General features: G+C 31.0%; 1 protein-coding gene and 1 pseudogene across 1 annotated transcript; both read left to right on the top strand.

The window, feature by feature from the left end:
* The first annotated feature begins 17,402 nt into the window (after positions 1-17,402).
* LOC149518870 (uncharacterized) lies at positions 17,403-19,404 on the top strand (annotated as a pseudogene).
* Positions 19,405-50,228: 30,824 nt separating this feature from the next.
* On the top strand, positions 50,229-51,561 carry LOC149518869 (uncharacterized). Its single transcript, XM_089760405.1, is given in 1 exon segment — positions 50,229-51,561. A coding segment is annotated over 1 exon segment (1,056 nt). The 5' UTR covers positions 50,229-50,396; the 3' UTR covers positions 51,453-51,561.
* The last annotated feature ends 20,528 nt before the right edge of the window (positions 51,562-72,089 follow it).

Raw genomic sequence — 72,089 nt, 5'->3', positions numbered from 1 at the left:
TCTACAGCCCGTAACCTTTGTTTAAGCATACTAATCTTTGAATCTTCCTGAGACTCCACCACTTTTGCTCTTTTTTTTTCTTTATTTTTTAAGTCATCTAGATCAAGAATCGATTCTACTGTCTTTTCAGTAAAAATAAGATTTACATAGCTATGGTAATGCCTTGGATTAGAGGCTGATGGCATTTTAGGATATGTAGGATATGCGAAGTGTTGTGGTGAACCTCTTGTGTAGACTGGGCTTAAAGTGGATCAAAACTTGGAGGATACAAATGGTCGACCACTTTTGGTGATAGGGGGCCTTGTTGGCTTGTATTTTCTTATATTCTCTTTCTCTTATTCAGCTTATTGAGAGCATCTAGAATCTTGCTCAACTCATTCTCAATATTTTCTTATGCTTTTTTTAGCTTTTCAAATCTGTGAGAATTTTTTTACTCCATTTATCTAGCTCTGGCTCTTGTGTTATTTTGATGAACAGGGTTCTCGCTAGATGTAGCTATCCTTAAACCTTGAATACCATATCTTAGAATTAATAAATTTATATGACTATCTCATGGTTACTTTGTTAAGTGTAATGAGTGAGTACAATGAATGAAAATGCATGTATGTAAAGAACATTTGCCTTAAGATGGTATTTAACTAAAAGATTTGATTTATTCCAAAGAAGTTTTATTTACATTGAGTTTATTATCCTAGAGTTATAACCATAAAATCATTTGATCTGCTCATATTGGACCTTGGCTTCTTCGATGAAGTTTAATAGACGCTGCCCATGTTCTCTTACTGGGGCCACCACTTGTTTTAATGCCTCTGCCTCTTCTACCATCTCTCTTGCCTTGCATACCCCTTTACAAATTTGGGTTGCTAGGTGCTCAATGTACTTTTATCTTTCTAAGTTCTCTCTTTTACCACACCAGACTTGGTATAATAACTTTCTATGCTCTCTAACCAATGTAGCAATATGGTCTTTTTGTTCATTCAACTTTTGTCTCAACCTGCTTAGGTAGCTATTCAACATGTTATTTTCTGTCTGTACTTGAGTATTTTCTTCTTCCAATTCAGCATGTTCATGTTTCAATCTTGCATTCTCTTTAGTCAGCTCAATAATTATTATCTCTTTGTCTCTTTCTCTCACACATAACCTCTTACGTTCTTGGTGTAGCTCTGCTAAGTCTTCAATAGCTGCATCACGTTCTCTAGCAATCTTGTAAACTTGGGCTTTATGTTTTTCAGCTCTATCTTTCCACTGATCTTTTTCTTCTTGAAGCTTCTGGATTTCTTGCTTTAACTTATCCTTTTCAGACTCAAACTCTTTTGTCACAAGCTCTAATTCTGATGGTGTCTTTTCAAACTTTCTTTCTATTGGCGGTTGAAAGCTTTCATAAGTGAATACCATTTCTTATCTTTATTTTGCTCTCCAAGGCAAATACCCTAGAGTGACTTTATCAGTAAACAGTCTATAACTCACTTTTCGAGGTTTTTCCATGCTTTAATCATCTCATTCATCCTCTGAAATACTTTCGGCTCACTGTAAGAGAAATCTAACTGATGAAGCCCATGCGTCATAGGGATGAATTGTTCTACCTCGAACTGCCTTCTCACTAGGAGTGGTGCATAATTTGTCGCTCCCCATAAACCCAAAAGTGGGACCACTGTATTATCCCCACACTGATACAACATAGGTTCACGATTCATCCACGGGACCAACCATCTTACTTCGGCACTAGTTAATCTTTGTAGGAAAGCTATCCACTCCTTTTTAGACTTTTGTTCTAACCACCCACTTTCACCAAATTCCTTGATCGAAGATCGATTACGAATATAAAGCTTCGAGAAAGCATCTTTTCTCCATTCGAAGTGGCTTTTCATCCATAAGTATAATAACTGTATGTAGCCTATAAGGCGCCTTCCATTTCGATGACAGTAACTCAAAGATCTGATAGCCTCTGCTAATATTATCGTTGAAGGGTTACAGCCATTGATCACACTCTTGAATAAGTCAACCACTGCTATTTCAATACAACCTAAAACTTTTGAGAATATCACTATTTCGTATATAGCTAAGGCAAATACATCTAACCCCCGTTCTTCGTTGGCACGTTGCACTAGAAACTCATGAAAGAACTTCCAAGGTAGGCAAACCTATTCTTGTTTCTTCTTTGTATGAGAATCCACAACTTCTTTGTCTATCCCCATGAGTTGAGCCAAACCCTTACGAAATCCAGACTTGTGTTTTCTGACATAAATCTTATCAGGAGCCTTGAGGTGCAAACCCAACAAAGTCGAATATTCTTCGATAGTTAGTGTCATATCAACTTCATTGAAGATGAAACACTTGTATGTAGGATCTCAGAATTATGCTACAGGTCTGATTAGTTGATCATCGACAACTACTGCGAGAAGGTGTGCTATATGCCCGTGTCTCTAGCAAAACTGCTCTTATTTTGACGGACTCATCTTCTTCCATATATCAACCAAATCCTCTATATTATTTTGTTTGAGGAGGATAGATTTTTCTTGAAACAAGGTAGAATCATATCCAATTGGTAAACAATCCCCCATCTTCAGTTAAATCTTTTCTGGTTGGACCCTTACTTCGTTGGGTGACTCGCAAGGAGCTAATACAGATGAAGACAAACTAGTCGTTTTGTGGAGTCCATGAAAAATTTTTGTTGAAGATCGTCTTTCAAGCAAATGTTCTTTATGCAACTTTATGATATGAACATGAACCAATGCAAAAGAATGAGGGAAAAGGTTAGTATGCCCAGAAAAAAAAAGAATAAATAAATAACTAAGTAAATTAAAACATCACACAGAATAAGAGGAATGAACCCTATGCTTTTGGTCAATTCTAAAAGAGAAGAATGATGGCTCTATCTATAAGTTAGGCATTCTTAAGGTTCACTATATGTGGTTTGAGGTTAAAGCTAAAAGGTTCCTAAATTGCTCCTTACATCATCGTCCATCACAGACTAGTAAGGCACCCTAATCCTCACCCATTACAAGCTACAAGCGAAAAAGGTTCAATTTGAGTGAGAGTATTTTGCTAGCCACTGCGGAGACATTAAACCTCATGAAAGCAATAGGTACTTTACTCCCTCCTAGAGGGACGGAGCTTGGGTATAGAGCTCATGTTATGCATATGCATATGAATGACATAATTAATAAAGTAAATAAACATGAATGAAATAAAAAAATATATACAAAAAGGTTCAATTTTATTAAGCTTTTGGATAATACAAATTTATTTGCTGGCCTGACTCTCAGACAGTCCCCAGTGGAGTCATCAAACTGTTATAACGTCTAGATCCGGGGATCTATCGCTAGATATTGACTTGAAGGAGTCGCCACCAATCTCTTTTATCTATGTGTGATTGGCCACCTAAAGAATCTATCCTTTTAAGGAACACCTAAGCCTAAGGGTCCCTAAAAGAATAGGTTTAGGTCTACTAACCAGAATAGGGTTCGGGAGTACGATTACGTGTGAAGAAGGTTGTAGCACCCTCACAACGCCCATCGAAAGATGGTACCGGCTTAATTTTGTGTTATCCAATAAGCCTTAAAAATTTACCAAGTAATTAGTTATTGAAAATTATTCTCAATTGACTCTAATACTTTTAGCAAAAAAATTGAAAAAAATTCCCTCACCTCAAGAGTATGCAAGAAAACTACTGTTTCACTTACAGAGGTTCTATCGTCGGATTGTTAATCATTAAAGAAAATTCAAGAAACAAAAAGGAAAAGAAATAAAAAAAAATGATTCAGCTTTAGACATAAATCCTTTTCTCTTCAAAAACTCATTGCTTTTGTACAAGAAAAATTGATACTTTTAACTTTTTCCTTAAAAAAACCATTTTTAGAAAATTATTTTCAAAGAAAATTGATATTTTCAACTTTTCCCTAAAAATATTTTTTAAAAAATTTATTTTCAAGAAAAATTGATACTTTCAACTTTTTCTTAAAAATATTTTTTAGAAAACTTATTTTTAAGAAAAATTGATACTTTCAACTTTTTCCCAAAAATATATTTTTTGAAATTTTATTTAAAGAAAAAAAAATAAAATAAGATAAAAATAAAAATAAAGATAAAATAAAAAATAAAAAAATAAGAAATACTAAATAATTCTAATCTAATCAATAAATAGTAATAATAATAATAAAAATAAAAAATAAATGAAAAAGAAAAAAAAAACCTTGGAACGGCTCGGCTCGACTGTTCAACTTGAGGAAGAAAACGGCTCGGAGACACAGCTTGGGAGTATGCAGCTCGGTTCGGCTCGACTCGAACTCAGGTAGAGAAACGGGTCGCTGAATCGGGTGCGCTACGAGTCGAGTCACCCAAATGAGAACGTGCGGATCCTGAGGTTTTCTTAAGCACAAAACGACGTCGTTTTAATAGGGTATAAAAGGCTCTAATCTTAATTTTTTCAGCAGATCTCCCCTTTCTTCTCTCTCTCTTCCCTTCTTTTCCTCCTTCTTCTCTCTACCTGACCTAAGAACTCCGGTTGAATCTCATTGAATTCTGAAAAATATCATCGAAATCTGAGTTTTTCGTCCGAAGTTTATTGGAAAGTTGGTCGATTTCTGGAAATAGTTGTCGAAAACTGGGTAGCTGGTAGAAAAATTCAATCGGTGTCGAAAAAGTCACCAAAAAATTCAAATTTTGTCGAAAAATTCAATCGAAATCTGGAAATTTTCCAAAAATTTAAAAAAAAAATTCGCCTAAAATTCTCCAAAATTTATAGAAAACTCCTACAATTGCTTCTGATCATTATGAATGCTCATTTTTCTTTCTCTCTTCGCTCCCTTTCTTTGTGTGTGTCCCTTCGGTTCTGTTCCAGCACCTATTTATAGAGATTGATCAGAAAAGTTTCTGATTAATCTCAATTCCCTTTGGGATTTAGATTCAATCTTTGAATCCAATCTCAACTCTGTCAACCCTAAATTTACACAAGAATTCCAGTCTTTCTGATCCTAATCCCAATCGGGAATCAACTAAGAAAGAAAAAAATAAAATAAAATAAAAAATATATATTAATAGATAAATCGTAATATATGAATAGATAAATAATAATAAAATATATATATTAACAGATAAATAATTGAGAAAAAGAAAAAATAAAATAAAATATTAATAAATAATAATAGTAATAATAAATAAATAAATAAATGAATAATAAATAAATAAGATACAAAAAATACAAATACAAATGCAAAATACAAAATAAAAAATAAAATAAAATAAAATAGGCTTACCTATTTGGACCAAGCCTAATTGATCCAGGCTTGGACCAAATTGGATATCTACAAACATAATAATTAATTAAAAAAAAAGAACAAAAATATAGAAACGAAACCAAAAAAATTGGGATGACAGTGGTGCCTTGCACAGCACCATTGGCCACCAACCCCTGGCCTGTCCCCTCACCATACCCTACACCTCATGGGTTCTGACTGCTCAGAACCACCACCCATACCTTGCCAGGCGCATGTTCAACCTGCTAGCACCATTCTAGCCTTATAAAGCACCAGATCTCCTTTTTTTCAGTCTATTTGGAAGCTCTCGGATCGAGCACCTATTTGGCCACTACCAGAATCCCTACACTCAGAAGAACCCCAGACATCAGTCTCCCAAACCCCATAGCCTCTGCCTACATCCAAACATAAAAAAAAAACCTCGATTTTTGTACCCCAATCCGAGCTTCAAATTCATACCCAAATACCTAAACAGAAACACAAAAAAAAAACAAAGACAAACAATCCTCCCCATAGAGAGGAACCTAGTGCCAAAGAAGGTACCTGCAACAAAAAAATAACATCAGTTTTGGTTTTACAAAAAAAAAAAAAAGACCAAAACTTTGTTTAAAGTGAAAAGCAGTCCGGACCTGGAAAGATCTTGTTGAAAAGAGCTTCTAGAAGTTTTTTGGTGCTTTCAACCACTAACGATGACCGTTGCCGGTGACCCAAACTACGGCCTACACGGGGGTTCGAGACCGGACGGTGAGAGAGCTTTGGAGCTCTCCCTATAGCTTTTTTTTTTTTTTGAAACAGGGAAAGAGTGAAGCAAAAAAAAATTAGGTTTTATATAAGGTTAAGAAAGCTCAAAACGACGTCGTTTTGGGTAGGAAAGATCCGCGCGTCAACTTGGATCCGACCCGAGATCTGTGTAACCCGACCCACGATCCGCTTTCAGCTAGCCTTGAACCGATCGAACCAGTTTGAACCGATGGATTGCTCGAACTACTGATTAAACAACCAAACCGATCAGACCGGTCCAGACCAACGCAACGGTTCGGTTTAAGTAAAACAAATTTTTTTTTTTACTTTCTAAATTTTTTTATATATTATTATTTTTGCTATTTTGAGTTTTTTTTTATTCATGCATGATAAATTTAATATTTGATTATTTTTAATAATAATAAAAATGAAAATAAAATAAGATAATAACTAAACAAATATTAAAAATGCTTAAATAATAATAATAGTAGAATAATTTTTTATTTTCTCTACCTAGATGTTGGAGGGAATAAAAACATATTTCTAAAAATAATTTCACCTAGATATTGGAGAATTATTATTAATAAATTTTCATAAAAAAGAAATAAATGAGAATTTTTTAATTAATTTTAAAAAATCATAAAAATCGAATTTGTTTTGAAAGTTTGCCTAGATGTTGGGGATTTTTAGAGATGTTCGCGTTTTCTTTAAACCCTAAAATCCAACCCCTAAACTTCAAGACCTTAAAATCAAATCCCTAAAATATCCAGATCCTAAAATCAAAACCCTTTAAACCTTAAAATCAAAACTCCAACCTTTTAAAAACCCTAAAACTAATTCTTAAACCCTCCAAACCCTAAAATCGAAATCCCAAACTTCCAAACCTTAAAATTAAATTCTAAACCCTTTGAACCATAAAATTGAAATCCAAAAATTTTGAACCCCAAAACTAAAACCCCTAAAATCCAAAATCCCTCAAACCAAAACCCTAAAATCTGAATCTTCAAAATCTTGAAACCTTAACCTTTAAAACCTTTACGTAAGCCCTTACTCAAAACATTATGAAAATCCTAAGGACACGTGTGAGAATCTCATTTGAAATGATTTGTTCCCGAATGCTGCCTAGATGATGGGGTATTTAGGAAACTTTATTTCATTAAGTTTTTCATACGAGTTCTTAATTCGCATTAATAATAACTTTAATAAATAGAAAGTATAATAGTAAATTAGGATCTTAAATATAAACAGTCGCACCTAAGCTCTGCCTAGATGTTGGAGAGTCGGAGTGATCTCATTATACTTAAAAACCCAACTTTAAAATTGTATCTCATTCCACGTAGCATTCATTGGCATACATCCGTTAGCGTGTTATCATTGGTAATTTTGTGCATTATTCTGTCTTTAATTTTCATTTACCACTTGGTGACAAAATATTTTATAATAAAAGGAAATAATACATTTTTTTACTATAAAATAAAATAAAAAAAATAACATTCCGAAGAAAATGATTTTTGGTACTCTGCCTAGATGTTGGAGAGTCACTAACAATTATCTTCTATAAAGATTGTTATTTCATTTTAAGGATTATCGTATTAAATCTTGAGCAAAAAGAGTTATTTTAAATTCTGCCTAGATGTTGGAGAATTTTAAAATAATTTTTTAACTTTGAGATTTTTTCAATATTCCTAAATAAAGAGTTTTAGCAAAATTTTATTTTTCCAAATGAAGGAAATTAGTGTTAAATTTAAAATTGAAATCATTTTTATCCAACACTGAAAAGAGCGTGTAATTAAATGGTTCCAATTTATGGGCGTTATGGAGGTGCTAATCCTTCCCCACACGTAATTGACTTTCGGACCCAACCTAATTTTTCGTAGATCAAAATATATCTTTTTGATAAACTTTAAACTTGCTTTTATAGTTTTATTAAAAAGATAAACTTTTGGGTGGCCAATCACACCCTAACAAAGATTGGTGGTGACTCTCCCTTTTATTTCTCTCGATTTTAAAATTTTTTATATCTGACGGTCCCAAAACTATTACGACAGATGAACACTTATTTTCCACCTTGTGAAAGTGCTCTTTGACTCCATCCATTCAATTTTGAATTTATTCTATCCTTTAATTCCTTGAAAGCCCATTTCCAATCCTTTCCTACCATGGAAGGGAGTCCCAAATATTTCTCCCTATTTGTGGTTGATTAGATTCCAAATATATTCTTTATTGTAGTTTGTTGCGTTTCTTCTGTGTTATTACTAAAAACAATGCTGACATTTAACTTAATTTTTGTCCTGAGCTTTTTTCATATCTTTGTAGCATGTTTTTCACCATTTCACTTTCGTTTCTATTTGCCATTGCAAATAGCAGGCTATCATCAGTAAAGAAAAGGTGATTAACTCTTGGACTAGCTTGACTAGCTCGCATTTCATGTAAAACACTTTGTTTCTGCTTCTCATCTGGCAATGCTGATAAACTTTTTGTGCATATTAAAAAAAGATAAGGCAAAAGTGACATTAATCACTAATGTAAAACACTTGGTTGAGTCTTTTTTTTGGTTTAAAAGCAGGAGTTATGTTACCATTAATCACTAAAGAATAATTAACAAAGGTGACACATCTCATTACAATTAAAATCCAACTAGTATGGAACCCTAGCTTTTCCATTATCACCTTAAGATAATTTTATTTAATGTGATTATAATCCTTGCTCATATCCAGCTTCAATGCAAAAAAACCATTTTTCTCGTTCTTTTTGGTTTTCAAAGTGTGTAAAAGTTCATAGGCTACTAGGATATTATCAAATATAAGTCTAGCCAGAGCAAAAGCACTTTGAGGCTCACTAATACAGATAGATATAATGGTTTTAAGCCTATTCACTAGCACTTTAGAAATAATCTTATAAAGAACATTGCCAAAACTTATAGGCCTATATTATGATATTTTCATGGGGTCTTTAATCTTGGGAATTAGAATAACATGAGTATGGTTTATTTCAAATAGGTTCCTAGCCTCATTTAAATGAGATAAGCACAATTGTATCGTAACATTACCAATAATATGCCAAAAATTTTGATAAAAAAAGCAGGCATACCATTTTGGTGCTTTAGTTGAATGCATTTGTTTAAGGGCTAGTTGAATCTCCTTCGCTCTAAATTCTACAAGAGTTTGTTCATCTCATTTGATACTTATCATGAAGTATCAATCCAAAGACTCAATCATTGGACGTAATAATTTAAAATAATGAAAAATACGGGGAGTCGTTACCAATATTTTTTAGGGTGTGATTGGTTACTAAAAAATTTTACCTCATTAATAAAACAATAAAATGGGTTTAAAGTTTATTAAAAAGATAATTTTAGTCTATGAAAAAAGAATTGGGTTCGAAAATCGATTATGCATAGAAAAAGATTAGCATCTTCATAGCATCCATAAAATTGATACAAATTAATTATACGCTATTTATAATTTTGGATAAAAAATTATTTTTATATGAAATTTAATTATAATTCTCTTCATTTTTAAGAAATAAAACCAATTAAAAATCTTTATATAGAAATAATGTGAAAATCTTTAAATTAAAAAAATACCTTAAAATTCTCTAATATAAATGCAAAATTCAAAGATAATTCTTTTCGTTTAAGATTTATCACAGTATTTTCTTAAAAATAAAATAATATTCTTTGAAATTATAATTATTGGTGACTCTCCAACATTTAAGCAGAGTATAAAAAATTATATTCCCTGGATTATTATTTTAAATTTTTTTATTTTTGAAATTAATTTTTTTTAAAAAATAATTAAATAATTAAATAGCTAACCATAAAATCAATACTTTAAAATACACATATATATAAGTAATAAATGCAAATATAGATGTAAAACTGTGTTTTAAATGATGATGAGATACAAATTTATGAATCATATTCTTAAATATAAAGAGATTACTTAGACTTTCTAATCTAAGTAGAGTTTGAGTGTGACTATTTATATTTAAGATCTTATTATATTTTTATTCTTTATTTAATTTTATTATTTTAAAATACATTATTATAATTCTTAATGAGATAAAATTTAATAAATACCCCATCATCTAGGCATTATTCAAGAACAAATTATGTTACGAGAACTCTTCTTACAAATCCTTAAATTTTATGGTAGTTTCGGGGTTTTAGGTAGATATATGTTTCAAAATTTTATTTAGGGTTTCTATTAGAGCTTTGTGATTATGTTTAGGGTTTAGGGTTTCACTTTATGGTTTCAAGTTTTACTTATGGATTTTTGGTTCACCAGGGTTAAAGGTTTTTTCATTATTTTTACGAACCTCTCCTAAAATCCTTAACATCTATGCAAACTTTTGGAGCAAATTCAGTTTTTATGATTTCTTTAAAAAATAAATTTTTATATTTTATATTTTTATATTAAAATTAAATTTTTATTACTATTTATTTATTGTTTATTATTTATTATTATTATTATTATTATTTATTATTAATAATTACCTAATATATAGGCGAAATTATTATTTTTTTAAACTTGATTTTGAATTCCCTTCAATATGTAGGTAGGAATTTTAAAATCTATTCATTAGTACATTATTATTATTATTATTTGTTTTGCATGAAGCAAAAGTACATGAAAGATAAATTGCATCGAATAAATTAAAACATGAAAGATTAACTTGCATAGAATCAAAGCAAGTATAAAAATTTAAACAATAAAAAGATTAAAATGCATGAAATTTAAACTTCAATTAAATTTAAAAAACATGAAAGAAATGTGCATGTAAGCATATATGAAAGACAAGTGTACTAGACTATCACTAACATCATTTATCAAGCTTAAGATAAAAACACATGGGTAGTGAAGCCTTGAAGTAATGGCCTAACTTTAAGGCTGAGAAAAAAATCGAAATGCATGAAATTTAAACTTTAATTAAATTTAAAAAACATTAAAGAAATGTGCATGTAAGCATGTATGAAAGGCAAGTGTACTAGATTATCACTAACATCATTTATCAAGCTTAAGATAAAAACACATGGGTAGTGAAGCCTTGAAGTAATGGCCTAACTTTAAGGTTGAAAAAAAAATCGAAAAAATCAAAATCGGTTTCAATTGGACGATTTAGATCGATTCGATTAAAATTTTTTTAAATTCAATTTAGAGTAAGATAAATGACATCATCAAAATTGTTTAAATTCAAATTGAATCGATTTATTCCTATTGAATTCTAAAAATCTGAATTAACCCGAATTAAAAAGCTCAAAATATTAAAATTTCCAAAAAACCTAAATTTCCAATTCGTTTTTAAGCCAATTTCCTTAGAACAGTCCAATGCCTAATAGAAAAAGCTCTCAAAAGCCCCACGCCTAAGCACCTATTGTCCTTTAACACGTCCCTATATTAATTCCCCCAACCCAATCAAACTTACTTTATTTTTATATTTAAAAACAAATAAGAAACTAATTACTGCTACGAATTTTTTTTAAGTTTATTCCTACTACTACTTCTTCCACAATTCAATGGACTTTTTTTTCGCTGCTGTCCTAATTTTTCAATTCTTAGAATTGTGGTAGTAATTTACTAATTATTATAATTAACAATGGTGTGGTTGTTAGTAAAATATTAAACTTCTAGTTCTTGTCATCAACATTTAATTTTAAATAATTTCAAACATAAAAATATTAAATAATATTTTTATAAGATAATATTTAAATAAAATTTGAACTTCACTAAAAAATAACATTAATTTTTTAAAATTTCTTTGATATTCTATTATAGAAATTAGAATTATGAAATTTTTTTTAATATAATTAAAATTCTGACATTATGTAATATTTTATATTTATTAAAATTTTTATTAAATAATGTAATATATGATAACTACATAGTTGAATGAATTAGATGATAAATATTAAAAAAGATATCTTAAAATTTTAACTATTAAAGTCTATTCATTTCATTTTTTTTAGATTAATAAATATATAATAAAATAAAAACTCACAATCTTATAAAATGAAACTTTACTAATGGCACCAATCACTATAAGCGTAAGAGAGTGTTGTCCCATTTGTATAATACAGTCAGTCACGAAAAGCTACACCGGACAAATTCCCGTAGGATTTCCCAACCAACGCTCACGATCCTTCCGGGTATTTGTCACACACACTTCGATGTCTCGCTATCGGCCTGATATCAACGCTTCCGCGGCTACTTGTCCATTTACTTAATTTATTAATGATTTCACTCATTTTAGATTCAGACATTCACTCTCTCTCTCTCTGCCGACATAAATTTCTAAATCAACTACACATTCCCTAAAATTTCAAAGTTTCATTCACTTTTTCGTATCGAAGCTCAATAGCTCATTATTCTTCCATTTCACTATCATTTTTCAACTCTCTCACCGTTCCATTTCATCATCATTTTTCAACTCTTACCCACGTTAAACAACGCATTTCCATCGTTCCTCTTGCACTCTAACCTTCCTCCTTCAAAGGAATGTTGAGAATATTGACTCAAATCCCATAAGAGATTTGTTAAAGATTTATTTGAGATTTGTCAGATATTGCTTGATGGACAAAAAGACTTGCAAAAGAAGAATTTCAAGAAAAAGATGATTCTTAATAGGTAAGTTTGACTTGCAAGAGAAGAATTATAAAAGGAAAGGCAAGTTTGACTTACAGGAAAAGAATTCTAAGAGGAGAGAGATTCTTAATGGGCAAGTTTATATGGTTATAAATAGGTGAAGTCTCTACAGGGTTAGGCATGAGAAAAAGATGTAAGAGAGTTGTAGGGTTTTGTGGGATAGACACCCCATAGGAGTATTGGGGCTCTACGTCTTATGGGTGTGTATGTTTGTTTGTGAGTGGACTAGAGGAGATTGAGAGGGTCCACATAGGTATGATGTATGGGAGCATATGGGTATGTGTTTGGTTATGTTGAAAGGGTGCACAAGAGTTTGGGTTTGTGTTTATTTGGGTTGAGAATACTTTATAGGACTAGAGGAGATTGAGAGTGTCTTATGAATATTGATTGTTGAGTGAAATTGATGATATGATGTATGTTTGTAATTCTCTACAACTAGTGGATCTTGTTTCTCATCTGTGGATGTAGGTCAGTTGGACCGAACCACGTTAAATTGTTGTTCCTTGTGTGTTTAATTTATTGTTTGATTTTGCTTTCGCTGGTGTGATTGGATTAGAGGCTTTTAGCCCAACAAATGGTATCAGAGCTGTGGTATTCCTCAATAAATGGTATCAGAGCTGTGGTGTTCCCCAACAAGTAGTATCAGAGCTGAAGGTTCGAAACATGAGAAAAGTTAAAGATTCAAGATGTGGGAAGAGTCGATGGTTCGAGACATGGGAAGAGTTGACAATTCGAGATATGAGAAGAGCTTGGTTTGAGACATGGGAAGAAATAAGCTTAGAGGAGCTCAATTCAAGAAAAGAGTTTGAGTTCAAGTTTTAAAGATTGAGGATTAGTTTGTATGAAGCGTGAAGACACAAGAGAAGAGAAGATGATTATGAGACTTTCATTGCAGGTGGAGCCAAGCATGTCTAGCATGAAGATAGATGATTGATGGAATTTGAGTCAAGGTGGAGATTGTTGGGAATATTGACTCAAATCCCATAAGAGATTTGTTTGAGATTTGTTTGGGATTTGTCAGATATTGCTTGATGGACAAGAAGACTTGTAAAAGAAGAATTCCAAGAGAAAGAAGATTCTTAATAGGTAAGTTTGACTTGCAAGAGAAGAATTCTAAAAGGAAAGGCAAGTTTGACTTACAGGAAAAGAATTCTAAGAGGAGAGGGATTCTTAATGGGCAAGTTTATATGGTTATAAATAGGTGAAGTTTCTATAGGGTTAGACATGAGAAAAAGATGTAAGAGAGTTGTAGGGTTTTATGGGATAGACACCCCATAGGAGTATTGGGGCTCTACGTCTTATGGGTGTGTATGTTTGTTTGTGAGTGGACTAGAGGAGATTGAAAGGGTCCACATAAGTATGATGTATGAGAGCATATGAGTATGTGTTTGGTTATGTTGAAAGAGTGCACAAGAGTTTGGGTTTGTGTTTGTTTGGATTGAGAATACTTCATAGGACTAGAGGAGATTGAGAGTGTCTTATGAGTATTGATTGTTGAGTGAAGTTGATGATATGATGTATGTTTGTAATTCTCTACAACTAGTGGATCTTGTTTCTAATCCGTGGATGTAGGTCAGTTGGACCGAACTACGTTAAATTGTTGTCCCTTATGTGTTTGATTTATTGTTTGATTTTGCTTTCGCTGGTGTGATTGGATTGGAGGCTTTTAGCCCAACAAGGAACACCACAGATCTTCAAAGTAAATCCAATTTTTGGTATTAATAAATTTATCTGTAGCTATTATTTGGATTCCAGATCAAGTGGTTAGAGATGTTTAAGATTTTTTATTTTTGATAAATATTAAAACTTGGCAGTAATATCACTTATTTGTTTTTAAGATAGGCATCATCTGTTATTTAACATGTTATATTTGGCCATTTTCTAAATAGTTGGATGGATTCAATAGCATCAAGCAATCCAATGCTATGCTCAAAAGTTAAAGTACTTGTAATAAGTCACCTGTCACCAAGAGCTTGCCACAAGTGGTTGAAACTCATTCTTGGAGCAGCAACAATAGCAAATGGTATAGGAAATGCCACTACTTTTAACAAACTTAAGGAGAATAGAAGACCCTAATGTTTAAATCTCTATTGGGGATGATGCAAGGACTAGTAGTGGTTCATCACTTGCTACATGAAAATTTGATTAAGAAACTTGTAGAAAATATTGTTTTAGGATGACCATTTTGAATGAGTTAACTTTTAGGATTGTTGAGCATGAGGGATTTTCGAGAGTTTTGTAGTGTTATGCAACCTCGATTTCAAGTTCCTTTAAGGTTCACTACGGCTAAGGATTGTTATGATTTTTTTTTTAGTGAGAAAGAGAAGCTTTCCATGTACTTAAAAAAATCAAAGCTAAGAGTTTATCTTACTAATAATATTTGGACTTCTAGGCAAAATCTTAGTTATATGTGCCTTATAGTTCATTTTATTGATCAATAGTGGAAATTGCACAAATGAATTTTGAGTTTCACTCTAATTCCTAATCATTCTAGTGAAGTTATTGAAAAATGCATTGAAAAACATTTGCTTGAATGGAAAATAGATAAAGTTCTCACTATCACGGTAGATAATGTAAGTAGTAATGATCTTGGTATCCAATATGTTAAAAAAAAAACTTAATAATTGGAAGGGTAATATTTTAAAATGTGAGCATTTGCATTTGAGGTGTTGTGCACATACTTTTAGTCTTACTGTGAAAGAGGGTCTGAAAGATTTAGATGATTCACTCTTTTGAATCCGTTCTACTGTGAGGTATGTGAGGTCATCCCCTGCAAGGTTACAAAGATTTAAGATTTGTGTGGAACAAGAAAAAATAACAAGTAAAAGCCTTGTTTGTTTAGATGTGGAGACTAGGTAAAATTCAACTTTCTTAATGTTGGAAGCTACTTTGAAGTTTCAAAAGCTTTTGATAGGTTAGAGGAATAAGATGACAAATATAGAGTCCAGCTCAAGGTAAAAAAAAAAATAATAAAGAGTTTGGGAAGACATTGATTGCAACAAGTATTTATAACTTAATTAGATTAATATTTATGTTGTTTTGTTCATCATTTATCATTCTTTTAGTGATTTAATGAATTTTATACATACTTTTTTTTTTGTAGACTTTAAGGATTTGATCTTTAATGAAACAAAGATGGTCATTGATGATTGACTTGAAAGAAGGAGGAAATGTTTTGATTTCATTTTTAGTTCTTTCCATTGCAAGTTAATTTTTTTCTCTTTTATCATGGATATTCTTTTAATTCTATTTTCAGGAAACCGAAGATGGAAGAGATTTCTCAACAACAATTCCACTAAATATAAAATTATGTTTTGTAACTTATTGTTCTTAATTTCATATCATGGAGTGTTGTAGTTATGTTTTGGATAGTTATTTTATTTTGAACTTGTTTTATAGTCGCCTAATAGGTTGATGTAGTTTGAAACTTTGACTCCTGTGGAATGGAGCCTATTAGGTGACTTGGTGTAATTGTTTGTACTTATTTCATTGTGTTTTGTTGTCTTGTTTGGAATTTTTTTTAATCTATTGTGTTTGTGAATGATTAAATGTTTATTGGTGGATTAATTGTTGCTGCTGGTGGAATTTCAATGTAACCAGCTTCATCATCAGGGGCCTGCCTGGTGTACTGATCAAAATCCCCATTTTCCATCTTATATATATGTTCCTGAATCCCGGTATGCAAATTTTATTTTAATATTTTATTGTCTTTTGCAGTCCCACCATCTGGGGCCAACAAAAAAGTAACAGAAGTTGCATAGATATCATTGGAATACAATCTATTTCAATTGATGCTTTGGCATGTCAGAATTGCAGTTCATTTTATCTGCTTCATCCAGTAAACTATTGGCATGTCAGCATCTACAGGTGTGATGAAGCTTTGGGATCTGGAAGAAACGAAGAGTAAGTCTTTGATTTCTGCTGGGCATAATTTACTTGAATTTCCCTTATATGTACGTGTTTTTTTGCCCATTGTTTTCACCAACGATGGCATTACTGGTATGTGATTTTTTTCCCATTTGATAATGTCCATTACTGATAGCATCATTATTGCCATGCTTTCTTTGGGATGGTTATTTTGCTTCCATCTGAAATTTGTGGAGGAACAAATCCTGAGGCCTGACTAATGGATGGTATGTCTAGAAAATGACAAGTGCCTTGCATCCATGATTTCTAGTCCAACGGATGCAAGGCATTTTTCGAGTAACACCTAGAACTCAGCTCCATTCCCTTTTTTTTTTTTTGGGGGGGGGGGGGGGGGGGGGGTGTGTAGCTATAGTTTCTAAATCAAGTTAAATGAAATGTTCAACAATTATCAATGATTTTGCAGGTAGAAGAATGAAATTATTGAGCTCAGCATATTTGTGTCATTATTGAATGGGAGGAAGCCAAAAGTTCTCTGTACTTTTATGCAACGGTGTTTGCAACATCAAATAATATACAGTTGACATGGATGAAATGGAATTGCTGCCTTTTGTGATATATTTTGACTTCCCTCCTTTGCTTTTGATAACAACATGGAGTTCTAATCTTCTCCTGTAAATCATCGTGCACTAAAATTTTTGGCTTTGTTAAATACATCTGTTACTTTTTTGGAAGGCATTGAAACTCTTGAATGAGTTTAAGTTTCAAGAAGGACATGTTTGCTACGTAGATTTCCATCCTCTTGAGTTTCTCCGTGCCACAGCCCACAGGTGAGTGTTATTCAGCATGATAATTTGGACTTGTTGCTCCTTAAGTCTAAACCTGACTGAACACTTATTGGTCTTAAACTTTCTTCTTAAAAGCCATGTTTGCACATATCTCAGCATATTGAACCATATGAACGAAATGATCATGAAGAGAAGAAATTTAATCTTGAGGGAAGTTATTCTTCAGAGAAAATAGGGAGTGGCATGAGGTCAAGTTTGGGATCACGGCCTGTGTCGCCTGATTATGAGACGAAGGAAATAAAGAACATATATGTTGACTGTAAGTTCTCTTTTCAGTTGTTTTTATTCTTTGAACTGGTTGGTCTAGCTATTATTACTTTGTTAGCATGGTCAATAATAACCGGTTTTTTTCTCAGCCCTTATGGCATTTGGGGAGGTGAAAACACTTCAGTTGCCTTAGAAGAATTAATTCTGGATTTTGTTGATCAAACTGCCTTCATGGAGTATTTCAAATCCTCTTGGGTGCCTAAGATTGGTTAGATCTCTCTCACTATTACGCAAGCACAAATATTCGAATGCCTCCGAGGTTTCTATATCTAATACTGATGTTGTTTATTTCTGTTTGACAGAAATGTGGCTTTCAACAATGAAAACTGTTCCACTTGCAATCCAGGAGGTATCCAGCGCCATAGAAGCCTACCATGTGAAGCTGAAAATGAAATTGTTTGATGATTCACATCTTGGTGCACTTCAGAGAGTTGACTGGTTAGTGCACAAGCTGACAACTGAGTTGCATTCGGCATGTTGGCTTGACCGGTATGCAGATCAAGTAATTCTTTTCTAAATGTCAAGGAGGAATACATTGCATCTACATCTTGGCACCGAGTACTGCAAATTCCTGATTCTGCTGTTACCTTAGATGATAAGGGCCACCTATTTACAAAGGTAGCAAGTCAGAAAGACAGCAGCATAACACACTTAATATGGAACCCTGGATCAGACTTCGCTTTCCGCGATTGTGCATGGTCAATGCTAGGAAATTTTTGCAAGCACGTCATCAAGGCCAATATGATCTGTGAAAATGATGAAGGCTACAAACCTTCCATGTCTTTTTTGTCATTCAGAGAGATAATAATGGATCTTTGGAAGAAACCAATGGACGACTCAATTGCATTAGATGAGTCAGTTGCCTGGACCCACCAGATGCTTGATCAAATCAAACAACTTGTTGAACTGAATAGTTCAAATGATATTGGCATTGTGGTAAATAAGAAGTGCAGAACATTTGTTGGTATACCAGCTTCCCTTCCAGCTCTTCCGTCTAGTTCCAAGAGCATCACAAAGAATTTGCAGAAAAAGAACCGAAAAGGGAAAAGATTATCAAGATTAAGATGATCATCAAAGTTGTTTATACGTCCTCATTTAGCTAACTTCAGACTGTATGACGTTGGACCTCTATTTGAAAATTTTGTTCATTTCCATATTGGGGATTGAAGCATTTGAGAAGCCAAGCTATTTTTTTTTTTTTTATATAGAATGAGTGCACTTTGCAACCTCCAATTTTGATGGACAACATATCCGTCTAGCTGCGCTGCAACATATTCAATTTAGAGGAGACTTCCCAGATGTGTCGACATATTCATGTTCAATCCAACATTCATATCAGTAGAAATTTGAAGGCTAACATCTTCAAAAAGAAGGTATCTATATATGCTATTGAGGTTTGCTTCAGAATTAGGAAATTCAAGTGTTTTCCCCTGTTAATCTAGTCATTCCTTGAGCTGTATATCATTTTGTATATTGTCTTTCCTTTTCAGGTCCTTCAAGTACATATTTGTTCAGAGAAAAGAAAACATGGCATAAGGCACCTTGCCAATGGATGGATGACCGACTACTTTTATTGGTAGACAATCACAAAAATGTGGAGTCCCCAAAGACGAGATGGAGCAAAAATTGAAGGAATTAATGGGTTTATTATTCTGGAATGGGTGTCAGCCTATATTGCAGTTGTCAAAAGTCAAAGTATTTTTTATATGTAAATTTTTTAAATTGTTATTTTTTTTCAATTATATATTGTAATTTTGTTTAATTAATTTTGAAGCCCAAGTTTTATTTCAATCAAAAGCTTAAATTTGAAGTCAATTTAAAGCTTAAATTCATTTAAATTAAAATTTTAAATTACTAATCCGATCTTACTCGAATCTATTCGAATCAATTTTATCTGAATATTTTATTTATGTAAATCAAATACAAATCACAAAATATAAAATCTGAATAAATCAAATCAAATATCACCCTTACCTAACTTTAAGCTTTTAATCCCCTCTAAACGGCCATCATGTAAGAAAAAAAAAACATAAATAGGTAAAGACTTCCCTACCCCTCATCTTTACGCTAAAGTAGACAAACAAAAGATGGAGCTTTAACCACAAAAGATGGGAAGCTTTGAGCTTCAACAGATAGAAGTGATGAAGTTTTAGCCCCTTTTTTTCCTTCACAGACCACTTATCACTCCTTGCTTTAAGAGCCATTTTTTGTAAAAGCAAAAAAAAAAAGAAAAATCTTTTCATGTTAAAAGAAAAACGAAAACGCAGGTCCAACATGTATCAAGCAATAGATCCCTTCTCCTATACGCCTCTATATGTTTTTTTCAAATAAAAGAGCCCTTTTCCTAAAATCTCCTTTTCTTTCTCCTACTTTAGTATTTTTTATTTTTATTTTTTAAAGTATAGCTGACAATTTCCAATGATTCAAATTGAGGTATTATAGCATAATAGTGGTTGTGATATTACAATAGTATCACCACCTGCCATCATTATTGAGAAAAATATGGTTGAAAATTTTAATCACACTCAAATGATATGTAATGCCCATTGAAAAATAACGTAATGAGGAATAACGGTAAAAATAATCCGTTATTGTCGCTATCCTATTTTTCTATCATCTATACAAATTAAAAGAAAAACAAACTTTTAATACAATCTACCAAGATTCCCAAAAGTTATAATAAAATAACTAAGATTGCAAAAGCAAAAGTAAAAACAAAAACCTAAAGATAACTTAGTTTTATATTTTCAGTTTCAAAATTAATCTAAAAGAAGTTAAAAAACAATATTAACCATTCAATTAGTAGCTACTCAAATTCAAATCAGATTCAAATCATCAATCAACAATCAAAATCAAAGAAGGTAAGAAAAAAATTAAATTAATTATTTTTTTTTGTAAAATTTTTGTAAAATAATAATGATCTTTGTGTTGGTGAGAATATAAGTGAGAGAGATAAGAGTATGCGAGAGAGAGTGAGACATGTAAAAAAAAAAAAAGAAAACTTGAATAAGATTGGTTGAGTTGATTTGAGGGAGGCCCGGGGTGACGCCATGAAGAACTTTGAAGAGGAGGGATTTTGATAACCAAGGGAAATTTTGGGGGGTTGTTGGAGAGAATCGTAGAGTGGGTGAAATTTGAGGGAGGGGCTACTGGAGTCTTGTCTAAGAGTGGGGAGGGGTGGGGTAGGGGAGGGTGGGGAGGGGTGGGGTAGGGGAGGGTAGGTGGTTTTCATTTAATTTTATAATTAATTTTATTAAAATATAAATATAAAAATTTATAATTTTAAAATTGTTTTAGATAAAATTTTGTTAGAAGGATTAAGATTTTATAATTGAAAAAAATTAAAAGATTAATAATTTAATATGATATATATAGGGATTTTAGATAAAACTTTTAATAAATTTGTTTGTATAAGTTAGATGAAAAATAATTGAAATTAAATATTATATTTTGATTTTGTTATTTATTAATTTATAACTTTATATTTAAAATTTAATAATTTTTGTTGTTTTGGTATTTATATTGTTGTCAACTCTTTTGCTATTAAATTAATTCTTATTAATTTATTTTTATTTTTGTCTAATTATTGAAGATTCTATTTATTATATAATATATTGAAAGCAATTTGTGATAAATTTTTTTTTTATATCAATTAGTATATTAAAAAGATTAAATTACTTATAAATTTAACGTTTTGTGGTCTATTACTTTTAAGATTAAAAATTAAAAATTAAAAAATTTAACGTAGATTTAATTTTTAATGATGAAATAGATAACATTAATATTTCTATATATAAATTTATTTTGTTTTTATACAAAATAGCAAGCATGCCACTATGTTATTTAATTTTGTAATTAATTTTATTAAAATATAAATTAAAAATTTGTAATTTTTAAAATTTTTTAAAGATAAAATTTAGTTAAAGGGATTGAGAAGTTATAATTGAAAAAAAATAAGAGATTAATAATTTAATATGATGTATATAGGGATTTTAAATAAAAAACTTTAATAAAATTTCTTGTATAAGTTAGATAAAAAATAATTAAAATTAAATGTTATATGTTGATTTTGTTATTTATTAATTTATAATGTTATATTTGAAATTTAATAAATTTTTTTGTTGTTTTGGTATTTATATTGTTATGAATTCTTTTTATATTAAATTAATTCTTATTAAGTTATTTTTATTTTTGTGTAATTATTGAAGATTCGATTTATTATATAATATATTAAAAATAATTTGTGATAAAATTTTTTTTACATCAATTAGCATATAAAAAAGATTAAGTTACTTAATAAATTTAATGTTTGATGATCTATTACTCTTAAGATTAAAAATTAAAAATTAAAAAATTTAACGTAGATTCAATTTTTAATAGTGGAATAAGTAATATTAATATTTTTAAATATAAATTTATTTTGTTTTTATACAAAATAACAAGTATGCCATCACGTTATTTAATTTTGTAATTAATTTTATTAAAATATAAATTTAAAATTTTGTAATTTAAAATTTTTTTAGATAAAATTTAGTTAGAGGGATTGAAAGTTTATAATTGAAAAAAATTAAAGGATTAATAATTAAATATCATATATATATAGGGATTTTAGATAAAAAATTTTAATAATTTCTTTTGAATAAGTTAAGTAAAAAATAATTAAAATTAAATGTTATATTTTGACTTTGTTATTTACTAATTTATAATTTTATATTTGAAATTTAATAATTTTTTTGTTGTTTTGGTATTTATATTATTGTCAGTTCTTTTGCTATTAAATTAATTCTTATTAATTTATTTTTATTTTTATGTAATTATTGAAGATTTTATTTATTATATAATATATTGAACATAATTTGTGATAGTTTTTTTTACATCAATTAGTGTATCAAAAATATTAAGTTACTTAATAAATTTAGTATTTTATAATCTATTACTCTTAAGATTAAAAATTAAAAATTAAAAGATCTAACATAGATTCAATTTTTAATGATGGAATAAGTAACATTAATATTTCTAAATAAAAGTTTATTTTATTTTATTTTTACAAAATAGCAAGCATGCCACCATGTTATTTAATTTTGTAATTAATTTTATTAAAATATAAATTTAAAAAATTTTAATTTTTAAAATTTTTTAGATAAAATTTAGTTAGAGGGATTGAAAATTTATAATTGAAAAAAAATTAAGAGATAATAATTTAATATGATATTTATAGGGATTTTAGATTTTGTATAAGTTAGATGAAAAATAATTAAAATTAAATGTTGTATTTTGATTTTGTTATTTATTAATTTATAATTTGGTATTTGAAATTTAATAATTTTTTTGTTGTTTTGGTATTTATATTGTTGTCAATTATTTTACTATTAAATTAATTCTTATTAATTTATTTTTATTTTGTATAATTATTGAAGATTCTATTTATTATATAATATATTGAAAGTAATTTGTGATAAAATTTTTTTACATTAATTAGTGTATAAAAAAGATTACATTACTTAATAAATTTAGCATTTTATGAGCTATTACTTTTAAGATTAAAAACTAAAAAATAAAAAATTTAACATAGATTCAATTTTTAATGATGTAATAAGTAACATTAATACTACTAAATATAAGTTTATTTTATTTTTACACAAAATAGCAAGTATGCCACCATGTGAAGAGTTTCCAAGCAAAAGAGTAGAGGGCGGGCCAAGTGATGATATAGGTTAGCATTTTGGAATACCTGTGCCAAATATAAAAGAAAATGTTTCATGCAAACTTTGTGGTAAAGTTGTAAAAGAAGGAATAATATGTTTAAAGGAAGACATTGTTCATAAAACTGGCAATGTTGCATCATGCTCTAATGTTACTAGTATGTTATGTTTTTATAATTCTTTTGAAAATATTATTGTTAATTTCTCAATAAAAACTATAAAATTACATAAGCATGTGCAACTAATTTTTCCTTTTTCTTAACATATTATTAATAGGTATAGTAAGAGAAAATATGATGAAACTTCTTTAAGAAAGCAAATCAAAGAAAATTGACAACAAAAGGAGAAAGGATGAATTCTTATCACAATTAAAAGGGGAAGACTATGACTATGAAGGTTTTATTGATGAAAACATTGCTACTAGATAAGTCATGTGTCATAACGTATAGATCCATAAATCTATAGCTAGACTTAACAAATAGAGTCATCACCAATCTTTTTAACTAGGTGTGATTGGCCACCTAATGAATCAATCATTTTAATAAGCTCTTAAACTTGACTAAGGATCCTTAAAAGAATAAGTTCTAGTTTACTGATCGAAATAGGGTTTGGGAGTTTGGTTACATATAAGGAAGGTTATAGCACCCTTACATGTTATAGCACCCTTACATGCCCATCTAAAAGATGGTACCATTTTATTTTAAATTATCTTAAAGTCTTGATTCTAATGGCTTTTAAATTTTAATGTTGGAAATAACTTTTAAGATTCTCCATCAATCTAGCAGAATTTTTAAAAATTCTTCCTCAACTCAAAAGTATTCAAGAATCTCATTTATTTGCTTGAAAAAGTTTCGTCGTTGGAAAAAGATTTAATTATTTTTATTTTTTTGTTAAAAATATATCTAACTATTCCACCATTTGGGTCAGATTAGAAATATCTTCTTACCTTGAAATTTCTTAGATAGTAAACCATTTGTGATTACTAAGAATTTCATCCTCGAAATTTACTTTTTATTTTGCGAGTTTTATTTCTAAACTTTCCACCATTTAGGTCAATTTAGAATTTTTTGTTTCTATTTTTTTTTTATCTTTGGAAAGAAAATAATATGTCAATTATTTTCTTGAAGTTTCATTTAAATTTTTCTACCATTTGGAATAAATTTAAAGAAAGTTTTCACCTATAAACTTCTTAGGAAATTTATCATTTGAAATTTTTAAGATTCTCATTATTGGATAATTGTCAAATATTTTACAACAAAAAAATTTTATTTCGAAAAGAATACAATTACTTTTGTTGAAATTTCATATAAATTATTTCACCATTTGGGACAAATTTAGAGAAATTTCTCTCATAGAAATTTCTTAAAAATTTACCATTTGAAATTTTTAAGAATCTTATCATTGGATAATTAGTATTTAATTCCAAAATTTTATTAAAATTTGTGTTTTTCTATGTTTTTTATTTTTTTATTTTCTCTCTTTTTAATTGAAAATAAATATTAATTATTATTGTTAAAATTTTATCTAAATTATTCCACCATTTGGGACAAATTTTTAAAAAAATTTCTTACCTAGAAATTTTATAGAAACTTACCATTTGAAATTTTTAAAAATTCCATCATTGAATAATTATTATTTATTCTAAAAAATATTTTATTCTATTTTTTATTTTTTATTTTTCCTAAAATTTAATCATACAAAAAATCTTATAAAATAAATATAATAACCAAATAAATAAATAAAATAGCAAAATTGGCTTGGCTTGGCGACTGAAATGGCTCGGCTAGAGATATAGATAACGACTCAGAGATGCAGCTCAAGAGACTCAGCTTAGCTCAATTGAAGGCTTTGGCTGGAATACAAGTCAGCAGAATGGGTTGCACCCAGGTTAGATCACCCACTGGAAAAACACGCGGATCATGAGGGGTTGTTTAAGGCCAAAATGATGTCATTTTGGTAGGGTATAGATAGGCAAAAAACCTCTTTTTCCTTCAGAATTCCTTTACTCCCTCTCTTTTTTCTTCTCTTCTTTCTTCATCTTTCTTTAGAATTCCCGAGAACACTGGTTGAATCTTCACTGTAATTTAAAAAATTTTCATCAAAATTTAGGTTGGTTCTCTAGAGTTTGGCCAAAAATTCATCAGTTTCTGGAAAACAGATGCTGAAAATTGCGAACCTTGTTAGAAACTAGGGATCTCAATGGAAAGTCACCAAAAAATTCAAAAGTCACTAAAAAATTCCATCGCAATCTAGAAATTTTCCAAATAATTTTCAAAAAGAATTCTTTTTAAACCTAAAAATCTCCCAACAAAATTTTGAATGCTTTTGCATGTGCTTTTTCTGAACTCTGTGTTTCTATGTCTACCCTCTCTAATTTGTGTCTTCCGTGTTTGATTTAGTCTACATTTATAGGGAATAGGCAAAAGAGTTTTTGATTGACCATGAATCTACCGTTGATAAGATTTTTGTATTATCACAAAACATAATATTTATCCCATAGAGATTAAAACCATTTACAATTCTGCCAACACCCATTCATGGCAAAATCTTCATTATTTTTTTAACTCATTTTTTTATCTTATTATTATCTTAATAGAAAAGATAAATCAAATATAAACAAGGAAACAAATAAACGAATAATCAACCAAAATAATAATAATAATAATAATAATAACAATAATAAATAAATAAATAAATATGAATAATTGGGCTCACAGTTTGGACTTTATTGAGCTAGGCCCAATTGGTTTGAGCTTGGACCCAATAGGGTGTCTACATCATGCGAGATAGTATCCAATCACAATATGAGTGGCATAGAAGACAAGAATTCAAACAAAGAACCAGTGGTTGGAGTAACATACATAAAGAGGGATGAATCTTTCATGGCTTAGTCATTGAATATTTTAAGGAAAGAACAAGGAAATCAAAGAGGGATGAATCTTTCACGGCTTAGTCATTGAATATTTTAAGGAAAGAACAAGGAAATCAACTTTAAATGAGTCTGAATTTTATTTAAAAAAAGCTATTCTTGAATTAGTTAGAACTAAGAGTTCAAAACAACCACAAATAAGTGATTCATTTTTAAAGACATTAAGAAAGAAGATTGGGTGAATCAATATCAAAATTTCTTATATATGATCAACTTTTTTTTCAGTTAGCAAACTCTCCATGGTTGCATAATTTAATTTCTATGGTAGCAAAAATTGGCCAACATGTGAAACTTCCAAACCTTATGAGGTCTCAGATGTGTATTTAGAGTTTGAGTATCAACAAATTCATGAATGGGTTAATGGATTAAAAGCTCATTAGAATGAATTAGGTGCCACTTTGATGTGTGATGGTTGGACCAATAGTTTGAATCAAATGCATATCATTAATTTCCTTGTTTACTGTAGTAAATGGACCATTTTTTTGGAAATCTATAGATGTCTTAAGTGTTCATAGTAGAGATGCAACTTTTACTACAGATTATTGGATGAAGCTATGGAAGAAATTGGAAAAAAATACATTGTTCGAATAGTCACTGATAATAAGGTAGTACTTAAAGCTGTAGGAAAAAGACTAATGGAGAAGAGACAACATTTGTATTGGATAGCATGTTTAGCTCATTGTTTGGACTTGTGCCTTGAGGATATTGGCAAGAAAAAAAAATGTGGAAAAGGTTTTGGAAGATGAAAAAAAAAGTGACTTGTTTTATATACAATCACATTTGGGCTGATAATTTTATAAAGAAATATACACAAGGGAAGCAAATACTTCATCTTGCTCTTACCTGATTTACTACTCATTTTTTATAGTTAGAACAAATAAGTGGCAAAAGCAAGGTTTAAGAGAGATGTTCAATTCAAAGGTTAATAATTAGTAATTAGTACAACTATTTAAATCTAACATCTTTTTATGATATCATTGTTTAAAATATTAATTTAAAATATATTACTCTAAAAATTTATTGATGAATGTATAGGAATTTAAAGAATCAAAATAAAGACAACAAAAATTAGGGCTTGCTTATGAAGCCAAAAAAATCATTTTGGGAAAAGATTTTTTGACAAAAGCAAGCGATATAATAAAAGTTTATAAGCTTTTGGTAAAAGTGTTGCGCCTTGTGGATATCGATGAAAAATCAACAATAGGTTTTATTTACAAGGCTATGGATAAAGCTAAACAAGTAATTCAACAAAATTGTCGTTATTCTACTGAATATGAAAAGATTATTAATAATAGATGGAGCTTTATGCATTTTGACTTACATTCAGCTGGTAAGCAAACCAAGAATATATATTGTATTTAAAAATATATGTTTATTTTTTATGCTTAAATTGCTTATATATTTATTTTTTTATTACTTTAATATAATATTGCTATGAATTTTTTTTAGGTTACTATTTAAATCACAATTTCAATTTAGAATGAAGCATTCTGCAAATGTACTTAAAAAAAATTAGAAGGTACATGAGTAGTTATTGAAAGATTAGAACCTTATATAGATACCCAAATCAGAATGATTAATCAAGTTAGTATTTAATACTATTTTATAACTCTGACATTTATTTTATGTATTAAAAATAGAATTATTTTTTATATATTCATTTATTATTGTATTTTTAATCAATGTAACTGCTATTATTTTGAGACAAGCATGAAATATTTGGTACTCCACAAGTATAAAGAGTTTGGAAGCAAATGAATCCATGTAATTAGTAAATTAAATAATTATAATTTATTTATATTGTTTAATTGAATAACACATTCAAATTTAATTTAAATAATTTTATACAATTGAGTGGTAGATGATATATGGCACTTGTGTTCCTAAATTTCAAAAACTAGCAATCAAAGTGCTTAATCAAACAACATCTACAATAAATTGTGAACGTAACTAGAGCACATTTAGCTATATTCATACTAAAGCAAGAAATAGATTAAAGTTTGAAAGACTTCAAAAACTTGTATATACCTATTACAACATGAGGTTGAGGATACGACATGAAAAATAATGAGCATTGACAAGATAAATAATAGTTTTAATCCTATTAGCCTTGACCATATTTTTTCAGATAATGATCCACTAATAGAATGGTTGCAAGAGAAAGAAAATCCTCTGTTAGATGGTTAAAACTCTGATTGGTTGCCTACAGATAATTCTGATAATGAAATGAATGTTGAACAATCAAGCCAATCTCAAGAAAGGAATGTGTCTCATTCAAGTTCAAGTCCAACACCAAGTTAGAGTGATGATGGTGGGGGTTTAAGTCCAGATGATAGTGATGGTACAAATTTTGGTGGTAATATGGATGCAAATCGACCTTACAACCCACTTGGAGGAAACCTTAGGCTTGCTACTATTGGTAGACTTTTTATTAACATGGTAGAATACATAGTAAATCCATCTATTGAATCTAGTGGGGGTCAAAGTACACGTACAACTCAATCAAAAGGAAAAGCCAAGAAGCACCACTATGATATTTCTAGAGGTTTTTCATCTTTAGGTATGAGACCAAATTCTAGTAACTTTGAGTATAGTGAATCATCTGCTAGTATTCAAGGACATTACTATCCATCGAAATAACCTAATTTCAACCTTCTTATGGTTATTCACCTTTATATGGTTATTATCTACCACAAATGTATCATCCATTTCAAATGTATCCTCCACCTCAAATGTATCCTTTACTAGAAATGTATCTCCCACCATAAATGTATCATCCTCAAATATATCCTTCACCTCAAATGCATTAAGAGCAATGGCCACAGGGGTAGGGATAGGGATGGAGTCAACTTAACTCTCAAAGTAAAAATAGAGAATTTCATCCTCGTCATTCTACCATGTGGTAAAATTTGAAATATATATCAATATTTATAGTTGATAAAATTTGAAATTATTATATTTTTAAGTTCATAATTTTATTAAATATAGATGCTTGGTATTTAACATATTATGTTTTGTTAATATTTTTATTTATCTAGAATTAATATTGAATATAAACTTAGCTCAAGCATAAATTTTGTTACTAAACCAAATATAAATGTTTTATTATAATCTAACTAAAATTATGAATAATTTTTTTAGAAAATAAAAAATATAGTATCATAAACTATTTTAAAAATTATTAAATAAGAGTTTTTATGATTATGATAATAATTATTACATTTTATAATAAATTGTGTAAAATTAAAAAAAAATTCATGATCACAATGATTTCGATGACCATAATGATCTCCATTATATTAAAAAATGTGATAAACGCAATACGATTAAAAACGTGACTACGACTGCTATTTAAGTCTTTGGTAGTTTCTTTTCTATGAAAACAACGCATGAAAACCCCCTATTAGTAAGCCCTATACCAGAAAATAAGGGACTAGAATATTGTGCTTTTTGAAAAGGTAGAACCTAGGGCTCCTATGACAAGCCATGCAAAGAAAAGGAGACAAATAGGATATCAGTAAGGGTGGGGTTAAGAAAACCCTGTTTTCGTTGCTTCAGCTAATATTTTAGTGATTGGTTTTGCTTACTTCGCTTAACAACTTCCAGTGATAAAACAAAAGATCTAAGGCACAACAAATGAAACTAGAATGTTTTAAGTGACATAACTAAAAGCCGACAGTCGACAACTCCCAGCCCTCGCAATTTATCTTTATACTTTCATCATTCTCATATGATTATGTAGAAAAGAAAGAACAATAGAAATCAATAAACTTAACAGGATGGGAATAAGCATCGAGCATGCATTTTAGCAAAAGATAACCCAACGTGTTCTACAAGTGAGCAAATGTAGAAAAATGCAGAATGAAAGAGAACTACGCTTTAAGTTTTCAAATATAGCAAGCTACCTCTCACGTCTCTGTTTATCACTTCTCTTCAAAGGTTTCACGAATTGCTTTTTTTTTTTTTTTTTTTCTTTTATTAGTTCCGTTTTCGGCTATTGCTGCCGCTTCTTTCTATATTTTGTTTGCTTTAGTATTTTTATTACTGCTATTATTTTTTTAGTTGCCTGCTTTCCAACTTTTTTTTGCCCAGTCTGCTCTGCTTTTGTGCTGCCCTTCTTAGAACGCCTACTACCTTCATCGTCTTTCCATTTTTAAGCTTCATTTTTCTAGTGTGGTCAGCCTTGTTAACACTTCCTTTTTTTTTTTTTTTCTTTTTTTGTTGTCAGTTTTCTATTCTCTCCTGGTGCTCGAGAACTTCACCCTTTTTTATTTTGTTTCCAGCCTCCCCTTGCCTTTTTCTTCAAGTTTTCTTTATGCAACTTTCACGATTCCATGTCCCAACCTTCACGCTGTTTGCGACAGCTTTTCCCTCTTTCCCTTCACGTATTCATGCAGCTGTTTTCCCCTATTCTTTCACATGTTCATGCAACTCCATGCAGTTTTTGTTTTCTTTGCATTAGTTGCTTCAAGCAAGGCTGGATAGGCCTCTTCGATTCTTGGGTCAGGGCCATGCTTTGTGGCCATCTTAAGCCTTTAATTGGACCATATTTCATGGACTTTTAGAATTTCATTTTGGGCCAAGCTCTTTTTTATTATATATATTTTGATATTTTAAATAGTTTTATATATTTTTATATTTTATTTTAATATATGTTTTCTATATGTTTTTATATTTTATATTTTAATCTTATATATATTTATATTATTTATTTATTTATTATTATTATTTTCGTTTAATGGCCAATAATGGGCAATTAATGAGTTTTTGAAAAGAAAATCTTTTATTGAACTTTTTATCGGGCCATTTTGAATATTCATTTGGGCCTATGTGACGAGCCTTACTATGGGGCTCACATGAGGCCTTATCCTCAAGCATTTAAAAATAAACCGTGTAATGGACCCAAACAATTATGGTCAAGGCTCAATTGTAAAATCGAGTATAGGTTAAAGTGATAAAATATTCTCAGACGAAATTAGATGTCTACAAGTGCCTCTCTTTGCATATTTCTAAGGATTGAGAATAATACAAAGACATATACAAAAATTTTGTGTGAACACTACTTCTTAAGGCAATTTTTTTTTTCATTTTTTTGGTTTTGGTCTTTTTTTGGGTTTTTTTTGTTGTTGTTGTTTTCTTTTAACTTCGAAAATTCATAAATTGTAAAAAATAATTAGGATTTATACATAAGTTAGAGAACAAGAATTATTGGGATTGAGTTGTGAATCAAAAATAAAGATGACTGAAACTAAACTGCAAGTCGAGAGATACAAGATGACTATGATTGAATCGTAAATCAAATACTAAAGGACAACCAGGATTGAGCTCAAAGTAAAAAAATAAAGATGGCTAGATTTGAACTGTAAGTCAGAAAATTAATATGACTAGGACAAAGTTGCAAGTCAAAAAATAAAAATGATCAGGATTGAATTGCAAGTTAAAAAAATAAAGATGATTGTGACTGAACTATAAGTCAAGGAACATGGATGACCAGGATAGAAATGCAATCAATGATTTATGCCATGTGTTTCTTCATCATATTAACTAAATGTTAAAGATTAGTTCAGCTCTTTTAAACTTTAGAGGATGCCCTTAATATCTTTCCATTTTTGTTTTTTTCTCTTCTTTTTCTCTTTTTTTCTTTTTTCTTCTTTTTAACAAATGCCTTCTGTGACCCTTATCTAGAAGCTTCCTCCAAATTCTTTGTTTAGTCAACCTTCTTTAATTGATTCTTACTTTCTTGTGTCATAATCTTCCATTATTCCTTTTGAGCAACACGTAGGTCTATTATGAGCATTATTGATAATTATCCCAACTTCTAGTGATAAATGCAATGATTTCAAAGTTCAAAGTTGAATATGGACTTTAATCAATGAAGAAAAATTTATTTTGGTTTGCAAAAGAAAATATAAGTCTATTGAAATACAGAGGATTAGAAAATGTAAAAGGAATTCAAGAAAATCAAATATCATTTTTTAAATAATGAATATTTGACAAGCTAAATCAATTTAGATTAAATCTTTTCTTAAAAACTCATGACACTTGCGATCTTGCTATATTTGAACTCTTATAACTAATCTTTGCCCTATAACATATAGCTAATGGAAACTTGCTCTAGACTTATTCCTTTTACCTTATCTCTGATCATCCAGCTTTGTATTATTTTGCTTTGCTTTTGTGGGATTTTCCCTTAGCTCCTTATTTATTTAAGTTGCATTTTCAGGTTTTAAGCTTAAACGATCCTTTTTTGGTTCAAACTGCCTTCTTTGGGTTTTTAGTTCAAATCCTCTTGTTTTTTTTTTATATCTTTTTTTTGTTTTCTTTCTACTTTAATTGAAATATTTTTTTACGGCATCAGAATTTATTGGAGTTGGCAATTCATCTCCATTCATTTATGCTAAGATTAGGGCTGCACTAGAAAATGTTTTCTTCACCATATATGGGCTTTCTTAATTAGATGCCCACTTTTCCCTACCATCTTATTTATTTGGTAAGATCTTATTTAGAACCATTTCTATTTTATGAAAATATCAAAGCTATAACTTTTTATTTTGTGCCCACATTATCTTTTTTTGGTACATCTACCCATGACAGTACCGTGTGCTTCTTCTCTTCTATGAGATTTAACTGTTTGAAGTGATTTTGAACCCAATCTACCTTATCCAATTCCACTTCCATCAATACTCGTAAAGAAAGAATTTCCACCTCAATTGATAATGCTACCTTAATCTTGTATACTAACGAAAATAGGGTGAACCTTGTTAAATTTTGGACTAATGTCTTATAGGTGAGTAAAGCAAAGGGTAATTTCTCATACCAGTCCCTATATATGTCAGTCATTTTTTTCAATATCCATTTTATGTTTTTGTTTATAGCCTCTTCTGCACCATTAATTTTTGGGTGATATGGTGCTGAATGATAATGCTTTTATTTTAAACTCTGTGCTTGTGTCTTTCATCATTTTACTATTCAAGTTAATAGCGTTATTAGAGATAGTTCTTTTTGGGAGCCCATACTGGCATATTATCTCTCTTTTTATAAATTTACATACCATTGATCATGAAATACTAACATAAGAGGCTACTTCCACTAATTAAGTGAAGTAATCAATTACCACAAAGATGAAACAATACCTATTTAAAGCTTTTGAGATTATAGGCTTGATCACATCCATTTCTCATATAGAAAATAGTCATGGAGGTGCTAACACATATAGTGGGACTAATGGAGAATGAGTTTTGCATAAATTTGACATTTATGACACTTTTCTGGCAAAATTGATGTAATCATTTATGACACTCTTCATTATTTGTCTGGCCATCATATGTCTATTGGCATGTGCTCCATAAATCCCCTCATGAAATTCTTCTAGTATCTTTCTTACTTCAATAACATATACAGATTTTAATAATATCTGATCTAGACTTTTCTTATATAAGATTTCTACATCAAACATAAACCCTACTGATAATCTTCGAATAGTCCTCTTGTCATTCTCTGAGGCTTGCTCGAGATATTCTTGATGTTTAATATGTTGTACAATGTCATGATACAAGGGCTGATGGTCTATTTCTTCTTCAACATTTGAATAATGGGTCGGTGAATCCCATATCTATACTCTAATGGGTTGGGTTCTTATATTGGCATTTAACTTGAACATCGTAACCAAAGTAGCTAATGTATCAGTAATATGATTTTCTTCTCAAGGAACATATTGAAACTAGACCTTTTTGAACTGCTTAATCAAATCAGCTATATGCTTTTGCTATAACACCGATTTCAGGTCTTTAGTCTCTCATTCACCTTTCAGTTGGTAAATTACTAGAGCTGAGTCCTCATATACTTCTAATACATCAATCTTTTTTTCAATGGTCGTCTATAATCCTATGGTACATGCTTCATATTCAACTATATTATTTGTGTAATTAAAATATATTCTTGCAATGCTAGGGTAATAATTTTTTTCTGGGGATATTAATACTACCCTAATGCCATGCCTCATTATATTGGATGCCCTATAAAAAAATATCTTCAACAACTTTTTCATAGGCTCTTCATCTTCATCCTGTAAGATTGCCATTAAATCTTTATTCGGGAAGTCAAACTTTATAGGCTCATAATCTTCTGTAGCCCTATCAGCAAGAAAATCAGTTATCGTGCCTTCTTTTATAGATTTTTATGACACATATATAATATCATATTTCAAAAGCATAACTTGCCATCTAGTTATTCTATTTGAAAAGGATGGCTTTTCAAACATGTACCTGAGGGGATCTAACTTTGATATAAGCCATTTTATATGATAGAACATATACTACCTAAGGCTGCGAGTAGTCCACAACAACACATAACACATTTTTCCAACCGAGAGTTTTAGTTTCAGACTCCGTAAACTTTTTACTCAGGTAATAAATAGCCTATTCTTTCTTACTAATTTAATCTTTTTGCCCCAATACACATCTTATAGATTCTCTTATACTATTAAATACAAGATTAATGGCCTTTTTGCAACGGGTGGTACTAATATCTGTGGGTTTGTTAAATAGTCCTTAATCTTTTTGAAAGCATTTTGACATTCTTCAGCTCACTTGCTAGGATTATTTTTACACAACAAGTTAAAATTAGATCACATTTTGAAATGAATTGGGATATAAAACGAGAAATATAATTCAATCATCCCAAAAAGTTTCTCACCTCTTTTTGAGTGTGCAGGGTTGATAAATTTTGAATGGCTTGAATTTTATTAGGGTCTACCGAAATACTCCTTTCACTAGCTACGAATCCTAGCAATTTCTCTGATTTAATGTCGAATATGCATTTGGCTGGATTCAGCTTAAGCTGATATTTTCATAACCTTTCAAAGAGTTTTTTGAAGATAGCTACATGATCTTCTCTTTCCTTAGACTTTGCTATCATATCATCAATATACACCACTATCTCATCGTGTATCATGTCATGAAAAAGAATGACCATTGCTATTTGATATGTAGCACTAGCACTTTTAAGCCTAAATGGCATAACTTTGTAGAAAAATGTATCCTATATCATAAAAAATGTGGTTTTCTCCATGTCTTTTCGAGCCATTTTGATTTGGTTATATTTAAAAAACCCATTCATGAACAAGAAGGTAGAATGCTTGGCATTATTATCAATAAGGGAGTCAATAAATGGCAATGGGAAGTTATCTTTTGAGCTAGCATTATTTAAGTCTTGATAATCCACATACATTCTCACTTTTTCATCTTTGTATGAATTGAGACTATATTGGCTACCCATTTTGGGTATTTGGATATTTCAATAAAACTCGCATCAAACTACTTTTTCATTTCTTTATTTTCAATAACATCTTAAACTTCATATGTCTCAACTTTTGTTATATTGGTCGACAATCGGCTTTAAAGGCAATATATGTTCAACAATGTTCATGCTAAGCTTAAGCATAAATTGATAAGACTATGCGAATATATATACATTTTCTTACAACAAGTCCACTAACTTATACTTTTCCATTGACAATAGGGAAGAGCTGATCCTAAATTCCTTTTTATTCTCCTTAACTTCTAATTTCAACGGATCTATGGTTTCCTAATGAAGCTCTATGAGTTTCTTTTCTTGTTCCATCCATTTTAACATATCATAGGCAAATCATAATTTTTAAAGCCAATATTGTCATTAGGCTCACTAATGTCAATTAAATTTTTTGAATCAAATTCACCATTATTGTCTTGTTCATCTATAATGTTCATTATTTAAAGACCTAAAAATGGACATAATCACTAGGAAATATAGGCTAATTGGGGAAAAAGTAAGAAGAATGTAAATAATAAAGAAAATAAAATGGGAAGATGCTATATGTAATGTGCATTACATTTATTATTTTAGCCAGGATAATTAAAAATCGAAACATACATTTAACCTTCGTATGCTTTTGGGCAAAAGCAGTTGGAATATTAAGTTCAGATGTCCCAAGGATAACAATAATAATACATCTTTTTCAATCTTTTGATGCTAGAAAAGAAAAAAATATCTCTTATTTTTGCATCTCGTCCACACCTTCCTTGATTTGAACTTGAGAGAAAGCTTCCTTTATTTCAATAATTGGTTCTCCTTTTTTCACTCATGAAGATCTCAAATAAATGAACTAACAAGAAAGAATGTCTCATACAAATAAGGGAATACCATTATTCCATCAACTAAATCACGCCTTTTGAAGTGTGACATTCTTTTCTCTTTATTTTTCATCATTATTCTTCTCATATTTGCAACAATAGATTTGAAACCCAAATCCCACCTTTTTTTATATTTAATTATGACTGGACCTTTCTTGATTCCTTGCAAAGTTGCTTCTAACCCTTGTCCAGCTTGTCAACCTTTGCTAATGGTCTACTTGACTACCATATTTGTCGTCTTTAATAATTAAGGCATAAGTGTCTTTGGTCTTTCTCTAACATATTTAGCACTTACTATATCTAAAGCTCTAAATGAGCACTTAAGTGCTTCTTCGGTAGCCTCGCATAAAGAGTAGTCAAAGTTTGGTTAATAATAAGTCTGCTTCACCATCCAAACAAACCTGTTTTATGATGCAAGAACAAAGGTACAGCTTCCACTGTATGAATCTAGGGTCTCTAAGCAAATAGCTATACAAGGGTACAATGTTCATAATTTGGAACTATACATTAAAGGTACATAAATAAATCTATAATAGAATTTTTATATCACCAATCATTTCCTTTCGTACTTTATCAAAAGCCTTAACTATCATATAGTTATTTCTCATGTGTGACTGATCCACTAGTAGTTTTGAAAGTGTGGTCATAAGCATCACATTAATGGATGACCCATTATTAATAAGTACCTTAGCCATAGTATAAGTTTTGCACTTAATAATAATGTGTAGGGCCTTGACACTACCCCATCCCTTGGGAGGTATCTCATCATCATTAAAAGAAATAAAATTTAGGGCTATGATATTCCCCACTATGTGATCCACATTTTTTACAAAAATATTGTACTTAACATAAACTTGATTGAGTACTTTCAAGAAAGCATTCTTTTGTGGTTCAAAGTTCAGTAGTAGTAATAATAACAAAATATGAGTTGGCAACTTGTTCAATTGATCGACTACATTGTATTTACTGTGCTTGATAACCTTGAGAAATTTACAAGCTTTTTTTTAGACAAAGGGTTTTTATATTGTACTTTTGGACTTATCACAATAGAACTAAACTCACTCTATTGTGACCTCTTCGCTTTTCCTTTCCTGACATTTTTTAGCATTTTAAGTGTGTAACAATGACCACTTTTGGTCGTTCCTCCCACTTCAGTTATATTCATGGTGTATTCATTCTCATTGTTTTCTAGAGCTGTTTCATTACCAAACCTTTGAATCTCTACTTCGTAATTATAGTCCCATAGGATTGACTTATCACTTTTATAAGGGAATATACTAGGAACATAAATTGTAATGGTGCTATAGGAAAATGTACCGGCTCTTCCATAGTTGGCTTTATTTTGTCATTATAAAATAGGGTGAGGGTTTTTGGAATGAAAGACACTTCTAACCCATCACTTATCATATTCACATTGCTAACATTATCCTCAAAATAGAATTTAATCATCCCTTCATCCATTAATTGTTACAACATTGTTTAAAACCCTTGGCAGTCTTAGATCAGATGCTCCATATTCCTTCCATGATATTAACAATCATGGTTAACATCTATACTACCACTATAATCAACTGTAGGCAAATCACTTTTACCTTAGCTAGATAATCAAAAACCTTCTTCATTAGGGTTTCCACCTCATTGACCCATCTTTTAACTTTTAACCATTGTCCATTTGGCACTACATTTGGTGCCACCAATATGATTAGCAAAAGGGTTTCTATTAACATTAGGTTTAGTTTTGAGTTGAAATTCAGCAAACCTTGATTTATCAATTCTTACACTTTATGTTTTAGAGCTGTGTAATTTTCAGTTGAATGACCTATCACACCAAAAAGATAATCACATTTGGCATTGGAGTCATACCATTTTAGGTGTGGTAGCTTTAATGGCTCTACACACTTAAGAGTAATAAGGTGACCTTTCATCAACTGTGGATACAAGTCAGTGTATATAACATAGGGATAGGGTTAAATTGAGGTTTTTCTTAATTGTTGCTATTTTATGGGTTCCTTTAACTTGACCTAGCTGGCTGAGTTGACATTATAGGAGTGAAGCTAAGTGGTTGTGAATTAAAGTCTAGTTTGTATGATGGCTGTTGGGATGCTTGGTAGTGGTATGGATACTGAGTAGCTTGATTGGTGGTCAGATAACAAGTGGGGAACTATGGTCTTAGGTTATATGGGACAAATGGTCAGAATGAAGGACTTCCCATAGACATTATGTGTATCATACTTTTTTTTTTTGGATTGGCTGATTCTTAGTGCTAAAAGCTTCAGGTCTTTTAAATTTACCTATTTTAATTACATTTTTAATCATTTCTCTTAAAATCACTATGCCGAAAAATTTTTTTGTAGCATTTCCTACCCGCTTGTCATAATATAGGGCCTTTGATGTGCTAACAAATAGCATGATAATTTTTTTTTCAGTTAATAATTGTTAGACTTGAGCTACTGCATCTCTCCATCGATGTGCATACTTTTTAAAAGTTTTTATTAATTTCTTTTCATGTTTTGTAAAGATAGCATGTCTGAAACTGTGTCAATGACATGCTTATATTGAACCTTAAAAGCTTTAGCTAAGTCTCTCCATGAATGGATCTAGCTTCGATCTAATTAGATATACCATCTTACTGCTGATCTAGTTAAACTATTTTGAAAAAAATGTATCAGAAGTTTGTCATTTTGGGTATGACTTATCATTTTACGACAGAATATCATAATATGAGTAGTAGGATATTTGGTTCCATCGAACTTCTCAAAATCATGAACCTTAAATTTTGTTGAGATAACCGAATCGGGCACCAAATTGAGTTCATTTGCATCCATACTCCTAAAATTGTCATTCATTTCCACAATTTTAGTTCTTCTTTAAGTAGATTATTTTTTTTCATCTTAACATTCACTATTAGTACAAACATGTTGTGTAGCTTTTTTAATTCAACAAGATCATCTAAATTTGGCACCATGATAAGATCGATAGGACCCGGTCCTTGATTAACATTTACATGCACATAGGGTTAACTAGCAGAAGGACCAGCACATGTATAAGCTAAGGTTGACTAATAGAAGAACTAGCATAAGTGTAAGGTTATGCGATCGGTAACTGTAAATGGATTCCTCGAGAAATATGAACTCAAGGTGGAGTGAACCCTGAAGGGTATGCTGGTTCTTCCATTTTAATCCCCTCTTCTAATCCTTGTGTGCTAGATACTTCTTTGCCTTTTAGGGTGCCAACTAATAATTGTCTCATCTTAGACATCTATGCCTAGATGTTCAACTATATTTTCATCACTTTTTCCCTTTCTCTTCGTGTGCCTTCTTGACCCTCTCAAACCTAGTTGTATTATCTTCTTCCATGATTTGAAAATTGAAGCAAGTATTATACTTGTGCAAAATTACTTGACCTAACTTCTTTGACTTTGCTATCATTGAACCTATATTTATTAATCATGAATTAGAACACATGGTATAATCATTATTGTTATTTTTTATTATTATTATTATTATTATTATTATTATTATTATTATTATTATTTTACTTTTTATTAACTTGCATACATGAAATGATTGTAATGTAATGCAAATGAGGTATTGCTTTAGATTCATCTAAGCAAATGAAACATTCATTAACTATAAATATTCTTGTACTTCAATTGATAACTCATGCACTAAAGCCATAAAAACACCTAACTTAAGCATACTATTCCCTAGCTTCACATAAAAAACTCAACAATCGCTAACTGCAATCCTAAGTAGGTAAAATCTCTCGTTCAAGTTCTTTAGCTCTTTCCACCATTTTTTTGCCCTTTTGCATAGCCTTATAGGTATAAGAAGTTAGGTGCTCTATATATGGTTGCCTTTCTAGGCTTTCAACTCTTTACATTTTCTAAGCCTCTCTTTCCATATTGTAGATATAAGCCCAATAATCTTTAATTTCTTGCCATATAGTCAAAATCTTATTTATGTTGTTTTGATTCTTGATCAGCTAAATTTTCAAGCTCATCAACTCGTGTACAAAGCTTTTTTCTCTTTCTGCAAATTAGAATTCCTATTCTGCTCTTCTTTTAATTTGGACTTTAGCTTATCATTTTCCTTGTGGTCCTTGGTTACCTTTGCAAAGACTTCAAAAAATTATCTTTTCATGGTTGTTATTCTTTGGTGAGTGCGAAGACCGCTTCTTTATTTTCTCGAGCTCTATTCTTCCAATATTCCAACATTTTTCTTAACTCTTTTGCTTCTCTGTTAGATCAATTTGAAGGTCCGATATTCATCTTCAATTTTTTTAATTCTCTTGGTGAAGACTTGTAAATTCCCTTTCAACACTTTTCACTCTTTGGTAAATTTTTGTAATGCATTATTATTTCATTATCAAATCGTACCTTAACTGGTTGACTTGATCTATCATTATCATATTCTTTTTCTCTATCTTTTTTTTTTCAATCTCAAACTCTCATTGGGTGATCTCAAGAGCTGACAATATAGGCTTTAGTGTGAGGATAAGTAATTGATTTGAAACATCTACTGCTAAGGGTCTAACATCATTGACTTTCTTCATTCTCAATACAAGGTACCCTTTTGTGACATTATCTGTATATCTGGTTAGATTCATTCGATTAATTTACTTTCATGCCTTGATGACCTCTCGAACATTTTTCATATAACTAGTGCCCTATAGTCGAACTCGAGTAAACTAAATCCATGAGTCATAGGGATGGCTTGACGAGAATCATATTACCTTTAGACCATAAGAGGTTCATAGCTCATTACCCCATATTCTTAGAAATGATATCCTTAACTTATCTCTACAATAATACAAAATGGCTATGGAAAGCATCCATAACGCTCTTTATGCTATATCCTCACTAGTGAACTTCAGAAAGAATGCCATCCATTGGCTTTTTATCCAATCCCTTTGCCATTCTTTGATGACAAACTCTTTGATTGAAACAAAATGAATGGAAAAAGGTTGAAATAATATCTTATTTTTTCCCTAATAATGACCTTTGATCTAAACATAAAGTAACTAAGCACATCCTATGAATCGATCTTCACCCTTCATTTAATAAAAGTTTAACAATCTAATAGTCTCCGCTAAGATAGTTGAAAAATGATTTATGCCTTTATCCAATTGCTGGAAAAAGTCTACCTTTGATGCCTCTATGTGTCCTAATACCTTACGAAATATTATCAACCTATACATGGATAAAGCAAACAAATCCAATTTGTGATCATCATCAAGATGCTTCCTTATATACTCTAATAAAAATGCTGATGGAAATGTATATACTCCATTCTTTTTCTTCTTATGCTTGTCTATCTTCTCGACCCTTATTAACATAATCTTTGCTAATTTTTTTCTATATCCAATAGTTTTTTTACTGCTTTTAATAGATCTTATTTCGATTGGCAGGTTCACCTAGAGTCAGGACAAGTACTCTTCAATTATGGGGGTTAAGTCTTGTTGGTTGAACACAAAGCACTAAAGGATGGATCCCAAAGCTGTATTGTAAACCTAACTAGTGACTCATCAATCTTTATTGACATGAGTAGCACCACATCCCCATACTTCTTCAAAAAAGACTTATTCTTTTCTACTCCCAACTGTTGCCATATGGTTTCCAGCTAGACTATATCACTTTGACTTAAATCCACATGCACTTATTGTGGAAGTGTAAAAATATGATCAACCCATAGCAGCCTCCTTCTTTTTCTTGGGTGTTTTTTGACTGGCTTTTGACTTTCAAATAAATTTTATAAGAGGCTGATACTACTGATGACTTCATGAGAGTTTCTTTTGCTATTGATTGACCCAAAACAAATACCCCTCTTGAAATGCAATGCTTATATGATGTATGAAACAAAATTAAAAACTATATAATAAAATATCCAAACAAATAAATAATAGAAATAATAAAACAACCGTATAATAGAAGAAAATAACAAAATATTTACAAAGTCCTAACTTTTGGTGATTTTTTAAAAGGCGGCATGGCTCTACCATAGGCAGGCTTCCTATGGCTTGCGATATGCAAAGTCGGGATTTATTCGTCTAAAGGTTCTTAAATCAAATCTTACATCATCGTTTATTACAGACTAATAAGGCACACCAATCCTCACCCATTACAAGCTATAAACAGAAAGGGTTTGATTTAAGTAGAAGTGTTTCACTAGCAAATGTGAAAGTTATCACCTCACGAAAACAAAGCTACTTTACTTTTTTCTAATAAAGACGAAGCCTCGGTTTAGAGCTCGTGCATGTAGGTGAGTATGTAAAGTGTGCAAAGCAATATATCATTCAAAATAACATAAATAAATTACAAATAACAAAATCAAAACAAGATAATAACAAACATACAATTTTTTTTTGAAAAATTAACATAAAAGGAATTAAATTAAAATCAAATAAATCCAAAACTTTCTATAGCTCATGATTAAAGTTTTTGCCCTAACTCTCATAAGTCCCTAGTAAAATTGCCAAGCTATCATAATGTATCGATTAGGAATCTCGATTACTAGACGTAATCATTTAAAATCATGAGAAACATAAGGAGTCGCCACCAATTTTTTTTTAAGGTATGATTGATCATCCGAAAATTTTATCTCTTTAATAAAATAATAAAATGGGTTTAAAGTTTATTAAAAAGATAATTTTGGTCTACGAAAATAAGACTGAATTCGAGAGTCGATTACGTGTGGAAAAATATTAACACCCCTATAGTGCTTATAAAACTGGTACCAATTAATCATGCATTATATATAATTTTTGACAAAAAATGGTTTTTATAAGAAAGTTAATTATAATTCCCCTCATTTTTAAGAAATAAAATTAAGTAAAAATTTTTATTTATAAATACTGTGGAAATCTTTAAATGAAAGAAATATTTAAAAATTCTCCAACATAAATGTAGAATTGAAAAATAATCTTTTCCTTCTAAGATTTACCACAACATCTTTTTAAAAATAAAATAATATTATTTGAAAATAATAATTATTGGTGACTCTCCAACATTTAAACTAAGTACCAAAATTATATTCTTTAGAATATTATTTTAAATTTATTTCTAAAATTAATTTTTTTTAAAAATTAAATAAATAATTAAATAGCTAACCATAAACATCAATACTTAAAAATAAACATATATATAAACAATAAATGAAAATATGTATGTAAAGGTGTGTCCTTAATGACGATGAGATGCAAATTTAAGAATCAGGTTCTTAAATATAAAGAGACTACCTAGACTTTTCAACCTTTAGGTAAAGTTTGGGTGTAACTATTTATATTTAAGATCCTATTTTGTTTTTATTCTTTATTTAATTTTATTATTTTAAAATAAAAAATTATATGAAAATTCTTAATGAAATAAAATATCCTAAATACTCTATTATTTATGTGGTTTTCAGGAATAAATTACTTTATTGGAAGTCTTCATAAAAATCCTTAACTTTTATGGTGGTTTCACGGTTTTAGGTAGATTTAGATTTCAAAGTTTTATTTAGGGTTTCAATTAGAGTTTCATGATTATATTTAGGGTTTAGGGTTTTACCTAGGGCTTTTGGGTTTCACCTAGGGTTTAAGGTTTCACTTTTGGGGTTTTTCATTATTTTTACGAACCTTTCTTAAAATCCTCAACATTTAGGGAAAACTGTCGAAGCAAGCTTGTTTTTTATGATTTCTCTAAAAAATAAATTTTTATATTTTTATATATTTTATTTTTGTTAAAATTATTATTATTGTTACTATTTATTTATCGTTTATTGTTTTATTTTTATATATAGCTTAATAATTTTCTAATATCTAGACGAAATTATTATTTTTTTAAACTTTATTTTGAACTCCCTCCAACATCTAGACAAAGATTTTAAAATATATTTATTTATTACATTATTATTATTATTATTATTATTATTAGTTTGTTTTGCATGAAGCTAAAGTGCATGAAAGATAAATTGCATCAAATAAATTAAAGCATGAAAGATTAACTTGCATAGAATCAAAGTAAGCATAAAAATTTAAACAACAAAGAGATTAAAACACATGAAATGTAAACTTTAATTAAATTTAAAAACCATGAAAAAAATGTGCATGTCAGCATTTACGAAAGGCAAGTGTACTAGACTATCATTAACATCATATATCAAGCTTAAGATAAAAACACGTGTAGTGGAGCCTTGAAGTAATGGCCTAACTTTAAGCTTTTAACCCCTATAAACGGCCACTTTGTAAGAAAAAGAAAACAGAAACATATAAAGCCTTCCCTACCCTTCATACTCCCATCATGCAAAAAAAAGTGATGCACGTGTCTTCACACTAAAGTAGACAAATAAAAGACACAAACAAAAAATGGAGCTTTAACCATGAAAGATGGGAAGCTTGAGCTTCAACAAATAGAAGTGAAAGTTTTAGCCTCTTTTTTCCTTCACTGACCACTTATCCCTCCTTGCTTCGAGGTCCATTTTTTGTAAAATAAAAAAAAAAAAAATTCTTTTCACATCAAAAGAAAAACAAAAATGCATGTCCAACATGTATCAAGCTACAGATCCTTTCTCCTATACGCCTGTATTTTTTTTCCAAATAAAAGAACCCTTTACTTGAAATCTCCTTTTCTTTCTCCTGGTTTAGTATTTTTTATCTTTTCTTTTTTTAAAAAGAGTATAGCTGGTAGTTTCCTTTCCATGAAAACAGAGTATGAAGACCCCCCGTTAGCAGCCTTATACTAGAAAATAAGGCACCAGAATATTATGCTTTTTATAAAGGAAGAACCTAAGGCTCTGGCGACAAGCTATGCAAAGAAAAGGAGACAAATAGGATAGTAGTAAGGATGGAGTTAAAAAAACCCTTTTTTTGTTGCTTCAGCCACTATTTTAGTGATTGGTTTCGCTTACCTCTTTTTTTTGTGCTAACAACTTCCAGCGATAAAACAAAAGATCTAAAGCACAACAAATGAAACTAGAACATTTTTAAACGATATAACTAAAAGTCGACAGTCGACAACTTCCAGCCTTCCCAATTTATCTTTATACTTTCATCATTCTCATATGATTATGCAGAAAGAAAAAACAACAGAAATCAATAAACTTAACAGGATGGGAATAAGCATCGAGCATGCATTTTAGCAAAACATAAGCTGATGTGTTCTACAAACGAGCACATGCAGAAAAATCCAGAATGAAAGAGAACTACGCTTTAGGTTTTCAAATACAGCAAGCTACCTTTCACATCTCTGTTTATGGCTTTTCTTCAAAGGTTTCACGAAATGCTTTTTCTTGTTTTCTATTTTTAGTTCCGTTTTCTACTATTGCTAGCACTTCTTTTTTGCTTTTTTTTCTGCTTCAGTATTTTTATTACTGTTGCTATTTTTTTAGCTGCCTGCTCTTCAACTATTTTGTTTGTTGCCTAGTCTGCTCTGCTTTTGCGCTACCCCCTTAGAACGCTTAACGCCTTCACCGTCTCTCAAATTTTCAACTTCATTTTTCTGGTTTGGTCTATCTTGTTAACACTTCCATTTTTTATTTTTTCTCCTTTTTCTACCATCGGTTTCCTCTTCTCTAATGGTGCCCAAGAACTCTACCTTTTTTTTTTTTTTGTTTCCAGCCTCCCATTGCCTTTTTCTTTAGGTTTTCTCTACACAGCTTTCACTATTCTATGTCCCAACCCTCATGTTGTTTACGATAGTTTTTCCCCTTTCCTTTCACGTATTTATACAGCCATTTTCCCCTACTCCCTCATGTGTTCATACAGCTCCATGCAATTTTTGTTTTCTTTGCATTAGTTTCTTCAACCAAGGCCGGATAGGCCTCTTTGATTCTTGGGTTAGGGCCATGTTTTGTGGCCATCTTAAGTCTTAAATTGGGCGAAATTTCATGGACTTTTAGGATTTCATTTTGGTCTAAACTTTCTTTTATTATATATTTATATATGTTTTAATATTTTAAATAGTTTTATATATTTTTATATTTTATTTTTATATGTTTTTATATGTTTTTATTTTTATCTTTTATATCTTTTATATATTTTATTATTTTTCGTTTAATAGCTAACAATGGGCCATTAATGGGCTTTTAAAAAAAAAGTCTTTTATCAAATCTTCTATTGGGCCATTTTAAGCATTCATTTGAGCCTATGCAATAGATCTCATTATGCGGGCCACATTGAGCCTCATTCTCGAGCATTTAAAAATAATATGTGTAGTGGGCTTGAAAAATTATGGTCATTGCTCAATTGCAAAATCAAACCTAGGTTAAAGTGATAAAATATCATGGATAAAATTAAGTGTCTACAATATTCAGGTTTCCACAACCTCAAGGATGTTTTTGAAGTTGGATGTGTTTTTGGAGCTAAACAATTGCTTAAAGTAGTCAATGGCAATTATTTCTATCTCCATCTCATCTTCATGCCATTCATCATTTGTATCCTTCAACCTCCAAATAGTGTTGCTCTTCTTTCTATATTTTGCTTGAGCATGAAAAAAAGTTGTGTTTCTATCTCCTTCTTTCAACCAGTTTATTTTGGACCTTTACTTTTAGAACCTTTCCTCTTTCTTAAGGCATGAATTTATTTTATCCCTTACTTTTCACTCTTGCCACAATGATTTATCATTTGGTGGTACTATTTGTAATTCTTGTAGCTTTACCTTCATTCTTTTCAGTTTTCCTACATGGAACAAAACTCTATAATGTGCCATTACCTAAATCTAACTTCTACATTCCTTATTGGCTCACCTACCAAAGCCTCCCTTTTCTCTTCCCATGCTCTTCAAACTATGGTTTCATAGTTTTTCACCTTAGTCTACATGGCTTTGAAATAGTTCAAGTCCCAGTAGTGTTGCTGGGAAGGAGATTATTGGCAGATCAGAGGTTGGCTATGTCCATCAACTCCATGTGCTGGAATACAAGTATTAAAAGGTTCGACTTGGATGCAACGAGTCTATGATAATGTGCAAAAGTGAAACACCTAAGTGGGCGATGTGTTGAGTTAACCTGAAGTGTAAGCTTAAGAAAGCACTAAGATAACCTAGGAAGCTAGGTTGAGTGTTGTGCCCTGGCCCAAAAATGCCCTAGAAATGTGAGGTTGTCTAACCGAAAGGAGGTGTTGATAGGACTTACTTGCACAAGGGAGCTGAGGTGAGATTTGTTTAGAACTCACAAGTGAATGGGAGAGATTGTTGGGATATGGTTCAAATGTGAATAAAGAATCCTACATCATTAGGAAATCTAAATGAGATTTCTTATATATGCATGAAAAACCCAAAAATCTAATAGTTTAAGCTTTTGGACTCTAGTGGTATCCAACATGTATTTATAGGCTTTCTGGTGTGCTTTCATGGGCTCCAAGTGTGGTTTATCTCCCCAACACTAACTTTTTTACTTTTTTCTTTTATTTTTTCTTTCTCCTTGTTTGGCCATGAAGCATGCAATTGTCCTTTTACTAGCATTAGGTGATTCCACATAACCTTTTATTGTTGACACCTCATGTACCACATCCATGTGATGTTTTAAGGTGGCATATCCCTCATTATATTAAGCATTCCCATGCAAACCTAGATCCTTTGTCAATTCCTTACCACTTGTCAAATTTTGTTCCTTGATTCCATACAAAACTGGTTCCTTTGTTAACATCATTCTAGTAGCCAGGTTTTCCTCCTTTATATTCTCTTCAATAATTAATACTGGATTATTTGTTGACCTAGCATTCCTGCAATCTCTCCATTCCTGCTTTCATTCCCCCTTTCACTCCTACCTTTTTTATTGGAACCTGTAATTTTAGTCTTTCCCCTGTTTCATTGCTGATTCTGCTTGTCGATGTCCATCATTGGAATTCCCTATTCTGATGAAGTATGTGTCGAGATGTTTTGTAGTCTTCCATGTCTAGGCTTTTTCTCTACTTTTGCCAGTTTTAGTTTATGCTATACATCTTTCAGTTTCACTGCCATTGACAAATCCCTCTGTTACCATGTAATACTAACTCAAACAACTTCCTTGCTATCCACTAACTACTGTACAAAAAAAAAAAAAGTAAATGCCAACTGCTCAAGAATCCTAAGGAAGAAAACTCTTTACTCGACAAGACGAAAATATTGTTTTCAAAACTTGAAGTTCTGAAAAGGACTTGTAAAACAAAGAGGATTTGCATGTTCTTTTTCAATTCATAAATATGGCTAATTAGACATTGGTAAACATCCTTCAAATTACTGGTAATCTAATGACATGCATTTTCTTTTAATAAAAATACCGTTTAGCCCAAATTGTTGAACAAATTTTAGTTAGAAATACTAACTTAAAATTTTATAAATATAGGAATTAAGGATGCCATAGATATATATCCTTAATGTACTTCACTTTATCACCAGCCACTCTTCTTCACGTAAAACATTTATTACATATAATAAACTTGCATTTGGTATATTATATATTTAGCAATCAATTCATGAGATACCAATATTTTTTTTCATGCACATTTACCATTTAACTATACATGTCAATATTGATAGATAATCACTGAAATAACAATAAAACCTTTGGATCAAATGCAAATAATTATGCAAACATCCAAAGTGATTGCCCCACTTTTCAATTACTCTTATTAAGATCAAAGACAAATAATCTACCGCCTTTTTATCTTTGATCAATTCTTTTTAGAAAATTTTCATATAAGTCATTTTCTAGCAATAAGCTATCATTGGCGTGGGTCTAATAATTTTTATGATGACTCAATATCTACTTTTCGAGACTAATTGGCCATTGATGAGTATGACATTTAATCACTAAACAAAAGTTAATCCAAGAAATCTAAAAATATAAAAATATACCTGACACCGAAATGTTTGCGTAACATGCAACTTGGGCTGAGACTAAGGCAGACTTATCCAAAAATAAGATGGATCTATCTTTGGTCCAAATCTACACATAAATAAGATGGGTTGGAATCGGGAGATTGCATTCACACTAGCTGAAAAAAAAAGATCATGAATATTAATGAGATTATGGTCAGATTTAGGAGTAAATAGGCAGATTATGTTCACATGCAAATCTCATGATTTTAGGCATGATTTTAGCAATGCAATCTGAAAGTTTCCATGCTTAAAAGGATGTTCCTAACCTATATATTTTTTATTATTCTTTGGTAAAAAGTATAATAGAGTTTTATTTATCTTTAGGCAATCTTCTAGATTGTTCTTCAAGTTCTATATCTCTTAGATGGATTTCTTAGAGTGGTGAACTTTTATTGTTCTGTATCCTTGATTAGAATTCTTAGGGTGATGTTTCTGTATCCCTTAGTTTCTAATCTTGGTGGTGAACTTTTATCACGTTTAATCCAATAATCCTATTATGCCATTATTCAAATCCTTGTGAGTTGTTTCTTTGTTAGTTTTTTTGTTTGCAGTTAATCTCCACATCTTAAACATCAATTTTTGACATCAAATTGGTATCAAAACTATGACGGGTCATCATCGTTAAGCACCAATAGAAGAGGTTAAAGTTAACACTGATGTTGTAGTAACTACCAAGGTTGACACAAAGGATGCCCTTATAGAAGAGATGCGGTAAAAGATCCTTCAACTACAATATCGACTACGTATACAAGAAGAGAGAGAGAGAGGAGATAAGGAGGCAACAAAAGAGAAACGAAGAAGATGAAGGAGAAACCAATCCATTCCATAGAAACAATAGTGATTCTGATGATAGCATCCTATCTCACGCACAACAAGTTAGAGACTATCTCCGTAGAAACTAACTTCAACCTAACATATTCAATCCAAAAATAAAAATTCTTGAGTTCGAAAGAAAGATGCAACCTGAAAAATTCTTAGATTGGCTACACATGGTGGAACGCATATTTGAATACCATGATGCCCCTAAACATCATAAGGTGAAGCCAGTGGTCATCAAACTCAGAAAGCATGTATCTTTTTAGTGGAAAAATTTGAAGAAGCAAAGGGAAAGAGAAGGTAGGAGAAAAATTACAATTTGAGAGAAGATGAAAAGAGAGTTAAAGAGAAAGTATCTCTCATATAACTTTTGGCAAAATGTCTTTCTTAGGCTCCATAACTTAAAGCATAAAGATCTCTCAGTGGAGGAGTATACGGCTGAGTTTGACCACCTCATGTTAAAATGCAAATTGGTGGAACAGGAGGAACAGACTATTGCCCGGTATCTTAAAAGATTAAAGATTGAGATAGCTAATATGGTGCAGCTACAACCATATTGGACTTTCAACGATGTATGCAAGATTACCCTTAAGGTGGAGAGACAACAAAATGAGGCTCATAGTAGCAGCTCGAGATTTGGGTCTAGAGAAGTCTATATCAATAAAGGTGGCTCATCTAAAATTGTTATTCCTTCTAAGCCCATTCGAAAGCAACCTCAAAAAAAAGATGAAACCTCAGCTAGCAAGCCTCAGTCTAGTGCACAAACCAGAAGGTGTTTTAAATGTCAAGGGCTTGGACACATTGCTTTAAAATGCCCAAGCAAGAATATTGTGACTCTAGTAGAGGAAAACTTAGAAAGAAATGAAAAAGATCTGGTTGAGAAGGATCAAAACCTTGAAGAGGAAGAAGAGGTAACCTATGATGATTGTAGAGCATCCTTAGTCATACAATGCAGCTTGAGTATTGCACTTGCTAAGGAAGAAGATTGGTTGTGTAAAAATGTGTTCCACACTTAATGTACTACCTATGGGAAGGTATGTGATATAATTGATAGTGAGAGTTTTAAAAATGTTGTTTCTACCTCTATGGTGCAGAAATTAGGCCTCAAAGCAGTGGATCACCCTCAACCATATAAGTTATCTTGGTTATAGAAAAAAAATGAAATCAAGGTTAGCAAGAGGTGTTTAGTTCCTTTTTCTATAAGAAAGCAATACAAGAATGAAATGTGGTGTGATGTAGTTGTAATGGATGCTTGCCATTTATTACTTGGAAGACCTTGGCATTATGACCGAAGGGTTATTTATGATGGTTACCACAACACTGATACATTTGTGAATGATGGATGCAAAATCATCCTAGGCCTTACCAAGCCTATGGTGATGTAAAAAACAATCAAAGGGGAAAGAAGCAGTTTGTTTAACATGGCCAATTATAGAAAAAAAATTAAGATGGATGGTATTGTGTATGCTCTGGTGTTGATTGAGAAGAATAAAGATAGTGAAAAGCCCCCTACAGTGATACAACCATTATTGGTAGAATTTTAAGATATTGTTCAAGAGGAGTTACCAGTTGGTCTACCACCAATAAGGGACATTCAACACTACATAGACCTTATCCCAGGAGCTGTTCTACCTAATAAGGCTACCTATAGGATGAGTCCTAAAGAGCATGCGGAGTTGCAATGCCAAGTTAATGAATTGGTGAGAAAAAGAATGGTGTGTGAAAGCATGAGCCCTTGTGTAGTCCCAGCCCTTTTGGTGCCTAAGAAGGATGGATCATGGTGCATGTCTGTGGATAGTACGATAATTAACAAAATCACAGTTGATTATCACTTTCCTCTTCTGTGCTTAGATGACTTGTTAGACCACCTACATGGAGCAATTATTTTTTCGAAGATAGACCTACGTAGTGGGTATCATCAAATTAGAGTGAGGTTTGGAGATAAGTGGAAGATAGCCTTCAAGACAAGGGATAGGCTCTATGAATGGATGATAATGCCTTTTGGTTTATCCAATGCTCAGTACTTTCATGAGATTTATGAATCACATCCTTAAACCTTGTATTGGTAGATTTGTAGTAGTTTATTTTGATGATATATTGGTGTATAGCAAGGATGAAAACCAACACTTGAATCATCTATACCAACTGTTTTACATATTGAGAGAACAAAAACTTTATGCTAACCTTAAAAAGTGTAGTTTCTTTACTTCTAGCCTTATGTTTCTAAGGTTTATGGTGTTAAAAAAAAGAATAAAGATAGATCCCAGCAAGGTTAAGGCAATATTAAATTAGCCAACACTAGCATCTCTGCATGATATCCGAAGCTTTCATGGTCTTGCATCTTTTTATAGGCGTTTCATTAGGAGTTTTAGCTCTATTGTGGCTCTCATCACTGAATGTTTAAAGAAAGAAGTTTTTAAGTGGACTAAAGAAGCCCAACATAGCTTTAAGCTCATCAAGACCAGGATCACTGAAACTCCCATCGTGTCTCTACCAGATTTTGATCAAGTATTTGAGGTGGAATGTGATGCATCTAATTCTGAAATAGGTGCTTTTTAAGTCAAGGAGGAAAGCCTATAGCATTTTTCAATGAGAAGCTTAATGAAGCCAAGAGAAAGTATTCAACCTATGACAAAGAGTTCTATGCTATATATAGAGCTTTATTCCATTGGAGTCAGTATCTCTTTTCTAAGCCATTTGTCCTATATTCAGACCATGAGGCCTTGAAGTTTATCAATAGCCAGCACAAGCTCAACCAAAGGTATACAGCTTGGGTGGAATTCTTTTAAGTATATAACTTCACTATCAAACATAAATCAGGAACTCAGAATGTGGTGGCTGATGCTTTGAGTCGAAGGCATTCCTTATTGGTGACTATGGCTATTGAAGTTATTGGATTTGATGTGATTAAAGGGCTCTATGAGACAAATCCTTATTTTGGTCGAATTTGGAAAGAATACAAGCAAGGACCACATAACCAATTTTTGTTGCATGATGGATATCTTTTCAAGGCTAACAGCCTTTGCATTCCCTCATGTTCTTTAAGACAGGCCTTAATTAATGAGGCTCATGACGGTGCACTGAGTGGACATTTTGGAAGGGATAAGACACTTGCTCTTTTGCGTGATAAATTTTATTGGCCAAGAAACACCATAAACGATGTAGAGTATGCCATATTTGCAATAATCAAGGTCAAAACACTGGATTGTATACTCCACTGCCCATGCCTAATGCTCATTGGGAGAAAGTTAGTTTAGACTTTGTGGTTGGATTACCCAGAACTTAGAGGAACAAAGACTCCATCATGGTGGTTATGGATTGTTTTTCCAAGATAGCCCATTTTGTTCCTTGTACCAAAACTATAGATGTTTCTCATGTTTGTGATCTATATTTCAGGGAAATTATAAGGCTACATGGAGTTCCTAGATCTATGGTGTCTGATTGAGATTCCAAGTTTCTTAGTCATTTTTGGCGTACTTTTTGGAGGAAGCTTGGCACCAATCTCAAGTATAGTTTTTCTCATCATCCTCAAGCAGATGGTAAAATAGAAGTAACCAATAATAGCTTAGGCAACTTTCTAAAAAGTTAAGTGGGAAAGAATATCAAGCAGTGGGATCTTATTTTACCTCAAGTAGAGTTTGCCTATAATTGCTTACCAAGCCAAACCACTAGTTGTAGCCCTTTTGAGGTGGTGTATGATAAAAATCCAATCAGCCCTTTAAATTTAGTTCCTCTTTCTATTAATTAACAATTTAGTGGAGATGCAAAAGAAATGGCTAAGGGTATCAAACGATTCCACGAATAAGTGAGAGTTAAGATTTTACAGCAAAATAAGAAATATAAAAAGGCAGCAAACAAGCATAAAAAATATGTGGAGTTCAAATAAGGTGATTTGGTGTGGGTTAACTTGCGAAAAGAGAGATTTCCTTCAGGGAAGTTTGGCAAATTACAACCTATGGCAGATGGACCATTCAAAATTCTCCAACGTATTAGGGAGAATGCCTACAAGATAGAGTTTTCTGACATTTATAGAGTATCTTTCACCTTTAATATTGTTGATTTATCACTAGTAAAAGCCTTGACTAATGAATGTAAGAAACATGCTAAATAGAGTGAGCTATAGAATGGCATGTGCATAGAAAAATAAAAACATCTAAGGCATTTGTTTGATTATACACTATTGCAGACAAAGTGTCAGACATAAAAGAAGTTGAAAGATTTGAAGATTGTGGTGCAACCAGTAAAAGCTTCTGGGCGATTGTTGCTTGACTTCCTAGATGAGGCACAAGATTATTACCAGCAAGCTAAGATATTTATAAATAGGCATTAGAGTAATGTTTAGGGAAAAAGGTTGATGTTTAGGACTTTAGAATGTTGTTTTGGCTTTGTTAGGATGTAGTTTTTAAATTTTATAAAGTTTCAAATTAAGATTTCTTTCATCATTGATAGTTATGTGGCAAATATTAGTATATTCCATTCATGCATCAAAATATCAAACATAAGCATAGTATTTCTAATATTGACACAATTGTGGTACTCAAAGTTCAAAGATAGCTTCACCAAGTAAAAATCCCACACAATCAACTCACCAATACAGCACAAGAGCTCAAGCCAGACAAATGGAATAAGAAAATTTTAATCATCTTGAAAAGATAGAGAGAGCTCAAGAGAAGCCTAAAAGGGAATTGAATAAGATTTTGGATACATTGAACAAATTGAACAAGGGAAAAAATGTAGAAGAAATACTAGCCAACAGGACCATCAATCACAAGAGGTGACTGACCCTCTATACCCTTTTGAATTTGGTTTATATCAAGCCCAGTCCACATAAGAGGCACCACCACAGCAGTTCACATACATTATAAGGTATACATACCTCGAAATGCCATCAACTTCAAATCCAGGGCATTACCATAGCTATATAAATCTTATCTTTACTGAGAAGGCAATAGAACCAATCCAAGCCCTTGATTTGGATGATCCAAAAGAAAAGAAAAAATTAAAGGCAAAAGTGGTTAAGTTATTGAAGGACTCAATAGCTTATAGAAAGATAAGTATGCTAGAAGAAAGGTTACAAGCGGTGAAGGGAATTGGTTTTTATGGTTCATGGATCCTAATGAACTCTATTTAATCCCAAATGTTATTATTCGTCCAAAGTTCAAAGTATCAAAGTTTGAAAAGTACGATGGTATAATGTGTTCAAAGACCTACATTTCCATGTACCACTGAAAAATGGTTGCCTATGCTAATAATGATAAGCTATTAATGCATGTTTTCCAAGATAACTTTATTGGCTCTACTGCTAGATGGTATGTCCAGCTAGATAAGACCCATATTCAGTCTTGGAGTAATATAGCCTATGACTTTATTAGTCAGTATCAGCATATCATAGATCTAGCCTCAATCATTTGTTTTTGCAAAATATGGAGAAAAAGGCAATTAAATCATTCAAGGAGTATGCCCAAAGGTGAAAGGACATAGCTACTCAAGTTTAGCCTCTTCTAACTGAAAAAGAAACCACAATGTTACTTGTAAGCACTTTAAAATCTTCTTATTATGAAAAGATGATAGAGAATACAATAAAAAATTTTATCGACATGGTGATCTCGAATGAAATCATTGAGAATGCCATTAAGAATGGCAAGTTAAAAAGAGAAGAAGCTTTCACCAAGAAGGTCCCAAAAAAAAAAGAGACTGAAGCTCAAGCTATAAGCTTTGACAAACATCAGTTTAGGGGTTATCAACCATATCCACCATAAAGTTACTCTTTATACTACCCTACAGTAAATAATGCCTCACCCTACCCATATCAACCTACCTTACAACCATCTTACCCCCAATATATCAGCTCGCTTTCAAACCTAAGCTTTCAATATAATACTAACACTCAACCTCTTACAAGACTTCAAATTTGTCCTATTAGCCTAGCAAGTGGTTTGTGAGAGCTATGAACTATATTAGAAAAATTCATATTTAACCTCATCCTTATGACTTATACAAAATTATACTAAGAGCTTTACAACAACCATTTGATTGTCCCCAATCATTTGGAGTCACTCGAGCCACCCTATCCCAAATGGTATGATTTTACAGCCCATTATGATTACCACTATGAAATTATTAGTCATTCTACAAAAAATTATACTGCCCTAAAGCATAAAGTGCAATGATTGATCAATGATGAAATGATAAACTTTGACACATGAGAGATGACAACACCTAATGTTAGTGGCAATCCATTACCCAATCACAATGTCAGTGCTTTAAGTGAGGATTAGGAACGAGTTTGATCCAAAAAGGCTTAGTGAGCTTCAATAAATTATGAAGGCTAGATGTCAATAAAAACTCTTCACCTGATTACATGGGGGCATAATTTTGAAAAAGACAAGGGTGTTGCTTGTCATTTTGAGATTTCTATCAGAGTAATGTTAAGATTTCTTTTTTTGCAATAAGATTTCATTTTTTATCATTTTAATAAAAAGGCAAGTTGATGCATTTTATTACATTTACTCTCTCATTACATGCCTTGTTATATCTTTTTGTTCTCATTCTTAAATTTCAAATGATGAATGTTTAGACAATGATAACAATAATTTTAAGATTTAATTTTGAAAACTCATTCAATCTGTAGAGAATATTTGAGCAAAAGAAGCAACCTGCTTGTAGATGCAAAATAGATATGTCTTAAAGATATGTAGACCTTTATAAAAAATCCATGAGTTTTTTTTTTGTTCAATAAATGATTTTCAAAGAAATCATTTCACATTTGAGATTAAAAATGGCCATCTTTCTTTTACCATTTATAAAACCATCCATTGTTATTCTTTTTGAGCCTATTATGATTTTTTTTCTCTAAAAACCCCAATCAAGGATCACCCTCCATACTAGAGGATAAATTTTGAGAAGAACATACTTAAAAAAGGAAAGAGGTAAAAGAATACAAAAGGTCTCAAAGATAGAAAGTAAAAAAAAAAAAAAAGAGAAAGAAGAACCCTTTTACCAGAAAAAAAAAACAAATGCCACAGATGAGTTGGGCAAAGTAATGAGAATCCTTTGTAAGGAATAAAATGAATAAAAAAAGAAAAAATAGTGAAATGATGTGGAATGGGGTAAAATGCCAAGTTGCATCAAATGATGAGAAATGATCCTTTGGTTTGGAACCTTTTAAACATATGTTTTGAGCCTATTTTATCCATTTCTTTCATGACCCTTCACCATAGCCTGCATTACAACCTTTAAAAATCTATTTTGATCAAATGTAAATGCTCGAATTGAATGATCATATGTTTGGCTAAGTCATGCTTGTGATGGAATAATGAAATCATGCTATGTTGTTTCAGAGATTGATGTGTGAGAGATATCAATAATGGATGAAAAAATATAAAATATAAAATATAAAAATATAAAAAAAAAATATAAAAGAAGAGAAAATGAAGACTTATATTGAAAACCTGAAAGGAGTTTTTGGGTAGAAAAACTTTTGAGCTGAAAGTTGGATAAACAGTTCAAATATATGGAAGATTAAAGACATCTAAAGATCCTTCAAAGCTGAGACAAAGTTCAATGAGCTCAAAATGATTTTGAAAATCAATGGAATTAGTTTTTGAAAAAGAATTTTGGATTAATGTTAAGAATTGTCTAAGTATTCATTGTTTAGACATTGCGATAACATTCAATACCATCCCTAGTGATATGCTCTGAATTTGTTCCTTTACCCATTTATCTTGGTACCTGACTCATTTTTGTATTGATTACTTTTTTCTCAATTCACCTTGTACTTTGTTATTTTTACATCCCCAGAATAAATTGAGAAAATATCTAATTGCATTATATTTGTCAAGAATTGAAATGATAATGAATGAATGATAATGCTCATAAAAGATTCTTGCATTCTTTTGAAAAGAAATCCAAAATAATGGGCAAAAAAAATGAAGAGATGGTAGAAACCTGAAAAGATGATTTGAAAGGACACATGATGAGAACAAGTGGTGAATATGGTGATGGATGGTTGACAAACTTGTGAGTTATGACCAGATGATGAAAATAATATAGATCAATTGACAAAATTTATTCTAAAATAGCTAGTACTGAGAAGCTAAAAAGAGAATAAGATATAGTGGAATCTTGATAACCATATTACCATAATTAATTAGAATTTTATGATATTAATGTTAGTGACATTTGTATTACATGTATTACGTTTGCATTATAATTGGAATAATACATGTATGTAATTTAGTTTGGCTATGCATTTGCATCATGCAGTAAATATTTGAATCATGATGGCATTTATAGTATTGTGAGAATCTAGACTATTGCATTACATCATTATCATGACATTTTTTATAAAGTTTTGACTTTGATGAAAAATTGAGAATTTTCATGACAAGAAATTTTGAACTTTTGGAAGAAAGCTTGACATTTGCATAGCATGCATTGCATTTCTAAATGTTTGATGCATAGCATGCATTGCATTTAAGAATATCTAGTGCATAAAGCAATGATATTTCAAGATCTCACTTGGAAAGATAGATATGAGAACTTTTCAATAAAAGAATTTCAAATTTTCATTTGAAAAAAAAAGACCCTTAAGGTAAGATTTTGATCCTTGAAAAATGATATTTCTCAATATTAGGAACGATTTGTAAAACCTACGGTCATAATCTTCTATAATTTCTCCTGATGATCTATAAGACCTTTGGCATGATTGTCGAAAAGCTTTTTATAAAGTCGTTGAGCCTCTATTTAGAGAAGCCTTATTTATCTTTTCAAAGTTGTTAAGCCTCTGTTTAGAGAAACCTTATTTATTTTTCAAAGTTGTTAAGCCTCTGCTTATAGAAGTCTTATTTACTTTGCTAAAATCATTGAACCTCTGTTTAGAGGAGCCTTGTTATTTTTTGAAGTTGTTGAGCCTCTACTTAAAGAAGCCTTATTTGTTTTTCAAAAGTCATTAAACCTCTACTTAAAATAGCCTTATTTATTTTTTTTAAAGTTGTTAAGTCTCCACTAAGAGGAGTTTTATTTAGTTTTCAAAGTTGTTGAACCTCTACTTAAAGGAGTTTTATTTATGTTTCAAAAGTGGTTGAGCCTTGACTTAAATGAGCTTTATTTATTTCTTAAAAGTTGTGGAGCTTTTGTTTAGAGGAATTTTCATGTTATTCAAAAAGTCTGAGTATGTCTTAAAAAAAAAAAAGAGGTGTCAAGTTGATTCTTGATTAGGTTGTCTATGTCTTCGCATAGTTCTTGTTTCACAAAAAATGCACAAAGAGGGGCAATTATAGAGACCGCAATCTGTCTGGGGTTTTTCTTGTTTCTGTTAATTAAAAATAAAAAATTAAAAAGGAAAACTTTAGGAAGGTTGGATTTTTTTAGAATTGTTTCTTTAGGGGTTGTCAAATTTGGGTTAAAATCATAATTGAAGTTTAAATTTAAAAGGAATCAAAATTCTGTTGATAAATGGTTCTCTTGATTTGAACCCTATAAATACATACCCATAACAGACAAATCAGAGAAAGTATACAAAAAATATGAGGTTTTTAAAATTTTTTTGTTTAAAAAAAAAGCTTTTTTTTGGAAATTTCCCAAATTTTGACAAATTTTGACAAATTCTGATAAGAATTCCGGTGACATTTGAATTTTCTGGCGAGTTTTTCAGAATCCGATTGAAGATTCCGGTGAAGATTGAATTTTTTGATGAACTTTCAGTGACTCAACCCAAATTTCGATGAGATTTTCTGAATCTAGTGAAGATTTAACCAGCATTCTTCAGGTTTTAGAGAGAGAAGGAAAGAAAAAAGAAGAAGAGAGAAAGAGGATAAGAAGAAATCTAAGGAAAAAGAAAGTGTTGGCCTATTTATACCTCATTGAAATGATGCCGTTTTGGAGTTTAGTTCACCTAGGATCCGTTTGTTTTGCTAGCGGGAGGTTCAACTCAAGCAACCGACCCACTTTGACTTGCCTCCCTATCCTTAGCTCAAGCCGAGCTGAGCCTCGAGTCGAGCCGTTAGCTAAGACGTTCCAACTACTTCCCCTCTTTATAGTCAAGTCATTCTAGCCGTTGAGCTGAATTGCTTTTGTTTTGGTATTTTATTTATTTATTTATTTTATTATTTTTGAAATATTCTTGCATGATTAAATTTTAAGAAAAATGAAAAACATATATAACAAAATAATTTTTTTTAGAATAAATACTAATTATCCAATGATAGAGTTTTTAGAAATTTCAAATGATAAATTTTTATAAAATTCATAAGTGAGAATTTTTTTTCTAAATTTGTCCCAAATGGTGGAATAATTTAGAGAAAGTTTCAGAAATAATAATTAATATTTATTTTCAATTCAAAAAAGATAAAATATAGAAAAAATAATAAAAATAATAAAAATTTTGAATTAAATACTAATTACCCAAGGATAAGATTCTTAGAAATTTCAGATGGCAAATTTCCTAAGAAATCTTTAGGTGAGAAATTTCTCTAAATTTGTCTCAAATGGTGGAATAATTTAGATGAAATTTTAATAAAAGTAATTGTATTCTTTTTCAATTAAAAATTTTGGTTGACAATATTTAATAATTATCTAAGGATGAGAATCTTAAAATTTCAAATAATAAATTTCCTAAGAAATCTCTAGGTGAGAAATTCTTTAAATTTCTCTCAAATTGTGGAAGAATTTAAATGAAACTTCAAGAAAATAGTTGTAATATTATTTTCTTTCCAAAGATAAAAACAAAAATTCTAAATAGATCTAAATGGTGAAAAATTTAGAAATAAAAAAATAAAAATTTTTAAATTGGCCCAAATGATAAAAAATTTAGAAATAAAAATAATAAATAAAAATAAATTTCGAGGATGAAATTCTTAGTAATCACAAATAGTTGATTATCTAAGAAATTTCTAGATGATAAGATATTTTTAATTTTGACCAAAATGGTGGATGAATTAGATATATTTTCAATAATAATAATAATAATAAACCAATGATTAAATATTTTTTCGATAATAGAGTCTCTTCAAGAAAACAAATGAGATTCTTGAATATTCTTAAAATAAAGAAATATTTTTAAGAATTCTAATAGATTGATGGAGAATCTTAAGAATTATTTCTAATATTCAACATTAAAATTTAAGACCATTAGCATCAAAACCTTAGGATAATTTAAAATAAAATGGTACCGTCCTTTAGATGGGTATGTGGGAGTACTATAACCTTACTCATATATAACCGAACTTCTGAACTCCTTTTTGATTAGTAAACCAAAATATTTTTTTTAAAGACCCTTAGTCAAGTTTAAGAGCTCTTTAAAAGGATAGATTCATCAGGTGACCAATTACACCTAATTAAAAAGGATTGGTAATAACTCTTCTTATTAAGTTTAATTATAAATTTACGGATCTATATATTATGATACCACAATAACTTCAAATTCTTCAAGCAAGACCTCATTTAATATTTTGAGCTTTTCAATGAATAAATTGATATTTACATCTCACGTAAAAGATCAACTAATGTAAATAGAATTTGCCAGTTTGGTGTTCTTTCCCTTTGTACGGAACCACAGAGTGACAATATTGTTAATAATATACTTTCAGTTTCATGTCTTACAATTTTTTTTTTTTTATAATCATGAATTGTCTTTATAACCATTAATTAATGTAGTTTATTTTTACAATTTTCAAAGGATTAAAGGGGTGTGGAATAAATCATGGCTCTAAACAGATTCCTAGCATCCAATAGTCATTCTCACCAAAAAAAAAAAAAAAAAGCTAGTTTACACAAATTTCCCAACTGCAGTTTCCATAGCCAATATGTTTAGCAAAGCACAGCCGATCTTTCCTGCATGGCAATACAAACCCCATTCATGCTTATGCCCAACAAACACTTCCTGCTACCATTCACACATAATTGAATCTTGTCTTAACTTGGTTATCAGTGAAAATATTAGGATAAAAAACTATTTAAGAAAATTTTATTAATTTGATAACATAAAAATTAATATATTTTTATACCATAAATTTTCAAATGTATGTTAAGCTATATAATATAATATATATTTTTTTTATAAAATGTATATAAATTAAACTTTCAAATGCTTTGTATTATATAATTTGTGAATAATTAAATTTCATATATTTAATTATCATAATTAAAAAATGATTACTTTAATGTTAATACATATATAAAGATATAAAAAAACAAACATTTTAATAAAATATGATTACATTGATTAAATTATATTATAAAATTAATTCAATAAAAACTATAAATTAGAAATAAAAATCTGGAGAGCCAAAAATCTAGTAATAATAAAGCTCATCCCTTTAGGAGCTAACTTTTGTCATCCCCCCCCAAAAAAAAAGAAAAGAAAAGTTTGACAAGAGTAATGCATCACTTTCTTTAAATAATTTGCATTTTATCTACACATTAGCACATTGCATTAGTAAAATTCATGTAAGTTTTTTTGGTGGAAATTAGTAAAATTAATGTTAAACATGAATAATATTAGACTAGAAGCCGAGAAAAGCCATGTAAAGCATCACCAGGTGTTCATGGGCAATCACATAATATTATTGATTCTAATTCACTAGATTTCTTATAATAAGAGATGCCATCGAAAGGAGCTGTTTTTTTACAAAATATTAGGGTTAAATATAAAAATAGCCTTTGTATTCTAATTTTTTTGTTAGTTTGATATTTAAAAAAATAAAATTGTTAGTTTGATACTTGAATTTTTATTTTATCATCCACTTTAATATTTCAAACTAACACCATTAATCAACTTGCTAATATGGTATGAACAACCAATAAAATACATACACATATCAAAAAAGTCATCACGTCATTAATTGTTCATCAATATTAATAAAAAATTTCTAAAAAATTTTTTATATAATTTTTAAAATATTTCAAAGTTTTTAAAAATATTTTAAAAATTTTTAGAATCTTTTTGAATTTTTGTGAATTTTTTAAAATTTTTTTTAAAATTTATCTTTAATATTGATATAGCAATTGATAACATTACGTTGATTGGATTTTTTTTTTATGTGTCTTTATCTTATTAGATATTCATGTGAAATTAACAAGTTGATTGACAACATTAGTTTCATATACCAAAATAGATAATAAAATAAAATTTAAAATACAAACTCAAAATTTTATTTTTTTAAAATAACAATTATCAAAAATTATAAAATTCAAGAATCATTTTTATATTTAACCCAAAACGTTATCTGATTATGATCTCTGTAGATACCGATTTTGTTGCATTTTCATTACTTCATCTGTTTCCATGACCCAGTCTTTGAAGCCATCATCCTTAAGCATACTAATAGGTTGATGGATCATCACCCTGATGATATAACATACTTCTAACTCACATAATGAGGCGAGAAGAATAGCTATAGAATTGAACAATCGTACAGGCATTTTTTGCACATTGCATATGGCTTTACAATTGCATACGGCTTTACAATGGAATTCTCTTTTTTCTTTCATCGAAAAAAAGAGAAAATATAGAGTCTATTAGACCCTATCCGGTATTATATATATATAATAATGATTTTAATAATAATGATAAAATCGGTTTAATTAAAATTAAAAATCAATTAATTATAAAAAAAAACAAAAAAAATAGAACATAACAGAAAAAAAATTGAGGATGGCAATGGTGCCTTCCCTGGCACCACTACCACCAGACCCCACACCCCACCCTTCTGATCACCATACCCTACCCTTCAACCCTCTAATCACTCATCCCGTTGACAAAACTATTAAATAAGACAAAAACAAATAATAGGGCATGGGGCTCATACTTACACCCCATGCCAAGCCCTGTGCCTTTCTCTTAAGCACACGTATGGTCGGAGCTCTATAAATAGAGCTCCTAGCCAAACCACTGCAAAAAAAAAAAAAAAAAGACACTATAAAAGAGACACAGTAAAAAAAATGAAAAAAAATGAAAAAAAAAATTGTAAAAACTAAAAAAAAAAATCATAGTCCTCTCCGTAGGGAGGAACCCAGCGCTGAGAGCTTCCTACACAAAGAAAAAAAAAAAAGGTTAGTTTAAAAAAAAAGAGTCAGAATACAAAAAAAATAATCTCACCAAAACTTTGAAAGTAGATCTAGGGAAGTGGAGACTTTTTTTGGTGAAAAGGAGGTCAGATTTGTGTTAAGAAGGTCGAAAGGAGTTTGTGGGTAAATTTTGGAATTTTTCAACCACCGACGATGGTGGCCCATGACTGGCGACCGACGGTGATGGCAACAGTGACGACGATCAGTCGGCACTGCGTTTGGCTGAAGAAGAAGAAAAATAGGTTTTTTTTTTGAGAAGGAAGGAGAATGGCTGAAAAAAAAATTTAAACCTTTTATATAAACGGTGAAAACCAAAACAACGCCATTTCAGTAAACACCTAGATGTTGGAGAGTCAAGGTGGTCTCATTATATTTAAGAATCCAATTTCAAGTTTACATTCCATCGTTATACATAGCACCTATTAGCTTACATGCATTTATTTGTTATTGTTTGCACTTGTTTGCATTTCTCTGTCTTTAATTTATACTTGTTACCCGATAACACCATCATTTACTTTTTCATATAAAATGTGTAATTTTAAAATAAAATAAAAAATAACATTCCGATGAAAATAATTCTTAAAACTCTGCCTAGATGTTAGAGAGTCACTAACAATTATCTTCTATAAAGATTGTTATTTTATTTTAAGGATTGTTGTGTTAAATCTTAAGCAAAAAGAATTATTTTAAATTCTACCTAGATGTTGGAGAATTTTAAGATAATTCTTTAACTTAAAGATTTTCTTAATATTTCTAAATAAAATTTTAGCAAATTTTTTTTTGAAGGGAATTAGTATTAAATTTTAAGTCAAAACCATTTTTATCCAACATAAAAAATAGTGCATAATTAAATGGTACCAATTTATGGGCGTTGTGGAGGTGCTAATCCTTCCACACATGTAACCGACTCTCGGACCTAACCTGATTTTTCGTAGACCAAAATTCATCTTTTTGATAAACTTTAAACTCGTTTTTATAGTTTTATTAAAAAGATAAACTTTTGGTTGGCCAATCACACCTTAACAAAGATTGGTGGCGACTCCCCTTTTATTTACTCAATTTTAAAACACATTATGTCTGGCAGTCCCAAAACCGTTACGATAACTTGGGGACTCCACTGGGGACTTTAATTTGAGAGTCAAGCCAAAAATTTTAATTACACGCTATTAAGAATTGTTGGAGTTAATTGGTTTTATTTGACATTTCATTTAATCTCCTTTATTTTGATTTTTCAAAAAAATGCGTTAATGAATAAGATAAATTGTATGTTAGTTGTTATTTTATTTTAATTTTGTGTTTATGGTATTTTGATTAATACATTATTTTGCACACACTTTGTATATTCATGCATGAGCTTTAGACCCGAGCTCTATCCCTTTTAGGAGAAAGCGAAGTAACTACGCTCTCGTGAGGTGATAACCTCCACATTTGTTAGCGGAACACTTTCACTCAGATTGAACCCATTCCGTTAATAGCCTGTAATGGGTGAGGATCGGAGAGCTTTACTAGTCTATAACGGACGATGATGTGAGGAATAGTCTGGGAACCTTTAGACACGTAAATCTTAACCCGGCATATAGTGAGCCGTAAGGTCCAATTTTAGGATAGACCTATGTTGTCCTTTTATGAGAAAATTACCTAAATTAGGACACTATGTATATTCTGTTATGACGCATGTTATACTTGTTCATTCATTTACTCATTTTTTATTTGTTTGTTTTATTTACATTATTGATTTGTTTAATTCTTTTATTGTCTTCAATTTTGTTTCATGCATCATATAGGTACCATATTTCTAGAGGGTATTGTTTTGGACCAACCTTTAGCAAGAAAAAGTTTCAGAAAACCTAAAGGATGTCATCCATGTGTAAGAGCTACTTAGAGGTCAAGAGCCATTCAGAAAGTAATCAAAGAAAAGAAGGAGATTGCTTAGTAGATGGTCACATATCGGTGCTACCACAGTCAGTGCATATGGATATCAGTCAGAATAATTTATCAGAATTGAAAGTTATTTGGAAATAGTGGAGAATAGAGAAAAAAATATTTTTCCAAGAAATACGGGGATGTGGCAGTGCTTATGTCAGTAAAGGTTGATGAATAGCTGATGATAGCCGCAATACAATTCTGGGATCCATCTTATCGATGCTTTGTATTCAACCAAGATGACTTGGCCCTCACGATTGAAGAATATTTTTCTTTACTCCGGAGAGTCTACCAATTAAGATAAGATCTATTGAAAAGAACATAAGACTATTGGATATAGAAAGAAGTTAGCCAAGATCATGCAAGTAGAGGTTGAAGAGATAGACAAGCACAAGAAGGAAAAGAACGGGGTTGAGACCATTCCATTAGCTTTTCTGCTCGAGTACATAAAGAAGTATATTAAAACTGATCAAGGATTGGATGTGTTTGCTTTGGCTATGTATGGATTGATGATATTTTCTAAGGTGTTAGGACATATAGAAGCATCAGTGATTGACTTTTTTGAGTAATTAGATAAAGGAATAAATCTTTCACCAACTATTTTGGCAGAGACTATTAGATCACTTAATTTTTGTCAAAGAAAAGGTGAAGGACGATGTGCTCAATTACTTTTTATCTGGTTCAGAAGCCATTTTTAAGAAAAAAAAAGACATCATTTCGGCCATTCTCCATTCATTTGACTCCTATCAAGGAGTTTGTTGCTAAAGAATGGAAAAAAAATTGGACAAAAGGTCAATGGTTGGCATTCTTTTTGAAGCTCACTAGTGATGATGTAACATGAAGGGCATCATGGATGCTTTCGATGGCCATCTTGTATAGTTGTAGAGATGAGTCATGGGTACCTTTGTTAGGAATATAGGGGGCAGTGAGTTATGCGCCCCTTATGGTTCAGACAATATGACTCACAGTAATTTATCCCTATGACTTATGGACTTAGTTCACTCGAGTTCGATTATGGGACACTCGGTTATGTGAAAAGGGTTCGTGAAATCATCAAAGCATGGAAACAAGTCAACCGAATGAGTCCAGCTAGATTTACAGATAATATTACAGAATGTTACCTTGCTTGGAGGATGAAAAGGGTTAACGAAATTAAGCCTCTACCAACTGATGTTTCAAAAAGTTACCAGTCCTATTTCAGTATCGGTATTGTCAACTTTTGAGATCGCCTAATAAGAGTTTGAGATTGAAAAGAAAAGGTTAGAGAAAGAGAAGATGGCTATGATGGATCAAGTTAACCAATTGAGATATGATTTAATAATGAGAGATGATGCCGTATAAAAATTAACTAAGAAATGAAAGGTATTGAAAGAAGATCTGTAAAATCTACATCAATAAAATAAGAAATTAAGGTTGGACAGTAGACCTTTGAAGGGATCTAAGAAAGATATGGAAGAACTAAGAGATATGGTGGAGTATTTGAAGAACAAAACTCGAGAAAATAAGGAAGTGATCTCTGCACTCACTAAAGAACAACATGAATGGAAAGAAAGATTTTCAGGAGCCTCTGGAAAGGTAACAAAGTGCCAAAAGGAAAATGAAAAGCTAAGGGCTGAACTAAAAAAGGAACAAGATATGAGTTCTAATTTACAAAATGAGAAGAAAACTTTGGAGCAGAAGTTAATGAGTCTAGAGCTTTAATTGACCAACAATCAGAACCACATAGACAAGATTTTAAATGAATGGCAAGAGAAGGAGAATTATTGGGCCCATACTTGTAACATGAAAGTGGATGCTCAAGAGATATGGAGAGCAGAAAGTTTAGAGAGACAACAATACATCAAACATTTGACTGCTCAAATCTATATGGTTGTTCGAAAAGCAAGCAACATGGTTGAAAAAGTGAAAGCACTGGAATGAGAGATTGTACTAACTCAAAGCCATGGTCAGAGATTATTGAATTTCTTGTGTGAAGCTAGGGAGCAATATGCTCAAATCAAATGTTTTTATGGTTTTAACGCAAGAATGATCAGATGATGTATAAAGACTCCTATGATTAATAAAAGTTTTTTTTTTTGTTTCGATTGATCCAAGACAATACCCCAATTTTCATTTCATTCATTTTATGCATGCATTTTCATAAATGTAAATACTAACAACAATATCAATAACATTATATCATGCGATCTAATTCACAGTTAATAAACTAAGGTTTAAGGATAGCAAAGTCGAGAAATCAAAATTAGTCAATTTTGCATAGATATAATACTCTTTCTCAGACTCGAGCCATGGAAGAAGAGAATATAGCCAGATTTGAAAGAGTCGAAAGGTCACGGGAGGAGATATGAGAAAGAGTGATGGAAATACAACAAAGTATCGAAGCACAAATGGTTGAATTGAGACAATTGTTGCTTGGTTCAATGAAAGGAAAAAGAGTCGCTGATGTATCAAAGACAGGAGATGAGGTTAATATGGAAAAGCCATTATACCCTCCGAGATTCACTCCACCTCAGGTTCAGGTTCAAGTTCCTCGGGGTATACACATACAACCACCAAGTGTACAGCCATACCCCTATGTCAATCATTCTACAAGTCAACAACTAGCCCACTTAAATACTAATTCGGGACCCATCCCAATCGATCCCATCATGGTACCAAATCTTAATGACCCTGTTAAACAAGAGAACTCTCACAAAATGTCAAAACCTGTTATAAATTCAAAAATTCAAAACAAGTATGACCAACTTGAAGAGAGACTCAAAGCGGTTGAAGGTAGTGACATTTATAGGGTTATTGAAGCCAATGAGCTCAGCCTAGTGCCTGACTTGATAATCCCACCAAAATTTAAGACCCCAGATTTTAAGAAATACAATGGAATAAAGTGTCATTCTACTCATATTATCATGTTTTGTAAAAAATTGACGGGTCATACCTATAACGACGAACTATTGATACACTATTTCCAAGATAGTTTGACTAGTTCAGCAACTAGATGGTACGTGCAGTTAGATCAGAGCAAGATCCATTTGTGGAAAGACTTGGCCAAAATTTTTTTTGCTCAGTATAAGCATATCTTGGATACAGCCCCTGATAGGCTATCATTACAAAATATGGAGAAAAAATCAAAGAAAACCTTCAAGGAATATGAACATCAGTGGAGAGATATGGTAGCCCAAGTCCAACCACCACTGACTAAAAAAGAGATAACTATACTATTTATCAACATATTGAAAGCCCCATATTATGACAGATTGGTAGGGAATGCCATGAAAAACTTTTCTGACATGGTAATCTCATGAGAGATAATAGATAATGCTATCAAAAGTGGCAAAATTGAAGGGTTCGAAAAGAAGATAGCAACTTTAAAGAAGAAAGAGCAAGAGACACATGCTGTTACTCATAGAAATCTCTCACACCATCCTTTTATCCCATATAATCTACACCCCCTTACTACCCTGCCACAAACCAAATTTTTCAACAATCATATCATTACCAAAAACCCTAACAACCGCTACCCAGACTAAGCTTTAGCCCTCAACCATCCAATTACAACTCTACACTACCAACTCGACCATTTACCTGACCAACCTACCCAAACAGCAATTAAAGAAACTCGCAGAATAATAATAATTGAGAAAGACCTCATTTTGACCCAATTCTCATGTCTTACATCGATTTGTACCCTTAGTTAGTGAGAGGCCACCTTGTTGTTCCTTTTTATGCAAAACCATCAAAACCACTTTACCCAAGTTGGTATGACTCTAATGCCAAGTGCGATTATCATTACAGAGTTACAGGACACTCTACAAAGATTGCATAGTACTTAAACATAAGGTGCAAGGTTTAATAAATGATGAGCTTTTATCTTTTGATACCAAATTCAAGCCAAGTGTCAGTGGAAACCTTTTGTCGGATCACACCGAAGGGAAAATCAATATGGTGGGTAAGGAAAAATATGAAAAGATCAAAAGATACACGGATGAAATGAAGACCCCTTTTGAACGGATGTACAACTGTTTGTATGAGACGGGCATGATTCAACCATTATTTTTGGATAACGAAAGTCATGAAGACCCTGACCATTTTTGTAAATACCATGGGAAAATAATTGGACATTTGATCCAAAGTTGTGAAGTCTTTAAGCCAACATTACAGAGCTTAATGGATGAGGCCATCATTGAGTTCTATGATGAATGTGATGGAAATATTGTGAATACAATGGGTGATGAGCGTCTTAGCAAGTCTTTTATCCCTAAACCTCTCACTGCCTACTATGATGAAAAATCGAAGCCCTTAACTGAAAAAATCATCTTTTTTTCCAAGACACCAATGACCATTTATGTCCCTAGTCCATTCTCTTATCAGATTGACAAAGCAGTCTCATGGAGATACGATTATGATATAATAATGCAAGGACCTAATATGACCTCGAATAATCTAAGTACGAAAAATACTACCAACATAGTGAGAATATGAGGAATGACCCAAAGTGGTCAAATTTACACTCTTGAATGTTAGAAAGGGCCAAGAAAGGGAAAGGCAAGATAGAAGAAAAAGACATAAAGGAAAGCCAAGATTCTCAATCGGTGGTAAGCTCGAAAGTGTAAGTTAACAAATCGATGACAGAACAAGAAGCTTGTGAGTTTCTAAAGATCATCAAACACAGTGAGTAAAGTATGGTTGACCAGTTAAATAAACTATCAACTTGTATTTTCTTACTATCACTACTACTGAATTTTGAGCCATATAAGAATGTTTTGCTGAAAGTGCTCAACCAAGCTTATGTCGAGCATAACATTTCTATTGATAAGGTAGATCACATGGTTGGAAATATTATAGCCTCGAATTTTTTCACCTTCAATGATGATGAAATACCTCCAGAAGGATGTGGTAATGTTAAGGCTTTACATGTTACTGTCAAGTGTAAGTCTCACACTATAGCTAAAATGTTGATTGGCATTGGATCATCTATTAATGTTATGCCTCTGATGATATTGTCAAAGCTTTCAGTGGATCCCTCTCACATATGGAATAGCCATATAATTGTAAGAGCATTTGATGAGGCATAAAAAGAGGTAATTGGTGATATAGAAATCTCATTACAGATTGATCTTTGTACTTTCAACATCATATTTCAAGTAATGGACATAACTCCTGCATATAGTTGTCTACTTGAAAGATCTTGGATTCACACGATCGGAGTTATACCTTTATCTTTACATCAGAAGGTAAAATTTATCATGAAAGGAAAACAAGTTTGTGTGGATAGTGAGGAGGATTTATTGGTAACAAAGACCTTAACAACTCCCTATGTTGAGGTAGCAACCGAAAAGATTGAATGTTCTTTTAGAGCTTTTAAAGTAGCAAATGCTACTTACGTAAGAGAAGGGTCAAGGATATTGATCCCTCAATTGTCAAAAGCTACGAATATGGTGATTAAGCAGATTGCTGACAAAGGTTGGTGAGTCGGGCAAGGCTTAGGGAAAGCTCTACAAGGAATCATAAAAGCACCATGCTTGGTTGAAAATAAAGAAAGATGGGGGTTAGGCTATAAGCCTACGGCTGCTGATAAAAAGAATGTAATGTTGGAGAAGAAAGAAAAGAGAATGGCACGCCTCAAAGGGCAAATTTTGATTGATGGGAAAATGGTGTTTCCTTATTTGTATGAAACTTTCCATTCAGCTGGGCATATTTATCCTGGGTCGATAGGAGTTGAACAAGAGGGACTGGTAATGGGATTAAAGGAAGCTTTCTCATAATTTCAAGTGGAAGCAGATGAAAGAGTCGTGCAAGATGAAGAGATCTTTTTTCCTTTTTAGGAGACTTAAAGAATGGTGTACCATTTTTGTTATCCTTAAACCTTTTAACTAAAAAATTCCAATTGCTTTTGCCCAAAAACATGCGGAGGTTAAGTGTATGGGCTTATTTTCATTGTCTTAAGAAAATGATGAATACAATGCATTTCACTTATACCATGTTCTCTATTTTTTATTTTTCTTTCCTTTTTCATTACCATTCTTTTTGCCCTTGCC

This window comes from Durio zibethinus, chromosome 5 (genome assembly GCF_047325235.1).
Source record: "Durio zibethinus cultivar Kanyao isolate XHJ-2024 chromosome 5, ASM4732523v1, whole genome shotgun sequence".
In the NCBI taxonomy this organism is placed as follows: Eukaryota; Viridiplantae; Streptophyta; class Magnoliopsida; order Malvales; family Malvaceae; genus Durio; species Durio zibethinus.
This window is presented reverse-complemented; position numbering and strand designations above follow the sequence as displayed.